The sequence below is a fragment of the Onychomys torridus genome, chromosome 5 (genome assembly GCF_903995425.1).
Source record: "Onychomys torridus chromosome 5, mOncTor1.1, whole genome shotgun sequence".
Lineage (NCBI taxonomy): Eukaryota > Metazoa > Chordata > Mammalia > Rodentia > Cricetidae > Onychomys > Onychomys torridus.
Window position 1 is genome coordinate 14,171,143 of NC_050447.1, and position 72,089 is coordinate 14,243,231.

General features: G+C 45.2%; 1 protein-coding gene across 1 annotated transcript; it reads right to left on the reverse strand.

The window, feature by feature from the left end:
• Positions 1 to 539: 539 nt before the first annotated feature.
• N4bp1 (NEDD4 binding protein 1) lies at positions 540 to 51,611 on the reverse strand. The gene is made up of 7 exons (XM_036187627.1): positions 51,196 to 51,611; positions 22,351 to 24,035; positions 12,616 to 12,746; positions 11,015 to 11,111; positions 7,811 to 7,918; positions 6,683 to 6,790; positions 540 to 4,559 (listed from the first exon to the last, which is right to left on the reverse strand). The coding sequence occupies exons 1-7, from the start codon at positions 51,391 to 51,393 to the stop codon at positions 4,202 to 4,204; spliced, it is 2,685 nt and encodes an 894-aa protein (XP_036043520.1). The 5' UTR covers positions 51,394 to 51,611; the 3' UTR covers positions 540 to 4,201.
• Between the last annotated feature and the right edge of the window lie 20,478 nt (positions 51,612 to 72,089).

The window sequence follows — 72,089 nt, forward strand, 5'->3', positions numbered from 1 at the left end:
GAGTGTGCTATTTGCACAAGCCTTTGGGACCTTCCTAAACATTAAGCTGGATGTCTCCCATCCAATCTGCCATGCTCTACTAAGGACAGTGAGGGGCTTCACTCAGAACAGACGCCAGACTTCTAGGGATTAAGTCCAACATGAAAACTGCTTCAGCAACAGGGAGCACTTCCTTGACAAAGGAAGCTTGGGACTCAGGGCCAGGATTCTCTTGCTCATGCTTCTTCCCCATGACAGAAAACGGTGCTAATGGCCGTGAGTGGATCACCTCATGGCACCCACCCACAACGGGGAAAATCTCTGAGGAAGAGTAGTGTGTGTGACTTTGGATGTTTCTATCTGGTCAGGATCCCAGGTCTGGGCAACTCTGCCCAGGATGCCCTGTGCTAAAGCCCCTAGGGAAGGGAGACCCAGTGAGTCGGGCAAGCAAACCCACCCCTAAACCTAACAGAGGTGGGTCGTATCTCTGAAACATGATCACCAAAGTTCCTCCAGGGACCTGCTGCTGAAGCCACAGTCAAGAAGACACCATCCTCCAGTTCACTTGAACAGACATTTATTGAGCACCTACCAAGTGCAAGGCACTGTTAGGTGCCACAAGAAATACAGAGTGACCATATGGTCCCTGCCCGCGAGGAGCTCACAGTCTAGAGGGAGGCAACACAGTACACAGTTGGCTGCAGCTACACCTGCCAGAGTGGCAAGAGCCAGAAGCGAGACACCAAGTGTTGTGGGGTCACAGAATACCACAGGGCTGCTTCTGTTCAGAGCACAAAGATGACTCAGGGCTGGGCCTTTGAGGAGGGAGGCTGGAGGGCAGAAGGGCATTTCTAGAAGAGAAGCAAGCATGGATAGGGCCCACTGGCACCCCAGAGCTGGGTGGCTGGAGTGAGCATCATGGCAGGGGTAGAAGGTGGATAGTCAAGTATAGCCATGGGGCAAGAGCCATGGACACTAGGCTCAGAGGGTAAGAACTGGTGTTCTGGTCGCAGCTGTAGATCACTGAAGAGGAAGAGGATAACGTAAAATCGTCTTTTAGATGAACTCGGAGCCCTGTGGAGTCTGGGAGAGGGGAGAGCTGTAAAGTGGCCTAGTGTTAAGGGACCAATGAGGGACCAGTGTTGTGGGGGATGGTGGGAAGTGGTGGGCAGTAGCAAGCCAAGGGCCATGAAGGCTGCAAGGGACCTCTCAGGGATAGGTGAGAGAAAATGACAGAATGGAGGCCGAGCTTCTGAGAGACCAGATCCCACAGGGCTAGTGACAGGAGTGTCACCACAGCAGATGGCGGCATGAGGGAAGAGTGCAGCTTCTCAAAATGCAGTTCCAGACTGCCAACTGGGAGCAACTCGGCGTGCATGCAGGCGGAAGTGGCGAACCCCCAGGCTTCCCTCTAGAGCAGAGTCCACACGGCAGGGTGCTCTGGGACAACCTGCACTTTGGCAAGGGCTGCCCTTTCCACTGTGAGTCCAAGGGTGGCCCAGTCTGAGAACCACCTGTTGAGAAGCTGGGTGAAGGACTGGCCTTCAAGAAGAAAGGAACGAAGAAGGAAAATGGAAGAAATAAGGCCAATGGCCTCACTGTCTGTAGCTACATTAGTAATGAAACAGCAACCAGTGATCTCCAGGCTACACTGTGGACAGAAGCCAAGTTTACACACTCGGGAGTGGAAAAGTGGGAAGGCAGAGTGAAGCATCACCAACAAAATGCAGGGTGTTTTAACCTCAGGATCAAAGGTACTGGGGACTAGGAGGGAGGTGGTAATGCCAGTGAACGGTGCAACTGATGGACCCAGCTGAGATGGCTCAGAATGTGAGGATGGGGCAGGCTAGGCCCTGGCTGAGCCTGGTGCAGAGGGCATAGGGTCTGCATAGTTGCTCCTACCAGGGGGAGGGTCTAGGTACTTGGCAGTGGCAAGAAGGGGTGGAGTCCTCTTTTCTTGTCTTACACATTCACAAACCTATACAGACACAACTTCGTCCTGTCTCACAGCAAGACCCAGTAACACAGCTGAGCCTGCCAACAATGCTGCCACCACTGGACCAGGACAGCTACGGCAGCATGCACGTGTACAGAGACCGTAAGTTCATCAGCTACACTAGCTACTTATCCTTTCAACCTGTGTAAGCATCAGACACCTTGACCAATGACCAAAATTATCAGCCTCAGCTATGCTGACCACCTCACCTCATCCAAATGTCAGGATACACAGGAGGTAGAGGCACTCCACATAGGAATGCCAAGACACTCCAAAGTTTACTACTGTGGAGGCACTGAGGGATGGAGGTTGAGCATCTACAAGCACCTAGTGCAACAGAGCTTGGGATGAGGCAGAGAAGCAGGTTGTGAGCTTCCTTCAGTGGCTAGATAACTGGGCTTTAAATGCTACACCTAAATGTGATGGATTTCACAAAGAATCTAGAATTATATTCACATTATAATCTACAAAGTAATTAATGCCTCTCGGTTTCCTCCAACTACTTCTTCCCTCCTATATGGAGAAAAGGGTATCTCAGAAACAATACTAAGAACACAGAGGCTCACACAACTCGAAGTCAGGCTGCCTGTAGAGCTGAGGAAAGCCCATGCTCCTCCCTGCCAGCATCAGGATGAGGTACCTGAGGAGCACCCCAGCTCTCCTGGTTCCCAGGAATGCTGGACTGGGACTGAGAAGACCAGGAGGCCCTGGGGACAGCTCCACCTTGGCACCTTTGCTGTGCTCCGAAGCTGGGGGGAAGGGGGCACCGTGGTGGGTCTACTCCTGGACCTTGCCATGAGTCTTTGTTTTCTACTTACACAGACCTCTCAAACCCCCAAGTGACAGATGATACACAGCTCCCCAGCAGGCTGCGTCATCAATGAATTCCGGAGAACATGACTCAAGTGTTAAGTGTGTGGCCACCTAGAAAGCTCTGTGTTCATCTCCTGAGGGATGCAAGGATCAAATGAAACCAAGATACACACATGGTGACAGCATCCTGTGATCTACATAGTCCCTGCACCGCGGAGAACAAACCAGCACCAAGTCCTCGGTTACTAATTGTGGGACCAGGAGAAAGACACAATCTACAGGGCAGTGGGATTGACCATAAGGGCCCGGAGACAGCACGGATGGGAAACACAAAGCCCTTTAAAGGTCTAGGTGAGAGTCTAGATGCTAAGAATGACCAGGAAACGTTTCTCAGACACTGAATTCAAGCCACATTGAGAAGAGACAATACTGAGTAACTGGTTCTGACTCAGGAAGAGCTGCTAAGAGACCTCTAGAAAGACAAAAGAGGGAGCTAGCAGGGCTTTGAGACCCCTTCTGAAACTATTTATTGGCTTGGGTCATCCTTGAGAATAGAAAACTTTTTGGCAAAGCTGTACAAACTCCACATGGGGTCTTTCCCATACCCGTGGGCTGTGGACGCATGCTGGCCACAGTAAGGGGTTCCACACCATATTCTCCAATCCTACCTCACCTTCTGAGGCCACGGTAGCTATGGAGTCAGGTTGGGAGCATGGCGGCCTTGGCTGGTGAGTGCATTAAGGAGCTAGGCCAGTCAGGGAGTATGCAGGGACTCAGTTCCCTTCTCTGTCCAGCGGAGGGGAAGAAGATGGGCTGAATGGACTCTGCCGACAGTCAGGCACCAAGTGCCATCTAGTGGCTCCACTTCTCCACACTCACAGTGGCCTGCTGAGAAGACCCACAAGAATAAAGCAGGCCAACTCCAAGGAGAAAGGCAGGGGTGCACACACCATGTGAGTGGACAGGACAGATCACCTCAAGAAAATATACTTTAAGAGGTCTTGCTTTCCTTAAGGAAGCAACTCCTTTTTTTCTTTTTTTTCTTTTTTAATTTTATTTAGAAAGGCTAACCATATTCATTTGTCAATTTTTCTTCAGCTTTAAGGAAAATAGTTTAAAAAACATAAAATTGTAAATACACTCAAGAGTAACTGCTATTAAACAGTTCTGAACAGGCAGAAAATGTACTTTCCTTTACAGAAAATGTTAAATCTGTAATAGCAGCATAATTTATATATAGAAAAAAGCTGGCTTTGAAAATCCAGATTTTTGTATACATAAAACATCTTCCTTCCTCTTTTTCCTATCCAGCATAGCAATGTTCACTCTGGGAAGGCTTCTTCCCACTACGGTACTTCCCAGAGTTGGCAGCTCCCTCTGGTCCCCAGCATCAGTGGGCTCTCAGCCTAGCTTTCAGTCCAATACCAGGGCAGACAGGGCATTCAGGTCTTTCATGTAGGGATGAGCTACCAGGATCTGGTCGATCTTCAGTTTTTGCTCAGAGTCAGGGAAGATCTTCAGTAGGGCTTCCCTCAGCTCGCTGGTCTCCGCAGAAGATCTCTGTGCTGGCATGAGAAGGTTCTGCTGTATACTGGGAAGGGTGGCCAGGGCTGTGAAGTGGGGCTGCTGAGGAAGCCAAGAGCTTGAAGAGGCTCCCTGGTTTCGGGAAGGAGGCTGGTGGCTGGTGTTGACTACCTGGGTGTTGGGGCTCCGGAAGCCAGGGTCAAACGTGTCCACATTTGGCAGGGCACTGAGTAGTGGCTGCATGTCTCTGTGGATGAAGGGGTTATGGTGAGAGATGCAGGAATACACCCTTTAAAGCACCTATGGCTAACACTGAGGGGCTACACGCTAGTTCTATGGTTTCTGAAGGCCAGAGGCCAGAGAACCGTGGGGAGGTGAAATCAGCTACCACAGAGTGGCCTATAGGGTACCGGCACCATTTCCAGACCCACGAGGGAACTAGCACCCTTAGGACGGACAGCCGCTTGCTTCCCAGTCTGCTATCTGAGGGCAGGCCACAACTGTTGCTTCTGCAAGGCCCCTGCTCTTCTGGAGGTGTTCACTGTGGGCAGTGTCAGCTGACAGACCTGGGGAGAAGCATCCCCTGGGCAAAGAGGTAACACCACCAGGCTCATGGAATCCCTATCTCTAGTGAGGTCTGGCTGGGGCATGTGTGCCCTCAAAGCATATGCACATGGTGCTGTATGTGCACCTAAGGGACACCTGCCCTGCTTAAAAACCCACCGATTCTAGCTGTAGTTGAGAACTGGGGCTAATAGTGTCATTAACAGGCTGCAAAAGCCCCAAAACCTTAACAGCATCCCCTCATGAGAGAGTGATGGCAAGTGCCACCAAGCACTTTGAAGATGAAGAGGGGAAATGACCAGCAGAGCTGATCCTGCCACCAGGCTACTGAAGGAACAGAACAGGTAGTGAAGAATCCACCTTTAGCTTGACCCAGGCCTCCGCTCAGCATAGGACCTACACAGCCTCAAACACAGGCCTTGAGGCCTGAAATGCTACCAGAATTGCCAATGTAAGACGTGGGATTGGAGGGTGAGCTGGACAAGTGTCCAGCAGGCTGTGGTGTGGACAGATAACCCTGTATGAGTTAACACCTCAGTTGTGTGTAAAAACCAAAGGCTCACAGACAAATGATCACAGATCAGGAAGCTCCAGTGTGCTGGTCCCCATTATAGAAGATCCCTGGGTGAAGATCAACCCATCTTGGTGCACCATCAAGTTCAAACTGATGGTCCCAAAGGCTCATGCTATAAATGACAATTAGCAGCCTTGAAAGATGGGAGAGAGTGTGCCTTCTCTTTTTAGGTACCCAGACCAACCCCATGCAAAAACCTGCCAGAAGGTCCACAGAAATATAGCTTATTTTGTTTTTAAAACAGAGAAGGTCTGCCATGGGGTTCGAGTGAAGGAGGCTGTAGTTAACAAGGTCACCTGAGAATCTTGAAGATAGAAATAACCTCTACCTGCCAGTGTCAGACAAATAAGCAGGCAGGCTTTCCCATTCAGTGATGGTAAGCAGTAGCTGTCACACACACCCCCCCCCCCCCCACCACTGTAGTGGGTAGCCATCCCAGCATTGGCCTGGAAGTTCCAACCCCCACTGAGGCTTCGGTAATGGTCACGCCCACAAGGCGGGGCAGAGGAGGAAGCGGAAGACCAAGGATCGGGAAGAGCTCGCTTGGTTCCCAGAGTCTGGACGCTGGAGGTAGACCGAGCAGAGTTCTCCAGAGAACACCGCTGGACTGCGCTATACCCTTGCCAGACCCTGTAACCTACCCCTTCATTTGTAAGTTACCCCACAAAATAAACCTCCCTTTTAACTACGTGGAGTGGCCTTAATAATTTAACCAATACACCACCCACACACACTCTCCCCCTGGCTCCTGTAATGATTGCTAAGCAGGATACATGGGCATTCACACTCAGAACAAAGGACTGCAGAAGGTACATGGGAAAGAATCCTATACAGTGAACCCGGGCAGCAGTGACGGACAAGTTATCCCTGGCTTAAAAACCGGCTTCTTCTGAGGCCCTCAGAATGTCTGTGCTCTCTTAGAATTAAAATGAAAAGGAGCCCCACACAGGGCAGGCCCAGACCCCAGGCAGAAGGATCAGAGTCTGTGCTCAGCCTGCCGACACAGAGGAAACAGTCTAAGGCAGGCAGGCAGGCCAAACAGAACTGAAAAAGTCCACACTGAAGATTAGCTTTCAACTGGCTTCTGTATCGGTCACATATCCCTAAGTCTAATTAAGGCTTAAAACAAAATTAAATGCCATTTCTAGTTTTCAAGGACAGCATCTGTTCCAAAGCACAACATTTGGTTAAAATAAAAAACCTTTGACATACAAGGGGGTACATAGAAATACCTAGGAAAGCCCTCCTTTCGAAGAAATTCTTCTAGCCGAGGTCCGTTTCTCCCCAGAGGGTCGTCAGGAACCATAAATATGTCCCCCACAAACGTGTACTGAAGCAGTCTACAACACAGAAAGCCACAGTGCTGACAATCAGTGCCCTTCACTGCTGTAGGAAATGGAACAGTTCTCAAAGGAGCCACCCCATTTGGGGGCAGTCGTCAGTCTAAAATTTTTGATTGTTAACTGTCTGAGGGAAGCAACCCCATATGCAAGTGAATCCGTTTTAACTTCTGTTGTGGACACAGTCATTCGAGAAGCTTTCCTCAGCTGCCCACAGATCTCTTCCAGACGCCAGCCAGGTATTTTCTACCAGATGAGCAAACACGATTAAAGACATCTGCTTGGGCTCAGCAGGTGTGCCAAAGTGAAACTGAAAACAAGTGTGTTCACAGGTAAACCTCTGCTTTTTAAAAGTGAAAACAACATCCGAGGCAGAGGAACCCAAGGGTGATCTGGCATTACTCATCCAGGACAGGGGACCTGGGCCTTCTCAGCAGGAAAGTCTTGCTAGGCACACCAGAGGCCACTGTACAAGACATAAAGAACTGGCTGTGATGGCAGTACCTGCTTTTAAACCCGGCAGGAGAGGTAGAGCCTGCCAGAGCTACACAGTGAGCTCCCGTCTCAAATAAATGAATACATAAAACTAAATTCAATCAAAACCCCTAGTGTCTAGGTCTGTGATGCACATTTTGGTTTCTGAGTTGCTTCTGTGAGGTCTGAAGCAGTGGGTTGGTTTGAGCCTCCTTGTGTATAGAATCGAGTCTAACACACACCACAGTGTCGGAGAAGTTCAGCAACTTATCCACTGTGCCCACCAGGTCAAAGGTCAACTCTCCTCTATCCATCACCAAGACCTTTTTTAGCAACACAGAGCTCAAAATGTCTGAAGTAATTCATTTTCATCCAAGAGTTTGCAGCCAGCTTTCTCTTTCTTTTAAAAATTTAGTTACACTGTTTACTTATTTGTGTGCTGGCAACTTTCCTGAGCCCACTACCCTGGCAAGCAGCACGCTGAGATAAAACGCAAACCAGAAGTAAACAACAAACTTCCCATCAAAGCAAAGAAGAAAAGATTACCTTCTTGTGATAATTTCTCTCCAGGACACTGACTCAGTCACAAACTCTCTGAAGTTGTCATTTGTCACAATTATTCCCCCAGTCTTGTCCGCTAGGTGTAGTAGGAACCTATGGTAAGAAGGGAGTTCAACATGAGCAACAGCATGCCTGGCTGAGAAGCCGTGCTAAGGAAACGAAAGGGTTTCTCCTTCTTAAGAAAATAGCCAGTTTGAACAAGGCTGGACACACAGAAGTAGGCCCCTGTCAACTGAAGATGGATAAATGATGAGTATCTCTGGAATTATAAGTGTTATTATAAAACAACTTTTTTCATGCAATCTAATCATACAAAAATGATTTCAACTATGATTCCTACATTTTCTATCAAAGATCCACCAATCAACTGTGGTAACAATGCATGAAGACTTGAGCAGAGGACAAGTTAAAGGTAACAGGCCTGTGAAATCTTTCAGCTTTCAGTTGCTCAGCTGGCTGAGTTTACTTCAATGTTAGTTGACAGTCAGCTTTGCAATTTAAAAAAACAATTCATTTTGTTTCGATTAAAGAAGACATCATTTTGGCCTACATATAGACATTTATTTACTCAGCGATGAAAGGACATATGGTGATGGAATGGTGTTTGCATTTTTAAAACACAGTTTTAGGGGTGCTGGGATCAAACTAAGGGCCTGGCGCAGTAGGCAAGTGTAAGCGTAAGCCAGGGTGCAGTAAAGAAGGACCAAGCCAGGCAGTGGTGGCACACGCCTTTGATCCCAGCACTCGGGAGGCAGAGCCAGGCAGATCTCTGTGAGTTCGAGGCCAGCCTGGGCTACCAAGTGAGTTCCAGGACAGGCACAAAGCTACACAGAGGAACCCTGTCTCGAAAAACCAAAAAAAACAAAAAAACAAAAAGAAGAAGGACCAAGATGACTGCTCCGGGTCTGGACAGCGGGGGACAGCCAGGGGCGTCTGGAGGAGCCCAGAGCAGAGAGAGAAAGCAGCAGACTGGCCACGGTCAGGGCTATCTCTCAGATGGGCTGGGAAGTAGGGGTCAGTGGAGACTTGACAGAGAGAAGCTGGAAAGAATGAATATGGAGAGAGAGGGTGAAGAGAGTGGGACCAGCCTGGGAGCTAGCAGAGGGGAGGGGAGGGGAGGGGAGGGGAGGGGAGGGCAGGGGAGGGGAGAAGAGTGAGGTTAGCATGGGGACTCTGATATTCATAACATGGACATGTTACTGGGGACTGGAGGAGCCCAGGTTAGCTTGGGGTTTGCTAGGTAATCACGGGCATAACCAAGGGAAGTGGCCCTTTCTGGTAGGCAGGAATGCTGCATATGTGAGCTTTTCTGACAGAAGTTCTTCTATAGTCCAGCTTGAGAGAGCAAAGACTGCCATCTTGGGGTCACTCACTGCCTTTTGGAGAACTGGGGACCCTTTTGGACTCTATCACTGAACTCCCAGCCCTGTGTTTGAGAGACAGGGTCTTAAGTCTCGCAGGTTGGCCTTGAGCTAAGCAGGTGAAGGTAACTCTGACCTTCTGGTGCTGGGATTACAGGTATGTAATATTACACCTGGCTTATCAGGGTGCTAGGGCCAGAACACAGGGTCTCATGTACATGGGGATGAAGGAGGAAGATTTAAATAATAAAGAATCTTGTTTTGTTGCTGAAGATTATCTCTGTTTAAACCCTCTTAAAATCCTTTTATGAGTAGCCAGGCATGGTGGTACACACCTTTAAGACCAGCACTTGGGAGGCAGAAGCTGGCAGTTATCTGTGAGTTCGAGGTCAGCCTAGTCTACATAGTGAGAATCTCTCTTAAAAAACAAAACAGAACAAAAACTGTGAAGATCATGGAAATGTTATTTCTAGAATAAGAACAAAGGCTGTGAAACAGAACACAGCTCACTGGAGTTCAAGGTGCACATGGCTGTTCTTCTTAGCAGTGGCTAAGTAGCAATGACTCCTAACTAGGACTTAACTCCATAGTTTCCAAGCTCTTAGGAACCTTGGAAAGTCAGTTTTGGTTTATTTTCACCCCCGTCCCCTGCCCCGCACCAGGAACTCAGGAACATATTCCAAGGTAGCTTAGAATTCACTATGTACTGAGATGACTGTGAATTCCTGAGCCTTCTGCTTCTGCCTCTAAAATGCTGAAATTACAGGTTTAAGCCACCACACTTGGCTGAGTTCCTTATTAACGAACATTTTGGTTTACTTCTAAAGGGCATGAATGCCAATGTGCTTTCTGCCCAGATGTCAGTAAAAGTAGATAGTGAGGCTTCTCATATTGCCCACCAGGACACACAACTATGTTCTTGGAAACCCATAAGCCAAGCCAAAGCTTCACCTGCATGTCTATTCCTGGGTCTGAATCCCCTGGCTGTGAGAAGAAAGCTGTGGTAGTAGAGACCTGCAGGCTTTTCCTGGACCTACTGGTCTAATTGCTTTTTCAACCAAGCAGCCCAGGGTTCCTGAGCCTGTGACAGTGCAACAGTGCAGACAAGAAATGCCCTTCCAGGACACATTCCTAGGACTGCTCCGAACTCGTGCTGCCCTCTCCCAGCTCTTCTCATGCTGTTCCTCGACAGCACCTGGATGTGCCCCATCTAACCCCGTCTTTCAGTGAGTGAAAGTTGGTAGTGGCCCTAAATCACCTCTTTCCCACTCAACCACAGACCACCATGGGTAACGAGTAAAGCAGTGCCCAAATTGGGAAGAGTGTGAAAATGAACAGGATAATGTAGAGAAGGAACAGATGAGTCAGCCCCAGGGCCCCAGGCACATGGCAGCACCAGAACAGTTGTAAAAACTACATAGCACTGGGTAAGCTTGGAATCAAAATTCCTCCTTTTGTGTGTGTGTGTGTGGGGGGGGGGATTTTACCACGTGACACAGAGATCCACTCACATCTATGATCTACATAGTGAATTCCAGGCCAGGGCTGCATGAGACCCTGTCTCCAAAAAAAAAAGGAAAACCAACTACACGAATCTGTCTTTTCTCACCTCAGATATACTTTACTAATTAAACAAAACCAAACCTAACACAATAGTGTCTTCGGTACCATTCCTAACCTCACACAGTGCATGGGCCTAGTAGTGATCTTCATCACAAGTTTGAAAACTAAGCCAAGCAGGTTCCTTCAGTGTACACCTGTTTGGTGGCAGGTAGCTGCCTCCTTACCACCCCACTCCCACCTTGGGAAGGAAAACAGCCCTTCATACCTGTCATCATGAGAAGCAATTCTTTCTCCAAAGACCATCCGGGCAGGAGTTAAAGATAATATTCCAAGCTCCTGGAGCTGGGTTAAGAAGTGCTGTTCTGTTCGTGGAAGAAGTTGATATGTATTCAGCAAAGGCTATCTTCCCAGATGTGTAAATAAATGAATGCAAACCCAAATATTTAACTTAGGGACTTGCAAAAATCTTTTTTCCTACTAACTCAATTTTACTAACTCACCAGATGAAGAAGAAAAAAAAAATCAAGTAAGACTCATACTCAGGCAAATTCTACATATGAACCAACTGGGTAGTTTTTAAACAAATAACCAACCAACCAATGTTAAACTCATTTGCCTCTTAAGACTAAACCATAAGCCTGTAATTAATTAATCCTGCCCCCAAAAACTTTTCCAAAGGTAAATATTACAAGTGGAATACAAAATCAGAAATGACAGGAGTCCCTGAAGAGTGGGAGTGGGAAGGGAGAGCCCTCTGGAAGCAGAGGCAGTGGCAGGAACAGACTGCTTTGCTCCAGTCGAGGAAGGCTGCGCACTCTCCAGCCCAAGTGTAGCCTCCTCTTCTAATTACTCTTAGCTGTCTGTGCAAGTCTTTACCGATTGTCACAGCAGGAGTAGTGACAGAAGGGAGGGCTGATGCTGAACTGTGGAGAAGCAGTCACAGGCAAGAGAAGCTGAGAGCTGATGCATAAGATCCCTGGGTTTGCATTTCCTACCAAAGCAGCTGCCAGGGACCTGAGCTGACCTGCCCAAATTGGGGGTTTCCTCCCTCAGAGCTGCCCAGTGTGTACGCCCTGAGACTTAGCTAGAAAAGGAGGGAGTCTGCCTCTCTCCTTGTGGATAAAGGAAGCTGGGGACACTCCAGAGTGGAGTGGCTTCAGCACTTCCACCTCCCTAGTAACTGTCACTTCCTGTTTCCATGCTGACGACTCTATAACCACATGTGGCATCCCTTCCCCATGTCACCTTTGCTTTCCAGGTGCCCTCACGTACTCTGCCTGCCCCAGCCCTTTCACCTTTCCTCTACGAGGGCCTAAACCAACAACCACCTCACAGTTCTCTGGATGTCTCATGATGCAGTTCAAACCTGTGTGTGGGGTCTGCAGGTTATGCCGTATGTAGTGTACGGCAAACAGAAAGGATTCCTAGTAAGCCATCAGACCTCTGAAAAGATGTATCTGGAGGCACAAAACTGACCAGGCAGCTATTTTAAAAAATACCCTTTAAATACTCAGAAGCCCAACCTAGTGGAGACACACACTTCCTAACAGCTCCACTAGCCTTCCACCCTTCCTAATCACTCTCGTTCACACTACAACACTCCTCAGCTGATAAGTGTGTCTAGTCTACTGCAGAGCCAAGGATGACTCTGATCTGCCTACCCCATCCTGAGTGCTGACATTACAGCTGTGGACCACCACACCGAGTTTTCAATCGCTAGTTTACCAGACAGAACCAATTTAGAATCTCGTCATTCAAGCTGTTGCCCATGTGCACGATTCTATTCTAATAGCTGAAATGTGTTGAAATTTGAAGCCAGTTCATTAAATATCTAACCAGACATACGGAAAAGTCACTGGGCCTCACCTGTGACGTTAGGATCTCGCCTTGTTCTCCACTGTGGTACAAACACAGTGATGTTTCTGTTGCCAAGCTTCCAAAAATATTCAACTGCAATTGCTATTCCACGGCAGCTAAAGAACTTTTTCAGACCATGGCTGGAAGGAAACATGGACAATTTCATTCAGGTTAAAGCACACGAAAAGCCCAAGTTTTACCACAGAAGAGAACAGTCATGCACAACAGAATCAGTACAAACATGCTCTTACTTTGCAAATTTGTTGTACAGTTTGCTACTTTGCACAGCCAAGTCAGACCTGCTGACTGAGTCCTTCCTGTATCTTTGAGTCCTAGTCTTTTCCTTGTATTTGACCAACTGGGTACGCTGTTTTGGAGGGTGGCAGGGTTGCTGTAATCTTTGTTTATTATCATAGGGGTTTAAAGCACATCCTATTGGAAAAAACTACTGCTCTTTCTAAGTTCTGTCTAATCACCGGCCTCTAAGAATTTTATCTTTTTTTGAGTGTGGTCTTTGTATGTCACTGAAGCTGACTAAAGCATGTGATCCCCCTTCCTCAGCCTCCTGGAGTCTCACATTACTGGTGTATACTTCCACATCTAGCCTAATGCGATTATGGAGTGACTATCCTGGTGGGGTTTTGTTGCTGTCTTGGTTTGCTGCTGGGTTAGGGATCAAACCCAGGTCCTCACACATGCTAGGTGGGCTTCACTACCAGTGTCCTTCTAAGAATCTCTTAGGAATTTAGTCACAGAAATTGTTGCTCAAGCAAAGACAGTTCAGTAGCTGGGACAATGCCTGTGCTGGGCCTGCCTATGGTTGAGGACAGGAATAAAGATGTGACCCTACTGCCACCACCACAGTGCCCAATGTCACTGCTACCTCTGGAGGGTAGGTGGGTGTACAACCCATTTTCCAGGGAACTAAAAAGCTCCCGAGTTTATAACTCATAAAGAACAAGATTCAAATGAAACTATCTAAAAAGACCATGGGGACATTCTGTACTGAATGAAGCAGAAAGCAGGAAAAGGTTAAACATGTAAGAAATGGGCTAGAACCTGTCCATCTGTGAAAGCCATCATGGTCACTGTCCCACTACTCAACTCTGCCCCAGCAATGTGACAATAGTCACAAACAACTGTAGATGACAAATATGGCTGAGTCCCCTACTCCTAAGACAGAAATGGGGCTGCACCCAGCCCAGTGTGTGACTTCCTGCTCCAGAAGACACACACACAAATGTACCTCTCTAGCAGGGCGGTGGAGTTGCATGCCTGTAATCCCAGCACTCGGGAGGCAGAGGCAGGTGGATCTCTGTGAGTTCGAAGACAGCCTGGTCTACGGAGCTAGTCCAGGACAGGCTCTAAAGCTACAGAGAAACCCTGTCTCAAACCCCGCTCCCCCCCCAAAAAAATGCACCTCTCAAGTCTGGTAGTATATTTCAAAATACAAAAAACAGAAACTGGCTGGAGAGATGGCTCATGCTTAAGAGCACTTGCTACTCTTGCAAAAGGGTGTGGGTTCGTCTCTTAGCACTCACCTGTGACTCAAACCATCTGTGACTCCAGGGGATCAGAAGCCCTTTTCTGACCAGGCATGCAAACACACACACACACACACACACACACACACACACTCATACATTAAAAAAAAAAAAAAAAAAGATCAGCTGGCTATATGGCTCCACAGGCAAAAGTACCACAAATGTACCATGGTGTGTGTACTCCACCCACACAAACACACCAAAATAAGTAAATAAATATAATAAAAAATAAATAAGTAACCCTTCATTCTTATCTCAGGCAGTTAAACAGAGGTGGAGGAGAGACGTCCTTCCCACACACATCCTGCCAGGACTGGCTTCCAGGTTCCCTCCACATTTGACAGGTCAGAGAGAGAGCAAGCCAAGGCAAACTTTCCATAGTACACATGCCAGCCAGTGCTTGCTCTTGGGTGGTCTTGTTCCCAGCCCTCCAGGTTGCTAAGTCCCCTTGTGTACCTTCCCTACCAGCCCTCCGAGGGCTCAGTCCAGCCGTCCGGGGAAGCCCTTCCTGTCTCCTCACTTCCTGCTTCTATTGCACAGCGCAGGACAGAGTGGCCTGTCTGCGGTATGCAGGCAGAGGGTGGCTGTGCTGGAGCAGACTCACTGCCCACACCTGGCCAAGGCCCTTCCACTACCCCACAGTACAGTATGATGCCAACCCCATTTGCATCCCTGACCCTGGAGAGCAGGAAGGGCTGGATATGGACTGCGAAGCTGTCAAGAAAGTGCAAAGAGCAGCTCACAGTCCTCTCTGCTCGAGGATAAAGCCCACTCCTTTCCAGAGACCGTAGAAAGAAACTATCAGCCGGGCAGTGTCAGCACACACCTTTAATCCCAGCACTCAGGGGGCAGAGGCAGGCCTAGGTCTCTGTGAGTTCGAGGCCAGAGCAAGTTCCAGGATAACCAGTATGACACAGAGAAACCCTGTCTCAAAAAAAAAAACAGAAAGAAAAAAGACAAGAAACTATCAGATCTTATCCCAGAAAACACATGCAAGCAAACAAACCCACTGCTGATATGGTAAGGATTACCAGTAAGACACTTGTTCCTGGTGAAAGAGAGAGAGTAACTGGGGTTGTTTTTGTTTTTAAAGAATAAGCTATCACTCTGACTGGTTAATACCCAGGACAGGCCTGGAGTTCAGGCAGCCGGTCCTAACATGAAGCATGCACACACGCTCCAGGTAACCTGCGTGTCCTCCTCTCCTTAAATGCTCCACTGCCCACAACAGCAGGAGTGGACGGGACAGAGCACCAAGCTCCAGTGGCTGGGTCAGTGAAGAAAAGGAGGCCAAGGCAGATGGGGGGAATTCTGCTACCGTGGGCATCTTATAAGCTTGAGGAGGGGGTGACAAACTGTTTAAAGCAATAGTAAAGCAAATAGTTAAATATCCAGAAGCACCAATGCTGTACCAGTTTCCAGTGTTCTCTATGGTGAGATCACAGCAGCTTTCACTCTGAAGATTCCAGAGTTACAAACAGTGCTTCAGGGGTCGGGTTAGTAAATACACATTTTTATCTAGAAAATAAACTACAGAAAAAGGAAATGAGGGCTGATGTGACCAATCTAGCGTGTGTGTGGTCTGGGCTGAAGTCGCAGCCCTAGCAGGGAAAAGAGGAGTCAAACGGCTGCCACACTATTCCAGTCCAGGAGGACTCTACTTGTAACCCTCATACACCCTGGCTGGCTGAAGTGTGCTTAATCCTTGCTGCTTCTGGTCTCTGTAACAGAAAGGAAGTGGACAGGGAAGTGCAAACCAGTGGTCTACGCTGACCTAGAGAACGTATACTCAAACATCATAGACCAAATAAACCCCTGCTCCACATGCAGGAAAACACTGAGCCTGGAGGGTAGGCGTGTCAGCTTTCCAGGGAGATCTGAACTTGTTCCATGCCTCAGAAACAAGTTCAATTACTGGCTATTTTTCACATTATAGCAGCTAGTCAACATGTTTAAAACAGAGGAGGGCTGGGTGACAATAGCTAGCTAGCAATGGCTGTCAAACCAGGCAGGGCAGTGTAGGGAAATATTGTGGAAAGCCCTCTGACTTAACCAGGAAAGCATGGTTTCCTTCTAGCTTCTACTTAATAAAAATGGTTGTGGAACCTACTATAGAACGACCGGCAAGCAAAATGGATAGGACGTACAGTTCTGACAAGCGAGCGGGCAAACCCCATCTACACAGAAAATCACCAAATCAGGTGCTCTCACGCTGGAGTTTCAGCCACCACTGTGATGGCGTGCCAGACACCGCAAACATTTCCACTGACTCATCACTTGACTCACTCATGGTGGGGTGGGGGAACAAACTGAAAACATACATCACCAGCAGCATAAGGCAGGTATTTTGGAACTTTTCATGGTCTATATGAGCTGCATATATCATGCTGGACCAAATCAACAGCCATCCAGGGGAGAGTGGGAGGGGCTGCTTCAGGGTAGTTTACACCAATACCCTTGCAGGCTGTGGGTTTCCTTCCACACTACCATAGCACTTAGCTGTGCCAAATGGGCGAGGGTCACTCAGAAGCACTAATGTGTCCAATGACAACAAGGTCTTAACAGTCCAACCTCAACTTCTGTGGGAGACACAGGCAGTCCAGATGCTGAGGAAAGACAGGGCCCCAAGTTTAGGTGTGACCCTGGACAAGGTTCTTGTCACTTTGTGTCATGTAAGTTATACTCAATTCTTGCTCCAAGAAACTAGTATGAAGATTGCATTACAAAATGATGATGATGAAGAAGTAGTAGTAGTAGGAGAAGGAGGAGGAGGAGGAGGAGGAGGAGGAGGAGGAGGAGGAGGAGGAGGAGAAGGAGAAGGAGAAGGAGAAGGAGTAGTACCACCACCACCACCACGAAGCTGAAAATGAAGCTCAGAAGTACAGCATTTGCCTAATGTGTCTAAGCACCAAAGTTCAATTCTTACTTCCAAAAAACTCAGGAAATATCTGGTCTCAGTTAAACTGTGATCTAAACTGGTGGTCAGAGTGGCAGTCAGGTCATGAAGTTACAAGTGGCAGCAAAAAGCCAGTAAAAAATGCTAGTCTTTTACTCAGCAGCTCTTAGAGGAAGCCCACATGTCCAGAGCCCACAGCTGAGCATAGTTTGGTGGAACAGTCTAACTAAACTTACTCACTATGGAAACAAATGGTCTGTGTAAGAGCCAATCATCTCTGCCTTTGGGACTTTCTTTCTGAGATGATCCTCAGAACACTGGCATCTGATCTCAGGACTTCCCAACTCAAAGTCAAGTCCTACCCCTATTGGCATTTCCCCTCTCAGAAAAAGTTACCTTTGATTACTAAGTGTGGTGGTTTGAATAAAAATGGCCCTCATGGGTCCATAGGGAGTGGACTTGCTGGAAGAGGTGTGTGACTAGGGGATGGGCTTTGAGGTCTCAGAAGCTTAAGCCAGTAGTTTCTCTGCCTGCTTCCTGCAGATCAAGATGTAGAACTCTCAGCTCCTTCTCCAGCACTATGTCTGCCTGCTGATAATGGACTAAACCTCTGAGCTGTAAGCCAGCCCCAATTCAATGTTTTCCTTTATAAGAGTTGCTGTGGTCATGATGTCTCTTCACAGCAACAGAACCCTAACTAAGGTGAATCTACATCTAATTAACTACAACTATATCTTAGGGTAACATCCCCTTTTTAACATGTTGCTCTTAAACACCAACATCAGTAAATTGGAAGAAAAGTCAAATCCTCTAGAAATAATCAGTTTTCAAAACTAGTGAGTGGGCTGGAGAGCTGGCTAAGTGGTTAAAAAGCACTCACTGCTCTTTCAAGATGGTCAGCTCCCATCACCATCAAGCAGTTCACAACCATCTGCAACTCCAGCTCCAGGGATCTAACACCCTCTTCTGACCTCTGCAGGTACCAGAACACATATGTACAACCTCCCTGTACCCCTACCCATATACATAACTAAAAATGTTTAAAGAAATAAGGATAATAACTAGTCTCAGCAGTTAAGAATACTTGCTGTTCTTAACTAAGTTCAGTTCCTAGCACCTATGTCAGGTGGTTCACCGCCATCTGTTACTCCATATAGCACATATATATTATATACACACACAGACACAAACACAACCCATACAATAAACACATAAACAGATGTATGAAACAACTGAAAATATATACTAATAAAAGCTTGCAGGCTCTCTTTAAGTAATAATCATTGTTCTTCAAAAGCAACAGCACTATATCCAAGAGTGTCAGGAAATATGTGGTAGTGTTTTGGGTTGTCTCATGTCTGGGAAATGGGCAAAGTGGAAGGGATTAGATATGTAAAACATCCTGTCATGGCCAAACAGCACCGCTGTACATTCTAATAGTGAGAGATACTAGTTACTACTCCAAAAGTTGATGGATCAGTTGGTAAAGTGTTTTCTGAACAAGCATGAGGACTTGAGTTCAGATCCCCAGCACCCATTTCAAAAGTGAAGGTGGTGGCACACTCTTGTAATCCTAGTACTGGTGAAGAGGAAAAGACAGGAGGAACCCTGGAGTTCCCTAGCCAGCTGATCTAGCCAAATTAGTGAGCTCCAGGTCCAGTGAAAGACCCTAACTTAAAAACAATGAAGAAAAAAAACAAAAGCAAACCAAAAACCAAGGTGGAAAGCAGTAGAGGAAGACACCCAATATTAACCTCTGCTCTCTATATGCGTGCGCGCGCACGCACACACACACACACACACACACACACACACACACACACACACTCATGAACATCCAGCATGCACATACAAACATCATTACCAGGCTCAGCCTTGGTTCATGGGTGTTCTTATCGCTTCAACATCAATTTGTGAAATCTTTTCACATATAGAATCACGCCTTAAACTCTGTGTCATCACTTAGCTTAAGAACTAACAATGAGGAACAGGAGAGGTCTTGGAATACAAGTACCCAAAAGGCTTTTACAATTTTACTTAGATTTATCTACGGAGCTGTGGGGCATTTGCTGGGTTTCCCCCAACAGAGCTGCCAAAAACCAAAGAAAGATGATAATAGGCAGTACTGCTTGGAAATGAGGATACAGGTACAACAGTTTCACTCCCTATTTTTACATTTGCAACCTCTGATCTTCCCTGAGAAGGGATTCAGGAAAAGGCCACCACGCACAGTTCATATGGTACATGGGATAAAACCCAGGGCTTCATGAATGCTAGGTAAGCATTCTACCAACAGAGCTACATGTAGCTCCAGCCCAAACTGCCAAACTTCTAATATCTAAAATAGTGGCACTTTTAAAAAAATTTTTGACAGCAAAATGTAAACATACAATCAATATTTATTTTTTATAAAAGAAAAGCGAAACCATGCTTACACTTGTAAAAACCCACATTGCTAGGCATGGTAGCACACACCTTTAAAGCTTTGCACTCGGAAGGCAAGGTAGGAGGATCTTCATGACTTTGGGGCTACATAGTAAGACTTTGCTTCAAGATAAACAGGCCAGGTGTGGAGGCGTAAGCCTACAATCCCAGCACTTAGGAGGTAGATTGGATCTTTTGTGAGTTTAAGGGCAGCCTGGTCTTCACATGGAGCACTAGATCAGGGCTACATGAGACCCTGTTCCCAAACACAAGATACACACCAAAAGCTGTCAGGGCAGACCTAAAAGGTGGGTTGGAGGACGGCAAGCAAGCTTAAGGTACCAGAGAAGACCAAACCGGGCCTGGCTTGCACTCTTGCAGCATGGTTCTATGCTACCCTATGGCTGTGGACTTTCCCATGGGCAAGGCCGGCGCAGTTGCTGCTGGGGGCATCTCACCAAGCACACCAAGTTCATATGGGACATGACCTAAGAAGTGTGTGGCTTTGCTCCCCATTAACAGTGAGCTCTGGAGCTGCTCAATGTAGCCATGGACAAGCAGGTCCCAGAGTTCATCAAGAAAAGGACAGATGTACATCCACCCACACCAAAAGAAAGGAGGAGGAACTGAGTGAGAGTCCTCGCCACCATGAGGAAGGCACCACAAGCTGCCAACATATAAGTCCCTTCTTTCCTCTGAGTAGTAAATAATTTCAGAAAACAACATGGAAGGTATCTCAGATATATTCTGAAGTACTTTCAGATAAAATATGTATCTGAGATTTCCTTTCAAGTCCACAAAGAGCTAGAGAGGGAGCTCCTCAGAGAGCACTTAACACTCAGAAGAGCCTGGCCTCCACCCCCAGCACCACAAGGAAAATAAACAATAAAACAAAGAAAAATCAAACCACATAAAAGTGGGTTTAAAGTGGTAGGTAAGAGAGCAGATGGAACAAGATTGGTCATGAACAAGCAATTGTTGAGGCTGAACGAATAAACTCAAGGAGAGTCACCATACATTCTTATTATATTTCTTTATAAATTTTAATGGACAAAAAAACAAAATAAATAAATAAGTAAAGCTGAGTTCAGTTCCCACATCAATAGAGGGAGGCTCACAACTGCCTGTAACTCTGGCTCCAGAGGATCCGATGCATTTATCTGGCCTCTTCCAGCACCCACAAATATGTGAAATGCATTCACACAAATGCACATATAAATATAAAAAAGAAGAATAAATAGAGGTGGCTGGAAAGATGGCTTGGCAGTTGAGAACTTGCTCCTCTTGAGGAAGACTTGGGTTCAGCTCCCAGCACCCACACAATGGCTCACAACTGTAACTCTGGTCCCAGGGAATCCAATACCTTCTTCTGGCCTCCCTTGGACACCAGGCATGCACATGGTGGGCATATAAACATATTTATTTCCATTTCTCTAATAGAAGCACAGGGGTGGGGGTACAGTAAGAGGACTGCAAGTCTGAATATAGCTTGACCAGCCAGCCTAGGTAACTTAGGAAGACTATCACAAAATGAAAAATAAAGAGAGTCCTGGGGAGACAGTACAGTGGTGGAGCACTGGCCTCACTCATGTAAGGCCCTTGTCCAAACACGAGAACCAGAAAGAAAAACCATGGGCATTCCTAAAACTTCAAGACACGAGTTGACCTTTTAGAATTCCTAGAAAGTGGTCATATTGACATTCAACAACAGAGACTGTTAGTTAGTATCTATCTGTAGGATCTGGGAGTGATAGCTCAGCAGTTAAGAAGGGCTTGAATTCAGTTTCCAGCATCCCCATCAGATGGATCAAATCCACCTAGAACTCCAGCTCCAGGGATCTGACATGTTTTTCTGGCCCCTGTGGGTACTGCATTCACATTTACAAATTGACTTTCAGACATACATATATACTTAATTAAAAATAAGCTGGGTGGTGGTGGCTCACACCTTGAATCCCAGCACATGAGAGGCAGAGGCAGGAGGATCTCTGTGAGTTCAAGACCAGACTGGTCTACAGAGTGAGTTCCAGGACAGCCAAGGCTACACAGAGAAACCCTGTCTTGAAAAACAATGTGTGTATCTCGAAAAGAACCAGTAAGTAAGTAAGTAAAGTAAGTAAGTAAGTAAGTAAGTAAGTAAGTAAATAGAAGGAAGGAAGGAAGGAAGGAAGGAAGGAAGGAAGGAAGGAAGGAAGGAAGGAAGGAAGAAAAAGAAAGAAAGAAAGAAAGAAAGAAAGAAAGAAAGAAAGAAAGAAAGAAAGAAAGAAAGAAGCCGGTGGTGGTGGCTCATGCCTTGAATCCCAGCACTCGGGAGGCAGAGGCATGAGGATCTCTGTGACTTTGAGGCCAGACTACTCTACATAGTGAGATCCAGGACAGGTACCAAAACTACACAGAGAAACCCTGTCTCAAAAAAACCAAAAAATAAAAATAAAGAAATAAAGAAAAACAATGTGTGTATGTGTGTGTGTGTATAAGATTTCTCACAGAAGCCAGACAAAAAGTACTACAAATCAGCAATTGGCCTGGGATACAACAGACTGTCTCACAAACAAAAGATAGCAGCAAGCAGCCGCTCCACTCTAGTACTGGGAATCTAACAGCGACACAGATTTCAAAGTCTAATTCATTTACAGCCTTATGTGCCAGAGCAAGGTGTAATGCGAAAATACAGTCTCTACCACTCCCTACCCACAGGAACAGGGTGAAGTAAAAATTTAGAACTTCAGAAAACCAAATGCAAACCTTTCCAACCAGCTTCTCCCTGGGGAAGAATACAGATCCATTCGAACACACAGAGCAGACTATACACACATGTGTGCATGCACAGACACACAATTCTTAGAGAGCAGGGAAGAATAATTGGCAGAGTGGACTTACGTAATTGCAACATTACTCCCATCTATAACAATATGCTTCAAATCTGCTCTCCCTGGTTCATTTTTTAATTCCAGCTTGTATGGTATTTTCAGGGTATCTCGAAACCTTTGAACACCCGTAACCGAGGAATCGATATGATCAGAGGATCCTGCCAACCGTGTATCAGTAACTGAAGGTAACAGCTGGGGCGGCGGTGGCAGCGGCATAGGTGGGGAAAGTGGGGGATAATTTGGCTTAGGCTGAGGAGAGCTACAACAGCCAGAACGTTTTTCACAGGCAGACTTTGTATTATTTGGAAGCAAGGGTTCCACTTGCTGCTGAAAACCATTTTCAGGAAAAGCTGGGCTTCTCTGTTGGTGACCTGCAGCCCCCCTCGAAATGAAGCTGACTTCTTTAGGACTGGAAGAGGCAGCAGAGGGTGAGAGGCCGTCAGTCTCAAGGTCTACATTACAAGTATAGTTCTGGTTTGAGCCCCACATTTCATGTTTCTGTCCTACTGGCACTGTCCTGAAAGAATTAATTCTGCAATTTGAGGTACATGGTTTAGGTAACTGGGAAAATCTTTCCACTATATCTTGCTCTGTGTGACTCTGTGTTTTCTTTGGAGTAGAATCTGTTGTGAGCTCATGTGTGCTGCTCCCAACACCCACACTTTTGCTCTGCCTGGCATCTGGATACACAGTGCAAGGTGGAGCTGCTCTGTCTTCTTGGAGCCTTTTGTTCTCCTTTTCAATCTCCTCTAAGAGCAACAGTGGTTCTGTGGAAGGCCCGTACTCTCTAATGACCTTTTCAACGATCTCTTGGGAATAGCCCATGGTTTTAAAGAAGTTTACAAGGATGTTGTATTCCATTTCTTCTGTAGTGTCTTTTCCATCAGGGCTTAGATTTGTAGAGTCAGAAGCAGCATCACACAGGTCAATGACTTCATTTCCAGCTGATGCTTTACCATCATGCAAAAGCTCCCCTTCTAGAACATTCTCTAAGGAAAACTGCTTCTTGGTATGCCTTTCTTCCGTATCAGAAGACCTCCTCTTATGACAAACCCTGTCTTCGGAAAGTGCATCTTCATCTGGACTTAGACCATTTACTGGAACAAAGAGCACATCTGGAGAGCTAGAAAGGACTGTGTCCATTTGTTTTGTAAGCTCAGAAACAGGGGTCCTAGCTTCACTCCTGGGATCTTCCTGTAAAACAATTTCATCTCTAGCAATACTCGGTCCTGTGGCAGCATTCTGCGTCAACTCTGGTGGCCGCATCTCTCCAATTTTAATGAGTTCATCATCTTCTGTTTCAAACAGATTCTCTTCACCTCGTGTGAGACTCAGTAGTTCTTTCTTCAAGGAAGTAGGCAGAATCAACAGATCCATTGTATAATTGTCTGCGTGGGCTTCAACAAACTGTCTGAACTCCCGTTTGATTTCTGACTCTTTCTGACTACTGGGCAGGTTCTCATTATTCTCAAAGAGCTTCACAAACTGCTGAATATGACTCCTGGCCATGACCACAGCCTCAGCACTTCCTCTAATGCCAAGAAGCCCCGTATCTAAAATGCAGAGGTCAGCACAAGTATCCTGAATTAGGCTCTTTAAAAATAGGCTCTGTGCCCCTACAAAAATGCAGTGCATGGCCTTGGGGTAGCATTCTCTTTCTTCCAGTTCAGGCTCACAGATCCCTTTGATATACTCCTGTAAAGAGAAGACAAAATTAGACAGATTTACCAGATTCCTTAGTACAAGGACCTACAATAGCCAGGCTGACTTTTTTTTTTTTTTTTAAATCATTAAGCATATTTATAATTTGGAGTAAAATTCCTTGACTTCAATTTAAAAAAAAACTACAGCTCTGAATTTTTGTGTGTTGGGGTGGGGGGGGGGCTGTTTCTCTGTTTCACTGTAAACTATTTAATCATCTTTGGAGGAACTGAAACTGTATAATCTACAGAATGGGAATATATAACCTTTTCACTGTGTCTTCCACTGTGACCTTAGGGGCTTGCCTAGCCACACACTGGATAATCCCAAGGTTGGATTCATTTACATCTAAAGTTCTCCTGCTAGCCAGTCATTTATCACAAGGGGGACATAGCCCCAAGATGAGATCTGATCAGTGAGTGACAAGAGAACACCACTGGTATGCAGATTCAACAAAAATGATCACCCTGCTTCCAGGTTCCTTGAAGACATGTAGGAACAATAAGATTCAAGTATAACTAGAGAACACTAGCAGGACCTCCACTGGCTGCTACTGAAGAAGGCTTTTTAGTAAGATGAAGAAAGGGAACTAGTGAGATGGATCAGCAGTGAAAGAACTCGGTGTCAAGCCTAATGATGGACCTGAGGACCCACATGGTAGAAGGACAGAGTCAACTTTGTGACCTCTACACACATGTGTGGCAACGTACACCCTACACCCCCACTCACCTCGTAAATGTAGTAAAATTTTTTAAGAGAATTAGTTTCTTTAGCAAGTGGGTTGCTACTAGAAACAAAAAATGAGTCAAGCAAACACATGCATACCCCAGTGAAACACATTTGTTAATATACCCACCACCTTTAGCTCTGGAATGTGTTGGGTCTCAAATTCCAAAAATACTACTGGTGTAGACATGCTCAAGTTACCCAACCAAAGGAAGCCCTGTTTCTTCAACAGCAGAGGTAAGAATAGTGCAGTCATAGAGAGTTAGGGGAGTTAAAGTCCTTAGAAGGCACCTTGTCACACGGCGAGACTGTTACTCAGTGATGAGTGAACTTCTGCACAGACCCTGGTGAAGTGAGATTTGACCTATACTTTCAACTGAGATTAGAAAAGCGTCACCAAGCAGTAGTATTTAAAAGCTCTGCCTGTGAAGTCAGAAGTTTTTCCAGCTTACACTTGCTGATGATGACCACATCCCTTCAGTTAGAATCCACATTCAAATATATATACCTAATCTCTGCATTTATAATTTAGAATCACAAATCTCTGAGTAGATGAAACAGTAGAAATGAGGACATTCCCATCCAATAGTATGATTCGTATTCAGGCTTTCACTACTCCTATGAGTCTTGACTATACTGGGGTTTGTAGTCTTGAGGATGAAGCAGAGGAGTCTTGTCTTTTTCTTTCTTTCTTTTTATTTTCTTTTTTTTTTTTAACCAGAGCTGAGGACCGAACCCAGGACCTAGGACCTAGGACCTTGTGCTTGCTAGGCAAGCGCTCTACCACTGAGCTAAATCCCCAACCCCGTCTTCTCGTTTTAATAAGCATGATTTTCTACTTTTGTTAACATGACAATTTAGTTAAACCAAATAACCTATCATATGTTGTGGGAATTCTGCCGTTTGGTACAATGACCAATTGAATGGCGTAGCTCAGCCCAATAGGCATGGTCTTCTCTGAAGATACTAACCCTTTAGGAACCCAAGGAGGGGGGTCGTTCTCTCTCTATTGGACTGTAGAGGGACTTGCTGAAGCCATGGAGGAAGTGAGGCTTGGTGACCTTCTCCATCACCCATTGGGAACAAACAGCGGGAGTAGGCGATAGCTGTGCCCCCAGCGGGAACAGCGGGACAGCTGTTACTCTGCCGGACTCTCCTTTCTGACCTGTAATCATTGTGCATGGATTTTGTCTATTTAATAAAGGTAACACATTTCCCCAAGCCTCTCTCTCCATAGTTTTATCTTCCTAAATATCCAAGCAGTGTTAAATACTGATGCCAGCATCCTTAGAGCTTCAAGTGGGATCTGGGGATATGGCTTAGCTAGTAGAATGCTTGCTGAGCATGAACCAAGGCCTGAGTTCAACCTTGTTACCATAGATATCAGCCATGGTGGTGCATGTCTATAATTCCAGTACTTAGGAGGTTGGGGCAAGGGGACCAGAAGTTCAAAATCATCTCCAGCTGCACAGGGTAAAGGCCAGCCTCAGTTACATGAGACCCTAACACAAACAAACAGTTCTCTTTCCAATTACTACAACTTGTTTGAACTTATTCTATATTTACATATGGCTTTAAAAATATTTTTATAGGGGCTGGAAAGATGGCTGAGCAGTTAAGAGCACTTCCTGCCCTTCTAGAAGACCCAAGTTTGATTTACAGCACTCATGTCGGACAACTAAAAACAGCCTGTAATTGTGATTTCAGAGGATGGGACACCTTCTTCTGGCCTCTGTGGACACCTGCACATACATCTGCATACACCCACCTCCCTACCACACATACATAGATTGAAAAATAAGTTCTTTAAAAGGAGAAAGTATTTTATAAGGTACTTTATCTTGAGCTAATAGTTTCACAAGAACTTTTTAAAAGTAATATACAGACTGCACTCCATCTAACCTAACCACATCTGTATGATGATACCATAAGAATCAGAACATCTGCATTGCACATGGGCCCACAGATCTAGACTAGTACATCACATTTTTTTTTTTTTTTTTTTTTGCTATGTTTTGTTTTGTTTTTGAGACAGGGTTTCTCTGTGTAGCTTTGGAGCCTGTCCTGGAACTCACTCTGTAGCCCAGGCTGGCCTTGAACTCACAGAGATCTGCCTGTCTCTGCCTCCCGAGTGCTGGGATTAAAGGTGTGCGCCACACCACACCACCCCCCCCACCCCCACCCTGGCATATCACATGGTTTTATAAAATCATTGCCTTGTGTCAGTATTTAGAATTATTCCATTACCACAAAGATTGCCTTTATCTTTTTATGGTCACACTTACCACTTCTGCTTTCAATCTCCTGATAGTCATTCATTTGTATTTGTTTTCAAATTCAAAGTTTTGTGACATTATTAATGCTATGAAAATGGAATTATACAATTTTTAAAAAAGATTTATTTATTTATTACATATACAGTATTCTGCCTGCATGTGTCCTTGCAGGCCAGGAGAGGACACCAGATCTCATTACAAATGGTTGTGAGCCACCTTGTGGTTCCTGGGAACTGAACTCAGAACCTGTGGAAGAACAGTCAGTGCTCTTAACCTCTGAGCCATCTCTCCAGCCCAGAATTATACAATATTTGACTTTAAACATTTCAGCACATGTAAAGTACTGGTCTCTCAGTGCACAGACCTCATTGCCCCCATCACCTTTCTTACTGTAGCCCTCTCACCCCACTGCCCCCCCCCCAACTCCTGTTTAAATCCAGGGTCGACATGAAAGTATGTGATATTTATCTCTTGACCCACCTGCTTCCTATCCTCCTCTCCTACCCAGCTCCCTTAGGTCCCTTATTCTCCTCATACCCCATAGCCCTAGGTCCTTTCTACTTTCCTATTTTAAGGTTGCACCCCATTTCCCCTATCCGTTCATCTGTTGATGGGCATCTAGGCTGGTCCCAAAACTTAGTTATTGTGAATTCTGCTGCAATTAGCATGGATGTGAGTGTAGTGATGGTGACTTTTCACTCAACATGATGCTCTTAAAACTTAAGATGTTGGGCGGTGGTGGTGCATGCCTTTAATGCCAGCACTTGGGACACAGAGCCAGGCAGATCTCTGTGAGTTCGAGGCCAGCCTGGGCTACCAAGTGAGTTCCAGGAAAGGTGCAAAGCTACACAGAGAAACCCTGTCTGGGGGGGGGGGGGGGATGATGACCAACAACCTTAAGATGTTGCAGCTGGAAGTGGTGGCTCATACTAGAGACTGCAAAGAAGGGAGACCAAAGCAAGACTGTCATGAGTTTGAGGCCAGCCTTGGCTATACAGTGAGACCTGTCTCAAACAAAACAAAACAAACAAAACAAAACAAAACAGCATAAAGAAAACTAAAACTGCTAAGAAGAGTCATGTTCAGGTTTTCATGTGAGCTTCAGATCTCTAGGATCAATGCTGAGGGGTACAACTGCTGGTACACATGGTAAACACATACTTAGTTTTCCAGGAAGCTATCCAACTATTTTTAGTTTGCTACACATTTTACAATACCCCAAAAATGTATGAAATCCAGTTTCCCCAAACTGTCAATTTTTAATAGCACTAGTTTCTATTTTTGACATCTCAGTAAGAATATGGTATACCTTATCTCAGTTCCCTTGTTCCTCCTGATGAGTGAGTGACCCTGATCATCTTGCCTCAAGCTAGCTGACCTTCCAGTGAAATGTCTTCTCATTTTGTCTGTCTCTAATTGGACTGGTTTCTATCATTGAGTTTTGAGACTTCTTTGAACAGTCTAGTCTTTTGTAAGAAATTGGTTTCTATCTGCTCCATAGACATCAGCAGTCATCTTACCGTAGCTTCCCCACTTTGAGACAGGATCTCATGTAGCCTAAGCTGGTCTCTGGCACACCTGGTCTACATGGAGCTGGAAATGGAACCTATGGTTTCAGGCATGCTAGGCAGAAACTCTAGTAACTAAGCTACATCCACAGACCCTTCTTTCAATATCTATGAATTAACAGGGTGCTTTGTGGTGGCAAAAAAAAAAAAATAAAATTTTTTATATATTTTTTAATTTTTATTTATTTATTTATTTATTTATTTATTTATTTATTTATTTATGTATGTATGTATGTATGTATGTATACACGTATGCCTGCAGACCAGAAGAAGGCACCGGATCTCATTACAGATGGTTGTGAGCCACCATGTAGGTGCTGGGAATTGAACTCAGGACCTCTGGAAGAGCAGTTAGTGCTCTTAACCTCTGAGTCATCTCTCCAGCCGCCACCCCCACCCCCCCCCCCGGGGGAAAAAATTAAATTTTAAGAAAGAGCCATTCATGTCTTCCTTCACTAAGCTCCAGCTTGCTCCATTTCCCCTACGTTTGCCTCTCGATACAGGATGAAGGGGGAAGGGATATTTTTCTTTTTTATAGACCACACACAAAAAAAGGGGTGGTGGGCTGGCTCAGAAGTTTGAACACTAGCTGCTCTTCCAAGGGACCTAGGTTTAGTTCCCAGCCCCCACCAAACAGCCATGTTACTGGAAGGTCTTTACAGAGCACTTCATCTAACAGCCAAAGTAAGTTCTTCTCAAGAACCCACAGAACTAGCAAGATAAACCTATGCTGACCATGAAACCAATCTCAACAAATTTAGAAGAATTAAAATTATGTAGAATGATCTCACCACAAAATAATCAAACAAATCAGTTACAGATAAGAAAAATTCCCAAATGACTGGGAATTAGAAACTAAACAGCACCCTTCTAAGTAACTCACAGGTCATGGGGAATATCCTTTTTCTGTTCCTTTCTGTGGAAAGGTACGCATCTTCCAGATGTGAGTTCTTTTTTGCTTTGGTTTTTTGTTTTTTGTTTTTTGAGACAGGGTTTCCCTGTGTAGCTTTGCACCTTTCCTGGAACTCACTTGGTAGCCCAGGCTGGCCTCGAACTCACAGAGATCCACCTGCCTCTGCCTCCTGAGTGCTGGGATTACAGGCGTGCGTTCTTTTTTATAGTGCTGAGATGAAGTCAGGGCCTTAGTCATGCTAGGTAAGTGTTCTGCTGCTGAGCTGCACCACAGCTCCTCCTCTGGGGAAGTCTCTGGGAATACATTGAACTAAATGAAAAATATGAATATCAAGGCACAACTGGAGCAGTACTGAAAGGGGTGTTTACTTATATTTTATTGGCTTTTCCAAGAGTCTCAACACAGCCCTGACTGACTAGAATTCACTATGTAGAGCAGCAGGTGAGCCTTGAACTCCGTGATGCTGGGATGACAGCATGGACAGCCATGCCTACATTGAAAGGGAAAATTGTAAGACATAAATGCACATATTAGAAGACAATAAAGATCGGGTATGGCAAACTCACACCTGTAACCCACCTTAATCCAGCATTTAGGAGGTAGAGGTGGGGGACAGACATTAACTCAAGGACAGCTGGGGTATAGCATGAAACCTATCTCTGCTTCCTGAGTGCTGGGATTGCAGGTGGTCTCCACGCCTACCCACCTTTTGTTGTTGTTGTTTTGTTTGTTTGGGTTTTTTTTTTTTTTTTTTTTTGGAGCTGAGGATCGAACCCTGGGCCTTGCACTTGCTAGGCAAGTGGTCTACCACTGAGCTAAATCCCCAACCCCGCCTCCCCACCTTTTAATGGTTCCCAAACTTAATGTAACTAAAGCTCTATCCACTGAGCCATCTTCCCATCCCCCACATGTATAATTTTAACATGCCAGGATAAAGGCTCTTGTTTGTTTTCTTCCTGTGATGGGAACCGAAGTGTGAGACTTATATGCATTAGGTAAGTGCTCTACCTACCACTGAGCTACATTCCCACTTCATTTATTCTTGGATCCTTTCTTCTCCCACATTTTACAACACTGCCTCATATTCCATGTACATCATTAAAAACCCAGCATATGATACTTACTTTTTGTTTTTAGCAATCAAACTCAAGTTGAAGAACTCAGGAAGAACAGGTGTGGTAGTATAAGCCTAGTCTATAATCCCAGCATCAAAGAGGCTGAAACAGGAGAATTTTGAATTTAAGGCTACCCTACTAGGCTATACACTTCACATGAAAAACACACAAAACATCATAAAAGGAGAAAGTAACCAACTGCATTTACCCAGGCATTTACTACTTCCATGGAAACTTTAGCAACTTAGAACTTCAGCAACTTAAAAAAAAATCTTTGTCTTGTCATTTTTAATTATGGCGTGGGGAGGATGCGCACCTGAGTGTAGTGTCCACAGAGGCCAGGGTATCTGAGCCCCTGGAGGGGGAGTTAGAGGTGGTTGTGAGCCTTCTGACACAGGTGTGGCAACTGGATGCTCTCAGCTGTCAGTCAGTCCATCTCTCCAGGCCTCAACCTGAGCAATTCTTATGCAGGTGACTATAGCAATGTTTTCCCTTTACTCTTTCTTTAACTGAGAATGCTCTATTTGACTCTTAAATGATAATTTCCTTTGACAGGAAATTCTCCATAAGGGTTCTTGCTGCACATGACAGCAGCCACCTTTAACCCGAACTCCCAGGCGACTGAGGCAGGAGTGCTGTGTGAGCGAAAGGCCAGCCAGGGTCACACAGAGAGACAGCCTTGAAGAAGAGCAAGCACAACTGCTGATTTCAGCGACAGACTCCTAAAACATTCACTTCTCCTTCAGAAGACCAGCTGAGGAGGACATATTGTTTTATATTCTTGGCGACCAAGACCTACAGTCCACACTTGGAAAGGGACTAACGTTGTATACTTGCTTTGTGAGACAGGGCCCATGTGGTACAGGCTGGCCTTGAACTAACCCCTGATCCTTCAGCATCCACGTTCCAAATGCTGCTATTAAGGTTTGTGCCCCTATGGCTAGTTTCATATATTGTTTTTAAAAATGTTTGGGGCTGGAGAGACACTTCAGAGGTTAAGAACACTGGCTGCTTTTCCAGATGACCCAGGTCAATTCCCAGCATCCACATGGTGGCTCACAACCCTCTGCAACTCTAGTTCCAGAGGATCTGATATGCTCTTCCGGCCTTCAAGGGCACTGCATGCATGTATGTGCTACCCAGATATACATGCAGGCAAAATACTAATATACATTAAAAAAGGGAATAAATCTCAAATAAATAAAATAAAACAGGAAAATATCATTTTGTTAAATTGTATGTAAAAATCATTTTAACAGGTCTATTTTCATTGGCATATCACCAATACATATTATTTATACATACAAGAATTATTCAACTTTCTTCAAATTGCTTTGACAAAGAAAATCTAAGTGTCTTCTTCACCACGAGCAGGTCGGATGGTACAAGTCTTATCCCTACATAACTGAATACTTCGTGACTTGGTGAAGATGAAGATTCAGCCCAAGTGCCCCTGCCTATGGCCACACCAGCTATTTTAAGAGTGCCTGACTCATTTACACATACTGTACATAACAGAGAAGAGAAAGCAACTTTTATGTTGAGGATATGGAAAAGGAACCTTGACTTCTAAGATATACACTACTGCTTATTGTAGCAACAAATGTGAAATTCTTGTAGTGGGTTCATTTGTTCATTTTATTTAAAATTAATTATTTAATTTATTGTGTGTGTGTGTGTGTGTGTGTGTGTGTGTGTGTGTGTGTGTGTTTCATTTTTCTTCTGTTTCTGGGAATTGAACCTAGGGCCTTGTCCATCCCAGGCTAGTATTCTATCGCTGTACTACTTCTCAGCCCCCATTTGTTCATTTTATAAAATGCATATTTTAGTCCTGACAAGATGTCTCAGCAGGTAAGTGTGCTTGTTGCCAAAGTCTGATGACCTGAATTTGGTCCCTGGGACCTACGTGGTGGAAAGAAAAACCCCTGTAAGATGTGAGGCTAAAGCAGGAGGCTAGCTAGTGCCAGGGCTACCCAGTAAGTCCAGTCAGCCTAGGCTAATGGGCTAGAGATCTTGGTTCCAAAAGCAGTGTGTGATGCTGAGCCTTAAGTTCTAAGAATGTTGGCATGTTTACCAGGTAACAGATCTGTCATGAGTTGTGGTTCCAATGCCCTACGGTTTTGGAATGTCCGTGCAACAGGACAGTTGTTTAAAAAGCCTTTTATTTTTGTTTTTTATTTGTTTGTTTGAGACAAAGTCTCTCTATTATGTAGTCCTAGCTGTCCTGGAACTTGCTATGTAAACCAAGCTGGCCCTGAACTCACAGAGATCCATCTGCCCACCTCTGTTCCCCAGTGTTGGGGTTTAAGGAATGTGCCACCAAGTCCAGCCTCCCTTAAAAGCATTTCTTAGGGTGTTTGGGAGCAGATGTGGACGTGGCAGATTGGGGCTGAGTCTACAAAGTCTACCAACTGTTGTCTCCACCACAGGAGTGATGCTGCCTGAGTATGGAGAAAAGAAAAAAGTCAGGGATTTGCCTGTCAAGCACTGTGTGTCCCTTCCTGTCTCTCCAGTCAGAACCACAGGCTCCTCTTGGTGGTCCTTGTGTGGGCTACAGTCCTACTTGCAGGCTGAGCTCTGCTGTACACAGACTAGATGATAATGGAAAATTAAAGACAGTAGAGATAGGTGGCAACGTACCTGTAAATCCAGCATTTGGGAGGCTGAAACAGAACTGTCTTGAGTTCAAGACCTACCTGGGCTAAAGAGTGAGACTTTGTCTCCAACCAGCAAACACAACAGACAGGAAGGAGGGATGGGCAGCAAGATGGCTCAGTGGATAAAAGCTCCTCCTGCCCAAACTGATGATCTAAGTTAAGTTCAATTTCTAGGACCCATGTGGTAGAACAAGAGACTGGACTCTGCACAGCTCCCTGGGTGCACATGCCTATACCCTGATCAATAAAGGAATAAATAAAACAATAAACAATAGGTCAAACCAAATTGGGGGGGGGGGCAGTAAACTCACTATCAGTGGCTTGTTAATCTTCTAAATTTGGGTCTCTTCCAATTCATCTGTTCCTATTTGCATTTCCAAGTCTACCAAGTAGCTACTACCCCAGGCATGCTGCCGGGGTTTGACAACTGTATTACAGTACTATCAGGGTGCTCACCCTGCAGTCCTAGGACTGGAAATTGCTTTACGCCTGTTAGTGTAAGGGAAGCTGCCAATCCAAGCAAGGAGGTGTGTGGTTGAGTTCACCTGCACCAGATCAAGTACAGAGGAAATCCTTCAGTCACTTGAATAAGGAAAAGGAAGAGATCTGGTCAGATCTCTTCAGCAGGCTGCCAGCAGCAATTAGTCAAGGTGAAGGGGAGAGATGTCTTTTCTAGATAAGACTTCCAAAATACTCTCTTTAAAGGGCTATTTTTCTAACTGATCCACAATAAAGCCCACCTATGAACAGATTCTGCCTGGGCCCAGAACTCGAAACTGGCTCTCTTAAAAAAGATTTTTCATCAAACACATAAAGATGCCTGTGCATGAACAAAGGCTTGGCTACGAGACCAAGACAATAAAGCAGAATTCTTAAGACAACGTCAGGGCTGCAGTGTTCTGGGGTAGAGCACGAGGCCCCAGTTTCAATCCTGCTGTAGGTTTGTCTGTAGCTATGATAAACTACCCTTACAAAAAGCAACCCTGGGAGAAAGGGTTTGTTTGAGCTCACAATTACAGGTGACAGTCTATCACAGCAGAAAAGTCAAGGTGCAGGGACTTTGTCAGTTGCTCACATCACATCTACCAGAAATAGTCGCGTGCGCATTTAGCGGCGCTGAGCTCACGTTCTTTCTTTTTATTGTCCAGGACCCGAACCCAGGAAATGGAAGCACACAATTTTAGGCTGGATTTTCTCACATCAAAAATGAAATCAAGACAATCCCCTACAGGCCAACCTGATGGACACAATCCCTCACCAAGACTCTCTTCTCAAGTGATTCTAGACTGGGACAAGCTGACAATTAAAACCAACCATTGAAAATCCTCAGTACTGAAGAAGAAATTATTGACACTTTCTAATAAATACAAAATGATAGCGAATTCATGAAACAGGAATCAGGATGTCAAAAGGAGGAAAAAGAAAGAAATCAGAGTTAAGAGTGCTGGCAAGTTAATAATATAAAATCAAGCATGGTGCCTATGGCTATAATTTCACCACTAGGGAGAACACGGCAGGAGGACTGCCCCAAGTTTAGTGCAGCATGCGGAGGAAAAGGAAGAAGAGGAGGGAGGTTAGAGAGATGGTCCAGTAGTTAAGAGGATGTACTGTGAGGACCCAAGTATGGCTCCCAACACCCATGGTGAGCGACTCATAACCACACCTATAACTCCAGCTCCAGGGAACCCACTGCTAGCAGTAAAGGCAAACAGCCAGCAAGCCCAGCCGCTCCTAATTATTTTAAGTTCCAAATTCACTACAGGAAGAGTTTATAAACAAGTTTTATACTTTCTTGTATAAATTGCTAATACTAATTTAGAAAACTAGAATGGAAAGAAACATGAAGTTGTCAGGCATAGTGATGCACATCTCTAGTCCCAGTGCTAGGAGGCAGAAGCAGATGGAACTCTGTGAGTTCAAGGCCAGCCTGGTCTACACACTGAGTTTCAGTCCAGCTAAAGAAACACAGTGCGAGCCTGTCTCAACAAACAAATATGAAGTAAAACAAAGATAAAGATAGGGTAGATTCCCTCACTACGATCAGCAAACAAATTTAACATTCTCCAGAGAATGTGGAGGAAATGCAGAAAAGGTCCAGATTGTATCAAAAAAGCACTTGGCTTATGCATTCCCTGGTCATCCGGTCAGTCACCGTAGCTATTAAAGCACCTGCACACGCCGGGCTGGCAACACAAACGGTGAAATGGGCTCCTGTTTTCCCAGAGACTACGCCTTAGCATGAGTGGGACAAGGGGCAAGTACCCCAGAAACAGGCCAATTTCAGCACTGCTCTGAGGACACTGGAAACGGGGGTGTCCGAGAACATCTGTAGCAAGGTAAGGACAAGGTAATTCACTGAGGTGGGAATGCCAGACTTCACTTCCTCAGATCCATTACTATCAACGTCAGAGAAGCTTCCTCCTGCAGGAGATGGGAACAACTGGACGGTGTGCAGAAAGTGAGAGCCCTTGGAACACTCCGTCCTAAATGGGATGTTCCCATCAAATCCCTTCCCTTCAGGGCATAGAGAACTCTGTGGAAGAGACAGAAAGGTTGTAAGAGCTGGTGAAGATGGAGGACACCAAGGAAACAAGGCCTAAACACAGCAGGACTGATGCCCAGCAGTAGTCAGTCAACACATAAGGAACTCAATAGTATTTTTTGAAGGTTGGGTTATGTATGTATGTATGTATGTATATATGTCTCATAATGCTTTTTATTTTTATCCTACAGGTCTTTGGCTTATATATTATGACTGCTGATTTTATCTTAAGGAATTTCTGTGTGTGTCTTGGCGTCTTTGTGTATTTCTTGTGCTTTTCCTTTGGCTCCTTTTTTTCCTGTCTGTTTTGTCCTATTCAGGTTTATTTGATTTTATCTTATTTTTTTTCTTCAGATGCCTGTTTGTTTTCTAATGAGAAAAAGCAAGAAAGGGTATGGACTTGGGAGCATCTGGGAGGAGTTGGGGGAGGGGAAACAGTAATCAGAATATATTGTATAAAAATTTATTTTCAATTAAAAAAAGACTTTGTGTTCTCAATATCATGCAACCAACAGAGAATGTAAGACTGACCTTGATGTTGAGACCAGTGAATAACCATGATTTATTTCCCTCTCCTTCCCCTTTCTACTGGGGTACAAGTAGTACCCAAGGTCTCATGCATGTAAGGCAGGTATTACTACCACTGAACTAACCCTTTTGAGACAGGATCTTCCCAAGTTGACTGGGCTAGCCTGGAACTTGCAATCCTCCTGCCTCAACCTTTGGAATGCTGGGGTCACAAGCATATGCCCCCACATCCACATCCGGCCACTCTCACAAGCCCAGAAATGTTCCTGGCAACTTGTGCTATTCAGAAGGAAGCTCAAACCGGAGGAGGGTAGGTAAAGCAGCTCCCTACTGAGCAGGCCGGCACTGGGGAAGCTTTCCCAGCACTGTTCACCATTCCAACCCCTCTGGGAAACATACAGCTAAGGGTTCTGAAGACAGATAGGAAAGGGCACAGCCTGCAAAGCACATGACACTCAGGAGCAACCGGAAAGCAACCACCAGTGAGTAGAACTGAGCAGCTCTGCTAGCTACCATAAGCATCACCACACAGACAACCAACCATCGCTGAGGTAGGAGAAACTCTGAAGGCAAGGAAGCTCTTAAGATGTCAGGGCTGAGCACTGTGGCAAACACCTGTCATCCCAGTACTTCAAGTCTCCTTGGGCTACACCATACCCTGACTCAAAAACAAAACAAAAGGAGAAGAAAATGTTCTACATTATCTCTAGGAAAATAAGTAAGACCTTTACTTTTAGGCAATAACATGCATCCAATATATACACAAACTAAAAGTACCCTGTAGCCTTAGAAAACACAAATTCCCCAGCACCGATAATCCCCATATTTCCAACAGGTCTCCATCATGTCCCCATCTCCTGTCTACGTTAGGAATAGACAAGTTAGGGATGCATTCTGCCACTTTCCCCATTTGCCTTCCCACCTCTCTCTACTGTCTATCAAATACTTGTAGAAAAAACAAAAAACACCAAAGCCATACTCAGGACCTGCCCAAGACATGTTCATATGTTAAAAACCAACCAACCAACCAACTTATCAATCTCTGTAATCCGACAACCTCTAACACTTTAAGCTTTCCAAGACAATTCCTCCTTCATTTTTACTACTCCCCAAGTGTCTCAGGACCCCATTATTTTTACTGTCATCTTCTTCACTCTTAGTTGAAAATGTACAAATACCATAGGCTACAGGCCAACGTCTGTGAACTCCTTATCTGCACGCCTGTGTCCCAGCTACCTGAGGCAGGAGCACTGGGTTCAAGACTAGCCTGGACAATTTAGCAAGACCTATCTTAAAAAAGAAAAATAATAACACCAGATGTGGTGACTTTTATATATAAGCATGCACAGCTGAGGCAGGAGGACAGCCATGAATTCAACACTAGCCTGGGCTACAGAATAAAATTTTGTCTCAAAAAAGCAAAATAAGGGGCTGGAGAGATGGCTCAGAGGTTAAAAGCACTGGACTGCTCTTCCAGAGGTCCTGAGTTCAATTCCCAGCAACCACATGGTGGCTCACAACCATCTGTAATGAGATCTGGCACCCTCTTCTGTATACATAATAAATAAATAAATCTTTTTTTTAAAAAAAAAAAGCAAAATAAATAAATGTTAAAAAAAATAAAATAAAACAACAAAAAAAAATTCCTCCCCAGTTTCAAAGTCATGCCCTTATATGCCACCTTTCCCCAAGGAACCAGACTCTTTTTTTTTTTTTTTTTTTTGGTTTTTTTGAGACAGGGTTTCCCTAAGTAGCTTTTCACCTTTCCTGGAACTCACTCTGTAGCCCAGGCTGGTCTCAAACTCACAGAGATCTGCCTGCCTCTGCCTCCCAAGTGCTGGGATTACAGGCGTGCACCACCACTGCCCGCCTTAGACTCTTTATTTAAAAAGAGAGAGAGAGAGAGAGAGGGGTATGTGTGTGATGGCATCTTTAATCCCAACACTCAGGAGGCAGAGGTAGGCAGATCTCTGTGATATGAGGCCAGCCTGGACTAGATAGTGAGTCTCAAGACAGCCATGGCCAGATAGAGAAACTTTGTCTCAAAACAACAAAAAAGTGTGTGTGTGTGTGTGTGTGTGTGTGTGTGTGTGTGTGTGCGCGCGCGCGCGCGCGCACACACGCGCGTGCAGACTTCTCTGTAAGTTCACGAGTGTGCACTCCTGTCACAGCGTCCAACACATGCCTGGGGTTCCCTTCAGCCTTACTACCAAGTGTGAATGTCTGAGGTCACCCCATCTCCGTCCTTCTTCCACTTTCACAGTCTATGAAAACTGTAGCTGGTGTCCCCATTTTACAGCCAACCCCTTGAAAGCTGGGTTCTGTTCTATTCAAACAGAATCACTTGAATGCAGACAGTGGTAACTGCACCAAAGTGTTCCAACTTGGGTTACAAAACATGACACTTTCAAGCAATCTGTCTTTGCTAAGTATTCCCTCTTCACAGTTACATTTACATGCCATAAATGAATACAGCCTGACATGGGAGCTGCCATCTTAAGTCAAAATTGGCACAAAGGCTCTCCAGTAATCCTAGTTGGGTTTTCTTTCATGTTCCCAGCAAACAATAAATGAGCAAACTACTAGTCATATGCTGGGCTTTAGTCAGACCCTCACTTTGGGATGTGCCCGGTGCATAGATGTTATTTTCAGATAAACCAGGTACACTCCAGCAAAGCGGAAGTCACTTTGTCTTATCATAAAAATATGCTTCTTTCTGACCCAGATTGTGGAAATACAACTGGTCTTGGTGCCCCACTAGGACCTTACCTCTGTCAGCAATCCCTCCCAGCAAAAGATTTGTCTGCCTCTGAGTGCTGCTCCCCATACAGGGAAGCTGGGTTTGTTCAGAGGCTACTACTGAGTGTCTCTTCCTCTCCTGACTATGCCCCAAATCCTTTGCTATCATTTTCTCCTGCCCTCAGAGGAGGACTGTTCTCTCAATTACAATACTCGCCTCTCCAAGCTCCCACCCTAACTTCCACTGTTCTCAACACTGTGAGGCTACAAGACTACTGGCCCGGCATTTCCACCCAGTCATTCTATTCCAAAACTGCCTCAAATTCAGGTCTGAACTGGAGCTGACAGCTCTCCTCTGACCCATCTTTGGTCCAATTCTCTTCTAATAAACAGTGGCTTAGAGTCAATGTATACATTGTAATCAACTACAAATCGAACTTCTTTCCACCCATCAATCTTAATATACCCTCAATACAATAACTTGTCTACCCCTTGTTACAATATAAGAGGTGCTTCTGAAAGCATACTCTAGAAAGCTTCCCGCTGGACAGGACTGTTGTGGGATATTTATACTGTATAAAGGTGCATTGCTGTGATGGTTGTAACAAAGGAATGGCCAATAGCTAGGCAGGAGGTATAGGCGGGTTTCAGGGAGAGAAAGGAAAGAGGAATCTAGGCAGAGAAGAAACAGGAGGTGCAAGAAGAGAGGTGATGCCACATGGCAGGTCTTAGTTTAGTAGATATGGGTTAATTTATTAGGACTAGTTAGAAACAAGCCTAAGCTATAGGTTGAGCTTTCATAATTAATAATGTCTTTGTGTCATTATTTGTGAGCTGGTGGCCCAAAGGAAAGTCTGACTACACAGGACTAATGTTCAAGTTCTGAGGGGTCTTGCTGAAGACTTCTGGTTTGGATTAACATGTTCGCTTATTTTTGCTACATACTTTAACCTTTCCTACCTCTACTCTTCAAAAACTTCATCTGAGAAAACAGAGTTATGTATACTAATCTCTGCTTTATATATACAGGAACATCTATTAAAGTGTAATGTTTATTACAAGTCCAGTAGACTGCACATTTCTAGGGGGTGGGAAATGCCCTTAGCCACCAAATTCAGTGATTATCAAGCAGTCATAATTCTCTGAGCATCTAGCAACATGAGGAGATATACCTGGCTGTTACAGCTTGAGGAGATGTTCTTGGCATCTCTGGCATCTAGACGGTGGAAGACAGATGTTGCTAATCATCCTATAGACATAGTATACTCCTCCCTACACACTCAAATTATATGACCCAAATGCATCACTACTGAGAAGCCCTGAAGAAATCAATTAATGTCTAACAAATACCTATAGGTGGTTTGGAAACATGGACCAACACCTTGCAACAATGATTTGGCTAAACATTATTTTCTTATTTTTTGTTTTGTTTTTATTTATTTATTTAAAAAAATTTTTTTTTGAGCTGGGGAATCAAACCCAGGGCCTTGAGTTAAATCCCCCACCCCGGCTAAACATTAATTAAGAAAGGGTGGCCAAAATGACAAAAAGAGCTGTGTGTGTTCCATTTCAACAGTATAAAACTGAGTACAGTGATGCATGCCTGTAATCCTAACACCTGGGAGTGGAGGAAAGAGGACTGGAAATTCAAAGCCATCCTTGACTATGTGATGGGTGAGAGCAATACCTACCTCAAAACACAAACAGTTTATTTAGAAAAATGTTAAAGAGTTCTAAGAAAGACAAAAATATGGCTTATCTGTTTCTTTGGCCAATTCCCAAATTATTTAATTTTCTAGGAACTACAACTTTTGCCTGACATACTACTTGTTACTAATTATAGTCTGGACTGGGAAGCTACAAATTAAAATGTGTAGAGTTCTGGAGCAAAGTATGTAACTAGTTGACTGAGTAGTTACCTAGTATGCATTCACCTTAGCACTGTATCAAAAATGGCAATACATGCCTGCCATCTCAATGCTCAGAAAGTGGAGGCAGGAAGATCAGAAGTTCAAAGTCAGGGGCTAAAGAGATGGCTCAGCAGTTAAGAGCACTTATTGCTTTTGCAGAAGACCTACAAGATCCATAACTCATTATAGGAAATCCAGCACCCTCTTCTGCCCTCAAAAGACGCCAGGCAAGCACATAGTGTACGTACATGTACACACACACACACACACACACACACACACACACACACACACGCATACACACATTTAGGCTAAATACTCATACCACTTACACAAAAAAATAAATCTTAAAAAAAAGTTCAAGGTCATTCTTAACTTCATAGAATTCCAAGTCAGCCTTCGATACATGGCACCCTGTTTAGAAAATTAATCAATTAATTGAAATGTGGAGCTTTGCCATCAAGATGGTAACTCTCTGAGCTGGTAGAAGAGATAGCCATGAAGAGTATGATTTCTTTGCTCTGTAAGAAATTAGGTAGCCAATTTATTCTCCAACTCAGCAACTTCATTCCAACATTCTTTTGTTTTGTTTTGTTTGAAACAGGGTTTCACTATGTAGACCTGGAATACAATATATAAACCAGGTTTGACCTTGAACTCAAGAGATCTGCCAGCCTCTGCTTCCTGAGTGCAGGGATTAAACTGGGATTAAAGCAGATTTCTCAACCTTCCTAATGCTGTGACCTTTAATACAGTTCCTCATGCTGTGGGGGTCCGACCATAAAACTGTTTTTGTTGCCACTTTGTAACTATAGTTTTGCTACTGTTATGAATCTTAATGTAAGTATCTTATGTTTTCTGATGGTTTTTAGGTGATCCTGTGAAAGGGTCGCTCAATCCCCAAAGGGGTCAATACCACCAAGTTCAGAACCACTGGATTAAAGGCATGGTTCCAGTTATCTTTTTTTCATGCAGGCCCTCAGAACCTCAAATGTTCTTTGAACTACTTTATGGCCTTGCTAGCTAGTTCTGGTTCATGAGTTACCTGCCTGTCTGAAAACTGGCTTGTGACTTTAAAAGGTGCTTTCCCTTTGGGGGTTTGTAGGACCCATTAAGATGCCCCAGTAAACTCACTGTTAGAGGAACTAGCCTAAGTGACCCCCCAAAAGGCATCTGGTTACCTGTTTAAATACACAAGCTTGTCTCATTTCAGGTCCCAAAATGCATCCTCAGCAGCAGAAGTCTTCCCTTCTCTACTTCTCTGTCGGGGTCTTCTCTGCTGCTGCTGTGTTTGTAGCTCACCACTCCCAGCCCTTTTTTTTTTTTTTTTGAGATGGCTCACTGTCTCAAGGATCCTCCTGCAGTTTTCCTGAGTGCTGGCGAGTACAGGTGTATTCCACTGTGCCCAGCTCCGCCCGTCCCCTTGCCAGGGCCAAGAGCCAGTCTGCCAGTCTCAAATGCACCTCTATGTGCATGAATGTGTGCTAAGCCCCTCTGGCAGCAATCTGACCTTTAGGGTACTATCATGTGGTTATCTGTCTAGCAGATTTTAGGATCTACTTTCAGACGAGATTAAGAAACTGGTTTGTGGCTGGGATGCAGCTCAGTGTCATAGTTCTTGCTTGTATGAACTAGGCCCTGCGTTCTACCCCCAATATTACAAGTATGGAGGTGCACGCTGGAAATCCCAGCACTAAGGATAAATGTAGGAGGTACATCCTACATCAAGTTCTAGGTTAGCTTGAGCTATAGGAGACCCTGTTTCTTTTCTTTCTTCCTTTCTTTTTTCCTTTTGGTTTTTCGAGACAGGGTCTCTCTGTGTAGCCTTGGCTGTCCTGGAGCTTGCCCTGTAGACCAGGCTGTCCTTGAACTCACAGAGACCTGCCTGCCTTTGCCATCTGAGAACTGGGATTAAAGGCTTGTGCCACCACTGCCCCACAAGGAGATACTTTTTCAAAGGGGGGGGGGGAGGAAAAAATGTAAAAACAAAAACATTTGAGAGGCCCTGTATATCTAGAAGAATGTTCTTTTTGACATGTCATCTATATTAAGGCACAGAAACTCACTGCCTGTGGGAACTGAACTAGCCAGTCTTCAATCCGTAGCCTTACTCCCTCAGTACTTATACTGGACATTCTCAGAGACACCTTTCCTATCCAGCTGGTCTCCTGATGAGTTACAATAGTTGACAGGAGAGAGGGTACCTGTTAAAAAGCAAGTAATAAGATGTGACAGTCAAGCTACTGTCTACTAATATCCATTTTCTGTTTCCTTAATTACAAAATTCAGATTCTTTTCAGGACAGCAATATACCTGGGTCATAAATGAAAAGTTCCTAGTTTGATACTAGCAATGATCACATGACATAGTTCTAGCCAATTAGAGGAAGGCAAAGAATAGATTAAGGTTTTCTGGAAGGGTGTTACTTCTATATTTTTTTCTTAAGACAGCCCTGATAGCTGAGAGTGAGTCACTCTGTGACGATGAGGGAATGACTCCTAACCACTGCTGAGACTTGCTTATCTTCAAATTTTCTTTACCCCTTTGTCCTGCTCAGGGTTAAACACAGAGTCTTCTTGTACACGCTAGGCAAGCCCTATATAAACTCCTTTACATTTTTTTTTTCAGTTGAGGACAGGTCTCAGTAAGTTACCAAAGCAGGTTCCAAGTCACTACACAGCCCAAGGAGACCTCAAATTTGCAACACTCCCATCTCAGCCTCATGAATAAATGGTATTACAGCTGTGCATTACAAATGCTTGGCCATCTTTAGATTTCTTAAGTGGAAAAAAATACTAAATCTCTATTTGTACAGGCATCTATTACTGCAAGAATTTTTATTAACAATAGAGATAGATCAACCATTAATCTACCTATAGCAACAAAATAGCAATTTTATTCTCTTAATTAAAAAAAAAACCACCAGAGGTGCTGAGTATAGTGGTATATCCCTTTATTTCCAGCACTAAGGAGGCAGAGACAGGCAGAGCTCTGTTGAGTTCTAGGCCATCGAGGGCTACATGGTGAGACTCTATCTCAAAACAAAACAAAACAAAACAAAACAAAACCAGAGTTAGGAGCCTTTAATCCCCCATGAGTTGTGTGTGGGTGAACAGTGCAGGCAGATCTCGGCCAGCCTGGTCTACATAGTGGCATTCTGTCTCAAGAATAACAACAGAGCTAGGGAGATGGCTTAGTGGATAAAGGTGCTTGCAGTATGAGCATGATAACCTAAATCTAATACTCAGAAGTCAGGTAAAGGAGAGAATCCATTCCACAAAATTGTCCTCTGTATGCACAACTGTGGCATGTACACACACACACACACACACACACACACACACACACACAGGGAGAGAGAGAGAGAGAGAGAGAGAGAGAGAGAGAGAGAGAACCCATACACCCACACACATAATTACAACAATTTTTCTAGGAGTTTAACAAGAACAACAAAAAATCAGTTCCTTGGTTACTACAAAGATTTCCCTCCATGACTTCATTTGAAATTTAAGGAAGCTAACTTTATACAATAATATTAATTTAGTAAAATGTTGGCAAAAAGCAAGATAGTGAACCTTTACTTACCCACCTGGCAGCTTACAATTACCAGTAATACCAGTTCCGGGGAATCTGATGACCTCTGACCTCCATCAGCACCAGGTATGCACATGGCACACTGGCATACACAATGGCAGAACATTCATACCCATAGCATCTTTGAAAGATAAATACATTTTTTTTTTAAAATCATACAAAAGGGTCTGCAAAATGCCTCAGCAAGTAAAGTCACCTGCCCCACCAAGCCTGGTGACCTGAGTTCAATCCTGGGACCAACATGGTGGAAGGAGAGAACCAGCTTTGACAAGTTGACCCCTGACCCCGATGCAGGATACGGCATAAACAGCTCGGACAAAATAAGTAAGTATAATCTTAAAATAAATCGTACACTGTTGGCTGGGAACAGAACAGGAAAGGGGAAGCTATAGCATTAGCAATGAGTGTCTCCCATTTCAACATTCTGGAATAACCCCAAAGTATTAGCCATAAAAGACAGTGAGCCAACCACTGTTTCTTAAGATGATTTTCACAACTATACAGAAAAAATAGTATTCTAGGAAATGCAAAAAAGCTACCACATTCCTTTCTGGTAAAATCACGAAAGCTCCACAATACTACCCAGCGGTACATCTCTAAATTACTTCCTCCATGAACAAGCCTACATGACCCAGGTATCACTCTTCTAAGCAACAAGGAAATCCCTGTACCAGAATTCTCCAGTACTTCCTGAAGGAGTCCAGCTGACCTACAGTCTAGCCTACAGTCTTACCTCTACTTTCCCTTCGACTTCATCCTCAAACAAGGGGGCTCTTCAGACAACTCCTGGGCAATACTCTGCTTGCTCAACTCTACTTGGATCCTTTTAACTGTGATGCCGTGAGTGGAGCTCACTACTCCACCAGGGACACATCACCTACAACATCAGCCCCAAGGTCCAGTGACACTGTGAGCTCACTGTTCCTGACTCCCTCTGGTCCCTACCTCAGTCCCACAGAAGTAAGTCCCTTTTGAAAGCAATCTCAAGCTCGTGTTCTCCCTCTCCCTCTCTCCCTCTCTCCCTCTTTCTCTCTCTCTCTCTCTCTCTCTCTCTCTCTCTCTCTCTCTCACACACACACACACACACACACACACACACACACACACACACACACAGGAAGAACCAACTGCCTGATGTTTCTCCGAGACAGTGCTCTGGACCACCAGGTCTTCTGCTGTTCTCTCTTCTCCGAGAGAAGGAAGTGTGTTAATTTATTAATCTGTAGTAATTACTAATTTCTAAAGTTAGAGGTTAGAAGAACAGTTCCAAAGCTCCATCTGGATCACTGACATGTTTTCTTCAATGTGTGCGATTGGAATTTAGTACTGAGGTTGTACTTGTAAACTGAGGTTGCCGTCCTTCGTGGGGTGGCTATGCTGAAGATTCAAAGGGGCGGATGATTCGAGCTTGGCTTTAGAGTTGACGCCGTAGATCCAGGCAAATCATCTTGGGCTATCTTGAGTTCCTTCAGTGGCCATTCACTGCCTACCTGTATCTGATAGAACATCCTTCTAACTACAGGTAAAGCTTTTGGGATGTATTAACTTAGCAGGACACTAGCTTCCATCAACCCAAAAGCTAAGACCACTATCAAACAACATCTGAGACCTACAGATTTCCCCACCTGCTGTACTAGCCACCTCAAGTTCCCAGCATCACATCTGCAAACTTCCTTGACTCTTAACTTTTTTTTTTTTTTTTTTTTTGAGTAAGACAGCTCTAGCTGGGTCATACAACCCAGGATGGTTATGAATTTGTGGTGGTCCTCAGTTCTGCCTCAGAGTGCTGGGATTTGGGGTGTGTGCTACCAGACCCAGATGATTTATGCCTGTCTTTTGTTCTAACAATGAAAGTTTACATAACTATTTCCATGTTAAGACATGCTATTCAGCCTGGTGGTGGCACACCCCTTTAATCCCAGCACTTGGGAGGCAGAGGCAGGCAAATCACTGAGTTCAAGGCCAGCCTGGTCCAGGACGGCCAGGGCTACACAGAGAAATCCTGTCTCCAAAAGCAACAAAAAGACAAGTTATTCAGGGTGAACAGAATGTGTGCTCCTGGGCTATAATCCTTCATATTAGGCTTAGAGCAAATGATCTCCTTTTCTTTGACAACTGTGTTTTATGTGGGATGACCTTACAAAGAGTATCAATGTGGCCAGATGTGGCCTGTTAACCCCAACCTGTGAGAGGCTGAGCCAGGAAAACTGAGGGCTCCAAGCTATTTTGGGCTGCATGACCTTAAGACCAAAAAAGAAAAAATATATTACACAATTTTTGTTGATACTTGTACATGGAATTAAAAATATGTTTGCTCTCCCTTACCCCACCCAATGAGTAAGTCCTCTCCAGGTTTCTATCTTCTCATATTATCTTAGTTAGGGTTACTATTGCTGTGATGAAACACCATAACCAAAAGCAATGTGGGGAGAAAAGGGTTTAATTGGCTTGCATATGTCGAATCACAGTCCACTGGGGGAAGCCAAGGCAGGAGCTCTAACCAGATGGGAATCTGGAGGCAGGAGCTGATGTATATGTCATGGAGGGGTGCTGCTTACTGGCTTGCTCAGCCTGTTTTCTTATAGAACCCCTGACTACCAGCCCAGGGATGATCCCACCCACATTGGACTGTGTCCTCCCCCATCAATCACTAATTAAGAAAATGATCTACAAGCTTGCCTACAGCCTGATCTCATGGAGGCATTTTCACAACTGAGGTCCCTCCTCTTAGATGACTGTAGCTTGTGTCAAGTTGACAGAACACTAGCCAGGACACATCTTACCTCTTACAGCCCCAGAGTAATGCCAAATTAGTACAGAAGCTGCTGGACATCACTCATAGTATCTGTACTTGTATCATCACAAACCAGCAGCGGACAGGTATAAATGCTGTGGCATTTCGTAGCTATATCATTGACATTCATGACTTCCTATACCCATCCTCCTTCAGACACCCTTTCTACCTCTGAAAACTTCCTCCATACTCTCTTCACTCAAGGAACTGAGTAAAACTGCACCTTTCAAATATCTGTGATTGTGTCCACGTTCCCCTCCTTCACCCTCTGGAGCCTCACTGATCAGAGAAGCTGTTCCTTCTTCTCACTAAGCAACACTTGGAACATATGACAACTATTACGTGAATCACGCCACGCTGTCCTTTTTCCATGTCTCTCTCCTACTAGGCTATAGGATCCCTGAGGGTAAGGGGCAACCACACATTGACTCCCTCACAGGTGATCTTTTCCCCAAATGCTAAGCACTGGCTAGTTGTGGCACATGCCCACACTCCCAGTACTGAGGAGCAGAGGCAGGGGGATCTCCAGTTGGAAGCCAGCCAGAGCTATAAAGCAAGACTTTGTCCTTAAAAATAAGTAAATACAGACGGGTAGTGGTGGCACATGCCTTTAATCCCAGCACTCGGGAGGCAGAGCTAGGTGGATTTCTGTGAGTTTGAGGCCAGCCTGGTCTACAGAGTGAGTTCCAGGACAGGCACCAAAACTACACAGAGAAACCCTGTCTTGAAAATAAAAAAAATTAAAAAAAAAGTAAATACAAACTTTAAAACTTGACTACTTGGCAGCCTCATCACCAACAGGTCAAAGACTATGAACCATTCCTTCCAGCTACCGGGGTTTAAACTGCCTTAAATACCTACTTCCACTCAGGTCCCAAGTCCCGTGTCACCACCCAAGTCAGGTTCAACCTTAAAACAGTATTCCTTTCTCTACTGGCTTTCCACTTGCCTTCAAATTATCCATCTAGACATTGCAGGCAAATTCCTTCCCTGCAAAAACTCTGACTCCCTCCTGAATATCTAAGGTCTTGTTTGAGTGGAGCAATCATGTCTCCCAGCCATCGTACCTCACAAAGGACCTTGACATGCTGCCATGACATTCCACCTCCTGTGTTTTCTGGCTTCCACATCTTTGTCAACAATGAAGTACGTGGTAGTCGTCTTCCCAGCTTTTCAGAGTCCACCTACAGCGCTGCCTCCTCCAGGGCAGAGCTGGGCAGTCCAGGCCTTTCTTGAGCTCAGACGGGGTTATCACTCAAGCAGTAGCTCCCCCTGCCTCCCTCGGACTGCTGGAGGCTGAACTTATTCACAGTCCATTCTCACAGTTGTAACAGGAAACCCAGCACGTGGCCTCCCCAACTCCCATTTTCTGGCACTAGGGACTGAAGCTACCAAGCATTCTACACTGAGCTGTACCCCTTGTCCCCTTATTTTGTGAGAGGTAAGAGAAGCTGTTTAGAACTCTTCTTGGGCTAGGGCATACAAGGCCCTGGGTTTGATCCCCAGCACTACCAAAAATAAAAACTTGTTTGTGAGACTGGGTTTCTCTGTAGCTCAGGCTGGCCTCAAACCACCACCCTCACGCCTTGGCCTCCAGAGTTCAGGGACGTGCTTCACCACAGCCACCTGGCTGAACATTTCTCTGTGCCCCCTCAATGCCTTTTCTCCTTATACCAAGCTAATGGTTTCCTTTTCCCCCAAAAAAGTTAAAAAGTAAAACAAACTGCCCTTGAATGTGGCAGTCAACTCTTACCATGAATCTCAAGAGAGAGGAAAAAGGATTTCTTGTAAATGGGAAGGTTACATTATGAGTAATACATGTTGAAAAGATTAACAGAGCAGGTGACATTACCATTACCAAAATGCCATATGCCACACCTTTCCCATTGGCTGTGCACCAGACACACTAGAAAACGGGTTGGAAGGTTTGGCAGGACAGGCAAGGTAGAGGGGAAGCACTTTCTACCTCTGGGGTGTCCTGGGAAAGAGCACAAACAGGATCAGTCCAACACACAGCAAGAACAGAAGAGACTAGCCTGCTGTGGGAGTCTAAGAGAGAGCCGCTACTACATACAATAGGAAACAAGATGGTGCCCTGTGGTGGCACATGCCTGTAATCTCAGTGCCTGTAGGCAAGGCTAGAAGGACTCCTAATTCAAGACCAGTCACCACAGCCAGTCCACCTTACAGTGTCAGTTCCAACTGACAGGAAGCCCTACCAGGTTCCAGCATGCAAGGAGGACTTTCTGAAGTCTAGTATAAAGTGAACTAGGAGGCAGGGACCAATGCAATAAAAGCAAGGATGCCAGAAGGGAACCACTGGGGACAAAAGTCCTAACCAAAGCCAAGGCCAGGGAAGAAGAATGGGTGCATGGTAGAACATTTGGAACTGGCGGGCCTCAGGCATGGTTTTAGACTGAAGAGTCAAAGAGGGGTGCTCAAGAGAAAGGAGGGACCAGGAGGAGTTACAGTATCTGTTCGTAATCAATAACCCATTTCAGGAATTAAGCACTGGAAAACCAACTGGTTCCAACATCCATGATTTCAGCCCACACTGTGAAGAATCGTACAACTAAGTGCCTTCCTTGTAGACTACCCATGTTCAACACAAGCATCCTTTTTTTTTTTTTTTTTTTTTTAATTAAATCTAACTACATCAGGAGCTACAGTCACTCAAGGGTAATGTGAAATTTGTGATGAAGGATGTAAAAAGGGTCTCCCCAGAGCTAAGTTGTTTGACAAGCATCACCCATTCGGTTCTAGAAACAAATACCTTATCCATGAATTTTGGCGCCTACAGCTGGGAAACTTTGGAGAAACGTGGGTACCCGAAGGTGTTCAGGAAGTAAAGCTCAAAAAACCAGGCTTTGAGAAGCTGGTGACTTCAAACCAGGAGGGGCTTTCTCCTAAGTTCCCAGATCTGACCCTCCAAATACCGCAGGAGAGGAAGCACCACATTATCCCTCAACTTCCTACTCCCCTGTAACTTATGATGCTATACAATACAACTTTGGCCATCTGGGCCTTCTCCCACGCATGTCTTGTAGGATTCTTACATAGAAACATAACTAAAATGCCCTTTCTCCAGGCAACCTGTCCACTACCTCGCTATTTCACTGGCTCAATGAGATTTTTGTAGGCATAGAAGGCTTCACGGTCAAATTTTGCTACCGTTTCTGACGAGGAGGAGGGGCTGATGGCGGTGTTGAGTCGGTAGGTCTAAAATACTGATTAGACACAAGGTGAGTCACCACTTAGTTTCAGTTTCTCCAGCTGTTCGTTTAATAGAGGGAAAGATTCCTATCACAGCGTCCTCGCTGGATTTTTAAAGGCTGCGATTACTCGGCAGAATGTCCGATGTGCCACACGCATCACACAATCGTAGAACAGCAACAATACAGGAACAATGTTATTTTTAACGCAGCTACTACACATCCTCCCTTTGAAGTGTCTGGTCATTACTTATCATAATGCTTTCCCCTCTTGAGTTCCAGGAGGGCCTAAGATCTCCAAAGGGTTTGGGAACCTTGCAGTGGCGGCCTTGCGGGTGAAGACCAACCAGGAGTGTCGAGCCTCGCGCACATCCAGGGGGCTGGAGGACCGACTGCGCGACGGCGCAGCGCGCGTGCTCCGGGCCTGACCGCCCTGCGTTCTGTGCTCCTCGCCTGCTTTCATCTTCGCGAGGGACTAGTAAGGCAGACGCTTTCGCAGCGCCCTTTACAAACCGGGACCCTGAGGCTCCCGGAAAGAACCCGCTAAGCCCCGCGGCCCGGCGAGCCAGGCCGGACTCACCTTGGCGCTGTGCACCGCCTCCTGCGCGCCGCGGAGCTGCAGCCAGATGCGCGCGGGCAGCGGCTCCTCCGCCCCGAGGGCGCCGAGCACCGCCAGGCCCACGCCGAACAGAGCCTCGATGCGGCCCCGGCTCCGCTCGAGCAGCGCCGCCTTCTCGGCGGGCGCCGTGAACTCGTCCAGCACCGCCCGGGCCGCCATGGCGGGCGCGGCCTCCCGTGACTCCGGGGGCCAGCGGCGGCGACGCCCCCTCAGCGTGCCGCCGCCGCACCGAGCCGCTCCGGAGGCGTGGGCCGTGCCGGCCGCCTCGCCCGTCCGCAGGCCCCGCTACACCATCCCGACACGGCCGCCGCAGCTTAGCAACTGCGGGCAGTCCCTCCCCGCCGCCCCGCCGCCCGGGCGCCGCCACAGCCGCCACGCATGCGCTCAGCCTGCCGCCGTCATTGAAGCTCGCCGCCCGTCGCGAAGGGTGGGTTGGTAGGCTGAGAGCGACGGAAGTCGCCGCCACACGCGGTCACCATGTTGGTTAAGGGCAAGCGTCGACAGGCAGGGCCTTCGGTGGCCATATTTGACGAGGGCCTGGTACCTTTGGTCATCTAGTAGATGGAAGTTTCTGGTTTTACATTGGTAGGCAGATGATTCTTCTTTCCCTCTCTGCTTTTCCTTCTCTTTATTCTTTCCCTTACTTACTTCTTTCAGAAAAAAAAAAATGATAGCAGGAAAAGAAAAATGAGACTACCAGCGGAGAATTGAAAAGCTAAATAAATTGGCCGGCATAGTGTTCATCCCCTATAAACCCAGTGAGATCAGGAATGAGGTAGGCAGATCGTTCTCTGCTGAAGGCAAACCTGAGGTACATAGTTCAAGACCAGCTTGGGCTACCAAGTGAAACCTTGTCTCAAAAAACCAAACAGGAGGTAGTTGAGTGATTAACAGAGCTTGTTGGGTACTCATCAAGACTGGGAGTTGGGAGAGCAACATCCACACATCAAACCAGGCATGGAAGCAGTCTTGTACCCTCAGCTCCGAGGGAGACAGGAGGGCTTGCTGGTTTCCAGCTTAGCTGAGAAAGAGCAAAAGGGGAGCCACTGGTTCAGGTAGAGACTCTAAAGGAGTAGATGAGAAGCAGTAGAGATGACCTGAGCCCCTTCTGCCTGGAGAGACACGCTTACCATCACACTTGTGCGCATATATTCACAGGTACATAAAATAACTCTAAAATAAATCCTCAGGCAGAATTTTCCATCTAAACACACACACACACACACACACACACACACACACACCAGCTTTTTTTTTTTTTTTTAAATTAAACCAGTCTGAAGTCACCTTGGCAAAGACACATCTTCAACAGTATATAGAAAGATTATTCCATAACATTTCCCCCTTTTTGTCTAGTTAAAAAAGAAAGTTTTAACTTTAACATAGTAAAACTATATATAAAGAAAACAGTTATCGAGTAAGAATTAGTTACAATATCTAGTCAATTTGTATTTGGCAAAATTAGAGAAAATACTCTATTATTTATCTTATCTTTGTGAGTCTAAAGTTTTATATATAATTTACTTTTTATCATAACTAAAGAAAACTATAAGTTTAATTATTTAGTCTTTAATTCCATCAAAGACACCAGAAGGGCGAAATGTTACCTAATGACAGTTATCCTAAGTTCTTCTGCAAGGTTAGGGCATCCAACTCTGACCTACAGGTCTAGAATATCTGCCAGACATTATTGAGAAGCAGGGAACTTTGAAGAGCTGTCCTACCTTGTCTCAATAGTTTGGCAGATTATTTCTTTAGTGTCCTGCTGGTCCGGTTTGGACAACAACTGTCAGCAATTGAGGCAGGGCAGTTTCTTTGCCCAAATGGCTAGCTTTTGCCATAAAGAAAGCAAACTCCATATGGAGTTTCTTCAATGCCCATCTGTGGTAATATATTGTGTGCCCCACCCTCCTAAAAATTGCCTGAATATCAAAGAACAGAACAAACCACTAGATTAAACAAAGAGGCCAGGCAGTGGTGGCACACACCTTTAATCTTAGCACTTGTGAGGCAGAGATCTGTCTGGATCTCTGTGAGTTCAAAGCCACCCTGGACTAAATGAGATTGACTCAGTCTAGGAGAGAAAACAGCCAGACAGTGGTGGCACACACCTTTAATCCCAATACTTGGGAAGCACACATGCTTTTAATCCCAGCACTAAGAAGGAAGTGATAGCTGGGCAGAGAAAGGTGTATAATGTGTGAGGAGACAGAAACTGATGCCTTTTGAGGCTGAGGAGTCCTAGAGGTAAGGTGTGGCAGTGGCTTGTTCTTTTGTCTTGCTGATCTTTCAGCATTTCCCCAATATCTGGATCTGGGATTTTTATTAAAAAGACCATTTTAAATTTGAGTTACATTTTATTTAGACTTAAAGGGGGAAATGTTGTATATTTTGTTTGTATTCTGACAAATAATGCTTATCTGGAGATCAGAGGGTGGAGTTAGCTGCTGGTTAATCATAGAAGCCAGATATGGTGGCTCACGCCTTTGATCCCAGCACAATCAGGAGGTGGGGTCAGGAATATAAAGCTGGTGGAGACATGATCTCAGTGCCCGTTTCAGTCTGAGGATCCAGAGAGGTAGGAAGTCAGTGGTGGCTGCTCCCCTGCTTCTCTGATCTTTCAGGGTGTTATCCCAATATTTATTATTGATAGACTAATTAGGATCATGCTTCAGTCTGTTAAGTCAAAGGTGTCACTCACTTGACACCAACACCTTTTCCCAGACCATAAGTTTTCTGGAATCCGTGAAAACAAACTGGGAAAAGTAAAGTGTTAGTTTTCTTCCTGAGCTAAGTATGTTAATATAGTAAGTAGTACCAAGGGGAATATTACTTGTATTGTAGCTCTTCACCGGTACAATGTGGTAAACAGTAGTCCTATTATGTCAGTATAATACCAACACAAAATGCCTATTAAATACTAGCTGTTGCATAAGGATCTCATTCATTATCAAAATTAACCAGAAAATTCACTCTACCAAGAACAGCTATGTACCCTCACTCATGTAATGGGGGAGGGGTAATCAATCCTGCCTAAGATTTCCGAGCTGCAGGTTACACCCTCATGGTGCTCCAGTTAGTTCCCTAAAGTTTCAGCTTTGTAGACATACTCCCTGATTCCTCTTCCCTAAAGACTTTGATTTCCTGGAAGCTGCCAAATGCATCATGGAAATAATGTAGTATTAACAATCAGCACGATTTACATCCGACTACAACAGTATCTGCTTCGAGCCTCCAGCTTTCATTTCTTCTTTTATCTTCTGTTTTTTTGAGACAGGGTCTCTCTCTACACAGCTCTGGCTGCTCTGGAACTCCCTATGTAGAACAGGCTGGTTTGAGTGCTGAGATTAAAAGCATGAACCACCACATCTGCCTAATGAAAACCATTCCTGGTGTGGGCAGGAGGGATACAAAGTAGCTATTACTGCTTAATTAGGAAACTTTTGTTGTTGTTGATTTTGTTTGGTTTTTGAGACAGTTTCTCTGTGTAACAGTTCTGGCTGTCCAGGAATTAGGAAAATTTCAAAGCTGCAGTTTTCATGGCAACCCTGCCTAGGTTTAAGCCGCACTCAAGTGTGGGCCTGTACCATGTGTGTGCCTCCTCCCAGAAGGAGAAAGAAAAGGATCTAAACATAATTGAGTTAGAAATGGCAAGGGGGTGGGTGTTGGTGAGAGGGATTACCCCAGATAAAATCTACCAGGGGTCCAGGCTGCTGGGATTTTCCATGTTTCAGAAACTCCGGCAGGTGTTCTCCTGGTGCCTTACCCAAAGCTGACTCAGTTCTGAGAAGAGAAACACCGGGCTCCCAGGCCAGCTGCTTCCTCTTTCCTCTGGGCTTTCCCCTTGGTGTTCACACAACCTGCAGTCTTGCTCCTCAGGTCAATTATCTGGGACTGGCTGCAGCAGAGCAGGTGTGTGGCTTTGCTGTTATATGGCACCTAGAGCCCAATGTTATCAACACAACCTGTTACTTCCTTCGTTGTGCTCAATGGAATCCCTACTGTTCATCAACTGGGCAGGGCTTTCCCTCTTCATTGTTCCTGTGTGTTTCCAGTAACTTCCCTGCCCATGATTCTGTAATTACTTAGTTGTAAGGGGTGGCAAGAGAGACTGTCTTCAACAGCACAGAATGGCACCCTCCTTTCTGGACTCTGCAACAACAGAGGTAATGCAGCTGAGCATGATGCTACACACGTGTAATACCAGTTTTTGTGAGGCTCGAGGATCAAAGTTCAAGGTGAGGTTACAAAATACTAAACTGTATTCAGAGTTACAGAGCGGGTCCATCACCAACTCTATACAGCTTGTGGGTGTTTTTCTCCTAATTAGAACTCCCTGCAGCTTGTCTTTGTCCAGCATTCCCCTTTGAGGACCCCTCTTGCTTTTCTGAGTGTAGAGAACAAGAGGGGGAGGGAGGAAGAGAGAGAAGAGAGCGAGATCACAGTAAAGCAACTCCCTTGCTCCATTGCTCCATGAAGCCTCTAAACCACAACTTCCTCAGTTGGCTAGCTGGGCCTGGCTGTCGGGCCTTGCTGGCCCAGGACTGGTAGTAGGAATGAGGTCTTTTGTGGAGTGTGCATTCCAGACTCCTGTGTTTTTCTTGATCCTCTGTAACAGCCACATGTGGTGGACTGAAGACATTCACTTCACCTTCTCTGTCAAGAAGGGCAAGTAGCTTCCCTCTGTGCCCTCAGACAGGTAGCATCTGGAGGAACCTAGCTCTCTCCATTTCCTCCGCTTTCCACTCTTCCTTCGCCAAGCAGGAGGAAGAAAGCTCAGTGCTGCGTCAGACATTGTACCCTAGGAGAGTAAGTACATGGGCAGTAGCTGCCTGTGGTTGCTTACTGTGCCAGTGACTGGTTAGAGGGTTTCCACTTCAGTCATACCCTCCAACACCACTTTTATAAACAACAAATGTGAAATCTAAAACAAACAAACAAACGAAAAACTGTCTCAGAGGTTGGAGAGCTGGCTCAGAGGTTACTAGCATTTGTTCTTGTAAAGGACCCAATTTGACTCCTAACATCTACATGACAGCTCACATATATGAATCATGATTCCAGTTCCCGGGGATCGATCTGATGCCTTCCTTGGGCACTAGCCACAAACTTGATGCATGGGAATACATTCAGGCAAAACACTCATACACATAAAGATACCTAGATTAAAACTATACTTTGAATTATGCGTATATGTGTTAGGTGAGTGCAGGTGCCCTTGGAGGCCCGAGTTGGCAGATTCCTTGGAGCTGGAATTACAGGCAGTTAGGAACTTTGGGACATGGATACTAGAGATCAAACTCAGAATCTAAGAAGTATGCACTCCTAACTACTGAGCCATCTTTCCAGGCCCAAAGATGACATCTTGTAGCCCTGGCTATCCTGGAACTAGCTCTGTAGACCAGTCTGGCCTGCAACTCACAGAGATCCACCTGCCTCTGCCTCCTGAGTGCTGGGATTAAAGGTGTGCACTACCACCTGGTGAAAGATAAGATCTTAATCTCCACCAGACTCTCTAACACTGCTACTGGTAGTGGTAGTAGTGTGGGTGAAGAAAGCTCGGGACTCAGCCCAAGCTCTCACCCTCACTAGGTAAGTGTTTTAACCTCTGAGTTACATCTCTGGCCTCTGCCTATTTGCCTTTATTTCTTAGCTTTTAACTCAGAAGGGTAAGAAGGAATGTTCACTGACCTCCTAAACTTCCGACAGTGGAAATCTTAGAGATGAGGATAGTAAAATCTGGAACATTCTACAGAGTTGATAAGTAGGTCAGTAGGATTAGACATTTGCATCCAGGTAGCCTGGCTCCACTTATTCTGAGTGCTATGCCTTAATAATAAGCCCCCCCTTTCTAGCCTTGAGCTAAAGATCGAGAAGAGCTAATGCAGGTTGGGGGGATGGCTCAGCAGTAAGTGCAGTGTACTGCTCTTCGAAATGACCTGAGTTCAGTTCCCAGCACCCTTGTTAGATCTCACTTGGCCATAACTCCAGATTTGGGAAGGGTACCCAAGAATTGCAGCCTCTGTGGGCACCCATATCATGTGTGGGTATACACCAATACACATAATTAAAAATAATACAAATAAATCTTATATAAAAAAGAAAAATAATGTGCTATCGTGGACAAATCCTTCATTCTTGGACCGTATTTGCCTTCAATGTTTTCAAAATAGAACTGTGCTTGGCATGCTGCTCCTTTCCCAGTCAGTCTGACTTACAATGCTACAGACTTTAGATGCTGCTGCCCCACAGTGTTTGGTTGATATGTTTTCCTGGACTCTGTTTCCACTGTAGTCACAGGAATATGGGTTGGGAGTCAAGAATACAATTGTGCTCCAACTACATACTGTGTTAACCAGCCTGTTTGGTGCTCAGCAAGCTGTAGCATATGGTATGCTGGAGTCTTTAGAGCAGTGGTTCTCAACATGTGGGCCATGACCCCTTTAGGGCTTGATTGGTTCTTTCTTTCTTTCTTTCCTTTCTCCTTCCTTCCTTCCTTCCTTCCTTCCTTCCTTTCTTTTTAATTATTTTATGAGCATCAATCAATGTTTTGCCTGCATGTTTGTAAGATCTTTTGGAATTGGAGTTAGAGATAGTTGTGAGCTGCTATGTGGGTGCTAGGAATTAAACTCTGGTCCTCTGGAAGAACAGCCAATGTTCTTAACCACTGAGCCATCTCTCCAGCCCTCTGAATGACCCTTTCACAGGGGTCGCCTAAGACCATCAGAAAACACAGATACTTACTTTATGATTCATAACAGTAGCAAAACTATAGTTATTGTCTTAGGGTTTTCATATTGCTGTAAAAAGACACCATGACTACAGCAACTCTTAAAAAGGAAACATTTCATTGAGGCTGGCTCACTTACAGTTTCAGAGGTCCAGTCCATTATGATCATGGAGGGGGAGCATGGCAACATGGTGCTGGAGCTGACAGTGCTACATCTTGCAGGCAACAGGAAGTCAGCTGAGTGTCACACTGAGGGAAGCTTTAGGGGGAAAAAAGACCTTAAAGCCTGCCCCCACAGTGACACACTTCCTCTAACAAGGCCACACCTCCTAATTGTAGATGTAACCCGCTTGTTAAATAAGAAACACAGAGCCACTTGCAGAGTTAAAAGCCAAGAGGTCAGAGCAATAGTTGAGAGCTGAAAACCTTACCCTTCACTGCTTCTGCTGTCTTTCCTCTCTGCAAGAGAGCTACTTCCTGTGTCCTGTCTTTTGTATAGACTTTCTGTTCTGCCTTCTCATTGGTTGTAAACCCAGCCACATGACCTCCTTGTCACTGCCTGTCTGTACAGACCTCCAGGTCTTCTATGGTTGGTATTGAGATTAAAGGCGTGTATCGCCATGCTGGCAGTATCCTTGAACACACAGAGATCCTGCCTAGCTCTGCCTCCCAAGTGCTGGAATTAAAGGTGTGCACTACCACCACCACCGCCCAGCTTCTGCTATGGCTTGCTCTGACCCCAAAGCAACTTTATTAATATACAAATAAAATCACATTTCAGTACAAATAAAATATCACCACACCTAATAGTGCCACTCCCTTTGAGGGCCATTTTCTTTCAAACCACCACATTTTTGAAGTAGCAATGAAATAATGTAGTTGGAGTTTTCCTGCCTGGCCCAGTCAGGACAAATCTCTCTTACCCGCCAGTCCCACAGTCGCTCAGACCCAACCAAGAAAGCACACAGAAACTTACATTGTTTAGAAACTGTATGGCCGTGGCAGGCTTCTTGTTATCTACTTTTTCTATCTTAAATTAACCCATTTCTGTTAGTCTATACTTTGCCACATGGCTTATGACTTACCGGTGTCTTTACATGTTGCTTTTCATGGCAGCGGCTGGCGGTGTCTCTCTCCAGCCTTCTACTTCCCAGAATTCTCTTTTCTCTTGTCCCGCCTATACTTCCTGCCTGGCCACTGGCCAATCAGAACTTTATTTACACAGAGCGATATCCACAGCACTTCCCCTTTTCTTTTTTTTAAAGGAAGGTTTTAACTTTTACATAGTACAATTACATATAACAAAACAATTATCTAGCAAGAATTACAGTTACAATATTAAAGAAGATATCCTATCTATCTTATATTTGTGAGTCTAAGGTTTTATATCTAATTTATCTTGTATCATAACTGAGGAAATTATAACTATCTAGTCTTCAACCACATCAAAGACCTCAGAAGGATATAATATTACCTGAGAACTGGGAGAAGGATGTAAACATTTTTTAGGAGTCTTGCAAGAGTAGACAGAGACAGCTGGCAGCCTGGACAGTCACCTAATGTTCCTTTGTAAAGTTGGGGCATTTGTCTTCAGCCCACAGGGTTAGAGTCTCTTGGTCACTTCTCTCAGTGTCCTATAGAATGTCTGGCAGTTTCCTCTGCAAAGCAGGAACCTGAAGGACCATTTTGTCAAGCAAAGTTTAGTGGTCACCTTTCTATGGGTCCTACATGTCCAGTTGATCGAGCAGTCCAAGCAAGAACAGTTTCTTGCCCAAATGGCTATTTTTGCCAAGGTGAAGATAAGATATGTCTTCATGAAGATAAGATGTGTCTTCAATGCCCATCCTCCTCTCTGAAGTAAATCCAGTGCTGCCAGGAGCAGACATGTCTCACTGTCCAGAAAGTCTAAATTTTAAAAATATTTTAAATGCCATATTCTGTAGGTCTTTGAAGTATTTGAAGATTACCTAGCTATCTGAAATATCTCTATGTATACCTAGAAGACTTAACTAACATGGCTACAAGTATGATTATCATAGATGACTAATTATTAATCTATTTTTAATTATCCATTTCAATTTAAAATGAGCTATACAAACATAATACCTTAAACACGATTAGAAATATACACACAGTATAACAAAATTAACTTTAAGTTTGTATCAATAGACTAAAATCTATACCAATGTAAAACATTTTAAACAAGTTGTTGCTCTTTAGAAGTAAGTTCCTTAATCTACCCTTTTATCCTATTATATCTATATCATATCCCCTTTTCTTCTTTAGAAAGAGATCTCATTTATAATCAAACTGCTTTAAAGAAAAATATTGGTTTTTTTCTGTCCCACACCAGAGGGCTCTTCTGACTTGGGACACAAGAATCTCTTAACCTTTTCTTTTAGCAATATGTCTGGGTTTAGAGAAGGAGTGAGCCAATTCCATCTCCAAAGCCAGCTTGATAATTTTGGGAATGTGGGCGTAGTTTCTCTTACTACTTCCTGCTGGAGGGGGGCGCTGTATCTTATGGGGTATCATTAGGGTGAACCTCTGAGCCAGTTGCCTTGAAAGCATTCTGGATGTTGGATCATCTGGGCCTTGGTGTCATCGGAGACCTTTCAGGTGGTCTTGGCTGATCAAACCTGATGTATCTTAATCTGGAACAAATCCATAGCCTCTGGCTTTCTGTGGAAACAAAAGCAGAGACTCTTTTCCAAAGCAACATATCCTTATATCCAAATTTCGAAGTCAAGGTACCTTTAAAATTTACATATTTGTTTAACTCAACAGCTTTTATGATCAAATCTTTTTCTGTGGTTAAAAATCCCAAAGACAAGACAAACCATATTCTCTGTGTAATATCCATATTTGTAAGACTGAAACGCCCCTGTGGCTGCTGGCTCCGCCCACCTCAGCTTCCCAATATGGCGGTGGTACAGTTTACCTCCAGCTCTGGGTCTGGAGACATGTGTACCATCAACTATCAGAAGCAGTTCTATCAAAGCAGTTCATAGCCCAGAAACTTATTTTTTTTTTTAACTAGCAAAGGCTAAATCTACCACGCAGCAGAGTAAAGTGTCGCTTGTAGACTCCTCATTCCCGCCACACTGCAGGTCAGACGCACACGCCAGGAACCCGCCATAGTAGCTCAAACAGGCAGGCTGCCGCTAAGTTGAGAAAGACAACTAGGAAGCTGTTTTTAGCTCCGTCTTAGAATCTTTTTTTTTCAGGTTTTAGGTGGAAATTCTTGCCAATACGTTGGGTGCCATTTGTAGTTGGAGTTTTCCTGCCTGGCCCAGTCAGGACAAATCTCTCTTACCTGCCAGTCCCACAGTCGCTCAGACCCAACCAAGAAAGCACACAGAAACTTACATTGTTTAGAAACTGTATGGCCGTGGCAGGCTGCTTGTTATCTGCTTCTTCTATCTTAAATTAACCCATTTCTGTTAGTCTATACTTTGCCACATGGCTTGTGGCTTACCAGTGTCTTTACATGTTGCTTCTCATGGCGGCGACTGGCGGTGTCTCTCTCCAACCTTCTACTTCCCAGAATTCTCTTCTCTCTTGTCCCGCCTATACTTCTGCCTGGCCACTGGCCAATCAGAGCGATATCCACAGCAAAATAATTGTATGGTTGGGCATCACCGTGTGAAGAACTGTATTAAAGGGTTGCTGTATTAAGAAGGTTGAGAACCACTGATGTAGATCAAGGTCTCTGCTCATTCTCCTCCATCTTAGAGAAGCATATTCTCTGAAGTGTGTCTGCCTAAAGATAAACTTCAAACAAGGGACTCAGTTGTCATGTTTCTTGTCCCCAGGAAAACTCATCAGCTAGGGGAAATGAACTCACTGGGAAGGTGAAAGATAACAGATTTTGTCATCAATTGTTACCTATTCTACTGATGGGCTACTCTTTGGCAAACTTTATTACCCAAGAAACTCTGCTGTACAAGATAATCTGGCTCCAGGGATATACCTCACCAGTAGAACTGTTTACCCAGCTTGCACTGCCCTGTTAGCAGTAATTGGGTAACTTGACTTAGGTCTCAGGCCCTTTCTGGTCAGCGATGATGATGATGTGATAGACACTTTCATTTCAGAGAAGCCTTGGCCTCAAAACCCTTTAAATGGCTGTAGCTCAGAGGTAGAGTGTTTGCCTAATGTGCCTCAGACCTTGGGCTCAATACTCAGCACCACAAAGTGAAAAATGAATTGCAGTTTGGCTAACAATGTGGTCAGCCAAGTCCCTTTGCCACAGGTTCTTACAGCCCCACTGGGCTCCTGTTACTGAAATTGTCAGGATCAGAGCCATGCCTGGGCAGCCTTAGCAAGTGAGCAAGCCACCATGTTCAGTAGGCTAAAGAAACAAGTAGTAGCTAAAAGCCAAGAAGAGTCACTAAATATGGCCATCCTGGGAAAGGAACTAAGGAGCACAGTGACTTCCCCACTCCCAACACACACACACACACACACACACACACACACACACACACACACCCCTCCAAGTCCTTCTCTGGGGTTTAGGTGGGTTTTATTTGATTGGTTGATTTGTATGTTACAGGTCTGTGGGGACTGGGGGAAGTCATAAGTGAATGTGTATTGCTATCAGGAACACAGTCATGTCAAGGACCCCAGTGCCACAACCCCATAGGAGTGGCAAAAAAATTCCCCAGAGTGAGGCTCAAGGGATGGTGGCAAAGCCTTCCTCTGCTCTGGGTGAGAATGTTGACAGTGTGTGCAGGAACTGGCGACCACAGCTTCCCCTCTGGGATGACAGCAGTCTGACACTGTTCTGCAGAGACCTCCTACTGAGCCTGGCTGAACCTCCCAGCTTGTCTGTGGTGTTGCATGAATTTCTAAATGGGCTTTTAATAAAAAACCTGGTACCAGATATTGGGGTAAATGCTGAAAGATCAGAGAGACAAAGGAACAAAAAAGCGCCAGCCTCAAAAGCTTCAACCAAAAAGGTTCAGTTCCTGTCTCCTCACATACCTTACACACCTTTCTCTGCCCAGCCGTGTCATTTCCTTCTTTGCTGGGGTTAAAGTCGTGTGTGCCTCCCAAGCATTAGTGCTGGGATTGAAGGTGTGTGCTGCCACTGCCTGGCTCTGTTTCTCTCCTAGTCTGAGTCAATCTCATGTAGTCCAGGGTGGCTTTGAACCCACAGAGATCCAGACAGATCTCTGCTTCCCGAGTGCTAGGATTAAAGGTGTGTGCCTTTACTCACTGCCTGGCATCTATGTTTAATCGGGTGGCTTGTTCTGTTCTCTGATCTTGAGGCAAATTTTACTAGGGTAACAATACATCACCACACTGTGTTCCTACTCCAAACCTGTCTCCTTGTTCAGCTGTGTACAACAAACCTGCCTCCTTGATTCGGGTATGTGAAATAATCACGTTGAGTTTCTGGGTTGCTATTGCTGTTGAGTCTCTGTCACAGAGCACGGCCCACACAATCCCAGCTTCTCTGTACATGTGTCTGTGTGTCTGTCCTTTCTTCCTTCATTTTCTCATTGCCCCAGTTCAGCCAATCCCTGAAGCTGTGCAGAGCACAGCATAGGCCAACGGAGGGTTTTGTTTCTTTGAGGCAGGGTTGTCACACTGAGCCAAGAACTCAGAATTTTTCTAGTTCTCCAATACCCTCCTGTCTGTCCCCTCCTCCCCAGTGTTCGGGTTACACCCCCAGGCCTCCCCTCTTCCCCAGTCCTGGGGTTATACAGCCAGGCCTCCCCTATTCTCCAGTTCTGGGGTTACAGTGTGGCCCACTCATGCCTCCCCTCTTTCCCAGTGCTGGGGTTACAGTGCGGCCCACCCAGGCCTCCCCTCTTCCCCAGTGCTGGGGTTACAGTGCGGCCCACCCAGGCCTCCAGCCAGCACAGTGAACACTTAGCCACTGCCCTCTCTCCAGCCCATCCCTGAAGTTTAGGTCTAAATAGAAAGCAAGTGCTGGAAAGATGGCTCAGTGGTTAAGAACTCTGTTTATTCTTCCGAGGACCTGGGTTGACTTGCCAGCAGTCACAAGGCAGCTCACAACTGTAACTCCAGTCCCAGAGGAGCTGACACTTCATTGTGGCTTCCCAGTGTACTAGGCACACAAGGTGCATAGACACACATGTGAGCAAAACCCCCAGACCAGAAAATACAATAAAAATAAAAAACAAGCTGGGTGGTGGTGGCGTACACCTTTGATCCAAGCACTCGGGAGGCAGAGCCAGGTGGATCTCTGTGAGTTCGAGGCCAGCCTGGGCTACCAAGTGAGTTCCAGGAAAGGCGCAAAGCTACACTGAGAAACCCTGTCTCGAAAAAACAAAAAACAAAAAAGAAAGAAAGAAAGAAAGAAAGAAAGAAAGAAAGAAGGAAGGAAGGAAGGAAGGAAGGAAGGAAGGAAGGAAAGAAAGAAAGAAAGAAAGAAAGAAAGAAAGAAAGAAAGAAAGAAAGAAAGAGGTATGCATAAAAAGCAGTGGTGGTCCCACGCTTTAGCAGTGTCTCGGCTCCAGGCTCTCTCCTGTAAGGTTTGACAATTTCCTGGGGAAATTCCGATGTCTTGATGTCCATTGTCTCAGTGGCCTGATAACGAAAGGGGACAGACACAAGTGTCTCAGTGTTAAAACACAAAAGACTCATTTTTCCTTAGCTCAGGAAAAATCTTGATGTGTTTGTTGTTCTCTCTCTCTCTCTCTCTCTCTCTCTCTCTCTCTCTCATTTCTCTTTCAGTGCCATGGGTTGAGAGCAGTATTGAGAAGGGGGCAGAGTCCTGTTAGGAGGTCCTGAAAGTGGTATGGAGGAGAAGCCAGTTGGGCTGACACACTTTGAGAGGGACCCCTGAGAGCAGCGGCTCCCGGAATCCATCTCCAGCCGGGCATGCCTAGAGCTCTGCTCCTCAGTGAACAGTCCTGCCTGGGGTACTGAAGCCCAGGGCCAGACACTAACCCTTTCTGGAACAACTTTAAAATAGACCTCTTGATTTTCATGGTGAATGGGTTCTGTCCGTTGCCCAGTTTCTGCCCATCCTCTCAATGATTTTAGAGTTACCTCTTCACAGGGGAGAATGGTGCAGAAGCCTTGGAGGTCCATTAAAACTATTCCCTTCTGGTCAGGAGAACAGAGCCTGTCTGTCCTAGAAGGAGTACAAATGACCCAGAAGATAAGAGCCCGCTGGGCTGGGCAACTGCCTGGCCAAGAGACCACCATTTAGGAAGGCAGATTCACCAATGCCAGGCTGAAGAGAAGGATGGGATAATTACATCTTTATGACATAATGATCCCTCTAATGAGATAATCCCCCCCCCCCCCAAGAAGTCCCCAGCACAGTCATGTATGGAGCAGAAAATGATGACTGGGTTAAGCCCACCTGCTTTCCTGAATTACTCAGTAAAATGTGATTTTTCCTTTTTTTCTTCTTTTTCCTTCTCTTGAATATTTGCCAAATCTTGGTCATACTCTTCTAGACACTCTGACCTATGCTTTTTCTAGGAAGTCATTCCTGTCCACTAATGCCCTGTGGCTGCTGCATATAGCCAAGCTTTCTCTCTTCCTCTTCTCTACCTCCCTCTTTGGGGAAGCTGCCAAGATTTACAGCTTGCTGCCCTGCAAGGTTGTGGCATGGTTTCTTTAAAAAAACAAAAAAACTCTAATAAAATTGTCCCTGTGCTTTCTTCTGAGTCTGTTCTTAAATTCTTTTACTAACAAAACTAAGAACCTCCAGAAGAGCTGGGCGGTGGTGGCATACACCTTTAATCCCAGTACTCAGAAGGCAGAGGCAGGCAAATCTCTGTGAGTTTGAGGCCAGCCTGGTCTACAAAGCAAGTTCCAGGACAGTCAGAGCTATTACACAGAGAAACCCTGTCTCCGAAGAAAAGAAAAAAAAAAAAAGAATCCCCCAAAGAGACCCCAATTTCCCCAGTAAATGTAGTACTGTAGGTAGGAGTCTCCCAAATTTCTGGGCCTTGTACATGCTAGATAGGCACTTCAGCACTGTTCTACACCTCTGGCCCTCTTTTGCATTTTTATTAACCATATTATTGAAGCTATAACTGCTCATGATGGGCTATTTATAAAGCCCATTCAATGTAAGTGTGGAAACAGGTACCGAGACACATGCCTCCAGGGATTGTCCCCCCCCCCACACCCCCGTTCCTAGATGCCTCTGATTCATAGCAGCTTCCCAGCATTCTCTCCAGTTATTTCTCAACTGTAGCTCTATTGATGACTTGAGCCCACTCAACACTCTGTTGTGTGTGTGTCCACCCTGTGATTGCCCCATGTTTCACACCAGCCTGCCATTGCTCTCCCAGATGTAAGCAACAACCAGCCCCTAGTGTGATAACAGTAACAAGGACCCCCAGACAACACCTGGTGGATGGACTATCCTCCAAGCCAAGCCATTGCCATCTTCAGGAGTCCAACTAAGAATGTTCACCAAAGATCATCACTGCTTGGCTTGTTGACTGTTTGACTTCCTTTTTAAAAGGGGAGGGGCAGAGAAGTTGATTGGATTCTCACCTGAGTATCCAACCACCCCTCATTATTATTACAGTAAGTAATATGAAGTTCCGTCCAAACTGGACATGACCTCAGGATCTCTGGGAGGGGCTAGAACATATAGATAGGGAGGGATAGGTTTTAGCATTCAGACCTACCTTCTTGGAATCCTGGCCAATAAGCAGACAATACTCTGGCCTGTCCAATGTCCTGACATCATCCTACATTCCTGTTCCCTTTAAGAAGGGACTCCTCCCACTTCACTCTCTCTTCCCCCACTTTCCACAAGGTAGCACACACCTTCCTCCTCCCTTCCCTCTCCCCTCTCTCTTCCCTCCACCAAATAAAACTCTCCACTGAGCACCATCTGCATGGTCTCTCTGTCTCTCACCCACGGGCAGGGCACCTTGGCTCCACCCACTAAAGCCTCTCTATCATTGCATCATAACAGTGAGGAGAGGAGCTTCCTCTATGTGGCTATGGGGAAGCCACTATCCTGCTGGGTGCAGACCTGCCAGTGTGACTATGTTGAGATCGCCCATGCTCCTTCCAGTAAGCATCCACCCACTACTCTTATAAATGAGCCTCATAAACTCACTGCTTTCCCTGAGTAAACTTTGGTGGTATTGTTCCTTGGTTTGTTGTTGGGACCTTAGAAAGAGGGTTTGATGTGTTTATATCTAACCCAGGAAGGAATTTTAGTAACGTTTCCTGGTGTCAAAATTGTCTCCAGTTGGGATTTTCTGGTCTATAGAGTAGGTTCAAAGGAAGAGACATTCCTGGGACTAAGCTTGCAATAACTTAGAATCTTCTTTTCAGCATTCACACACACACACACACACACACACACACACACACACACACACACACACACGCACACACGCACACACACTGGCATCAACCCTAATGAAATTGTAATCAGCCTGACAGAAATGAATATATTCTAAACAGACACTGTGTCCCTCAATCTGACTATCAAACTATTAAAACAATGATACCCAAGAAACTGGACTTCTGTGGTGGTTTGAATAAGAATGGTGTGCATGCCTTTAATCCCACCGCTTGGGAGGCAGAGCCAGGTGGATCTCTGTGAGTTCCAGGATGGCCAGGGTTACACAGAAAAACCCTCTCTCAGGAAAAAAAAAAAGAAAAGAATGGCCTCCATAGGCTCAAATATTTGAATGCTTAGTCACTGGGGAGTGGCTCTATTTGAAAGGATTAGAAGGATTACCAGGTTTGGCCTTGCTGGAGGAAGTATATGGGTGGATGTTGAAGTTTCAAAAGCCCATGCTAGGCCTAAGTTCTCTGTGTCTGTCTATGGATCAGGATATATCCCTTTGTTACTGCTCCAGCTTAAAACAGTGACTAAGACAACTTCCCCTGGAGCATGAATCTTAAAGAGTCTTATTAATAAAATAAAACCTGAGGCCAGTTATTGGGGTGAGTGCTGGAAGATCAGAGAAACAGAACAAGCCACAGCTTCCTTGCCTTGACAGTTCCTCAGCTGATTCTGTTTCCTCAGACTGGATGCTTCTGTGTCCTCATCCAAATGGGTCTCAGCTGAACTGCTGCTCAAAAGCCTAAAAGCTTAACCAGCCAAATGCTTCTAGTTTCTGGTCTTCATGCCTTATATATCTTTCTGCTTTCTGCCATCACTCCCTGGGATTAAAGGTGTGTGTCACCCTGCTTGGCTGTATCCTTGTGGCCTTGAACTCACAGAGATCTAGACAAATTTCTGCCTCTGCTAGGATTAAAGGCGTGCCACCATTTTCTAGCCTCTGTATCTAGTGGCTGTCTGTTCTCTGACCCCAGATAAATTTATTAGGGTGCACAATATTTTGGGGAACACAATACCACCACATTCCCTCTTGAGTTTTACAAAGAATTATGCTTTCAAAGATGAAACTCTTCACTTATATTGAGCAAAGAAATTAAGTAAGGTAATAGTATAGGAGATAGAGACAGAGAGGCTTGCAAAAAAGGTCATCCACATATTGGAGAGACTTGGAAGACAGGGATGGGGAGGGGCAGAGAGAATGAGAGAGAATATGTATACAAGTGCACAAAATGAGAGGGTCTTGAGCCAAAGCCTTGTTTACATGGCTGATAGTTGGTCTGGCCATTAGTTGGAAGTGATGGTGGTTTGAAAGAAAATGGCCCCCACAGGCCTGTAAGGCCTGGCACTATTAGGAGGTGTGGCCTGTTGGAGTGGGTGTGGCCTTGTTGGAGGTGTGTCACTAGGGGGTGGTCTTTGAGATCTCAGAAGCTCAAGTCTGGCCAGTGTGCCACTGTCACTTCCTGGCTTGTGGATCCAGATGTAGAACTCTCAGCTGCCTCTCCAGCACCATGTCTGCCTGTAGGCTGCCACACTTCCCACCATGACAAAAAAGGACTAAACCTCTGAAACTGTAGGCCAGGCCCAATTATGTGTCCCCCCCCCCAACACACACAGCATTTCTCTGTAGCTTTGGAGCCTGTCCTGGACTAGCTCTGTAGACCAGGCTGGCCTTGAACTCACAGAGATCCACCTGCCTCTGCCTCCCAAGTGCTGGGATTACAGGCATGTGCCACTACCGCCCAGCAAGTATTTTCCTTTTTAAGAGTTGCTGTGGCCATGGTGTCTCTTCACAGCACTAGAAATCCTAACTAAGACAGTTCAGTGGGGGTTTGATTCCCTTCCACATGGTTGCTTAGGTTTTCTCTTGGTATGGTAGTATAATTTATTACCCCTTCCATCATCTTGGAGTAGAGAGTTCTTTGACCAAGTATCCATGGCAACTAATTGAGTAAAATGGTGGTGTTCACTAGGTCTGCGGTAACAATGGAGTTGCTAACACTCCCTAGTAGTATATATAACTGGCCTGTCTGGCAGAAAGAATGCATTTCTAAAGAGATACCTGTGTGCCATCGAGCCAGGCCTCTAAGTCATCATTAGGGTGATTCCCCCTCCCTATATGACTTCTCCTGTTCCTTTGCCACCCAGGAACCAGAGACAGTCCAACTGTAAGCAGTACTAAGGACCCATTACCTTCATAGCACCGGAACCCTGCCCTCTTCTACAACCTTTAAGAGAAGACCCCAACCTGCCTCATGGCCTGCGTTTGCCTCATCCTCCTCAGGGCCTCCGCCATGCTGCCCCTCTGGTATTAGTAAATCTTCTGAACTCTTAACCCAAAGGACCACCTGTACCATTGTCCCACTTGAGCCTCAAACAGACCTTTCAGGGGACAGCCCAATACCCTGCCAACCAAGGTCCAACATGGTTTGACTGTGGTCACACATTAATAGCCCTGCTCCCCTACCCAGTATCTCTGTGACCCCTTTCATGAATGCTAGGTAGCACAGGTCCCACGTTAGCTAAGTCTGCTCCCTAACAGTATAGGACATCCCCTGCTCTTTTCCTTGGAAACCTTTAAGAGTGGGGCTTCCTTTGTCAGGTGGGCCTGAAACTCTCTGCGTTCAGATCCTTGCTGTGGCCAGCATTATTAAAGATATTTTGTTTGAAAATGACACAAAAAAACTTAACCCAAACTCATAACACATTGAGAGACTGATGCAGGGTACAGACAGGTACATCTAACTAGTGAAGGTAGAGAGCATGGCTAGTTAAAGCAGCTTTATGAATCAGAGAGAGAAATGATGGGTGCATATGGATACCCTCAGCCTACTACTTTCCCATTGCCTTCCTGGGCAAATGGAAAACCCCTTCTTGTGAACAGAATGCAAAGGAACCTGTTACAGGCAGGCTGGTTTCCCAGAGGGAGGCCCTGAGTCTGTCATCCTAAGTGACTTTGTAGCTTTTTTGGAGCTCACCCATTAGATATCTCAGTCTTTCCAGGAGAGGCGGGAAGGCTGTCAGGAGAGGAGAGGCCCACTAGAGGTGTGCTAGCTGCTGTTGTGCACACCAAATGTGGGGGACTGGAGAGAAAGGCTGCTCCTCACAGTAGCAAGGGCTCAAACAGACGGTACCACTGAGACCAGGCTGTGCCCTACCCCTGGTACTTTATGTACTCATGGTACACTGTATTCAAACAGTGGGTTTTCAGGCTGTGCCTTGCCCAGTTTACAAGTAACTTTTGACTCTATTTTGAGGGTGGAGCCACAAACAACATCATCTGGCACCACCCACACAGTATAGACTAATAAATGACTTATGAGTAGAAAGGGTGCCACCTATACATATATCAGGGTGAACTAAGATTGCAGGGGCACATGGGTGTATTACATCACATCAGGGAAACCAAGCACAAGAACTTCTTAGACACTTGAGCTGGAGGAGAGGGTGTAACTTTCGCCTGGACCCCATACAATAGCTAGCCTCCCACATCTGCCACCTGACAGGTGTGTATCAAGGACTGATAGAACTGTCCCTGGGGCTTGATCTCAGCTTGGTCCCTGCTGGTGGTGAGGCCTACTCAACTGTCATCTTGTTCAACTACCCGCTTGACCATTTGGACCTAGACCTAGGGTTCCTACTGCAGCTTAGGCATGCCCTTTTGTCCCCACAGCTGAGGCCACCTTTGCTGTCAAGCTGGCCTCTCCTGCAGCCTGAACTCACAGGCACAGCTTCTTCCTGCTGGCTTGTTTAGATTTGCTGTCCAATCAGACTCTATTTGCATTTCTATCAGCCGACTTGTGAAACTTCTTGAACTCTGCAGCAGCCTTTTTAATTTGTATTTATTCTGCAAACCACATATACACACAGGAAGCCAAATAGATGTATTTACTGTGAGCTGTGTGATATGAAAGTTAATATTAGGAATTAAGCATTCACTGGGCCAGATAACCAAAGTAGGGGGATTATCTGGCAAATTGCTATTAAACCCACTGCTCCTTGTAAATTTATTGTTATTCATTGAATTCTGACTTTGTGGGAAGACACAGACTGCTCATCTGTTTCTGGCATATCTTATTAGGAAAGGGTCCTTCATGGTGCTGCTGGTAGACAGGCTGCACATCTGGAGAGGAGGCAGAAGGGGAGGAGTGTGATGGTCCAAGTGTGCTTGAAGAGCAGCAGGAAGCCTGTACCTGCAGCTGGGTGAGAGAGGAAGGAGAGCAAGGGGTACTGAGAGGTGGGCAGAGACTAGAGCTGTGGGTCTTGGATGACATCCTGGGATAGACAGAGTCACTGATAAAAGGGTTCTTGTCTTAGTCACGGTTTCCATTGCTGTGAAGAGACACCATGACCATGACAACTCTTACAAGGGAAACATTTATTTGGGGTGGTTTGTTTACAGTTTCAGAGGTTCTGTCCATTACAGTGATGGTGGGAAACATGGCAGGGTGCAGGCAGATGTGGTTCTGGCTACATCTCAATATGCAGGCTACTGGGAGTCAACTGACACACTAAGCAGTATCCTGAGCATAGGAAACCACAAAGTCCATCTCCACAGTGACACACTTTCTCCAACAAGACCATACCCACTCCAACAAAATCACACCTCCTAATAGTGCCACTCCTTATGAGATTATGGGGGCCAATTACATTCAAACTACCACATTCCACTCCCTGGCCCCATAAGCTTGTAACAATATCATAATGCAAAATGCATTAACTTCAAAAGTCCCTGAAGTCTATCACAGTCTCAACAATGTTTAAATTCGCAAATTTAAGTCTTCTGAAATTAATGAACTCACTTAACTGTAA

Coding starts and splice junctions, on each gene's coding strand:
- N4bp1 (XM_036187627.1), bottom strand. CDS start 51,393: ATGGCGGCCCGGGCGGTGCTGGACGAGTTCACGGCGCCCGCCGAGAAG. Junction 12,747..22,350: donor GGGAGTAATGTTGCAATTAC/GTAAGTCCACTC, acceptor GTTTCCTTCCAG/CCATGGTCTGAAAAAGTTCT. Junction 6,791..7,810: donor AGAGAAATTATCACAAGAAG/GTAATCTTTTCT, acceptor TCTGTGTTGTAG/ACTGCTTCAGTACACGTTTG.